The sequence below is a fragment of the Selaginella moellendorffii genome, unplaced genomic scaffold (genome assembly GCF_000143415.4).
Source record: "Selaginella moellendorffii unplaced genomic scaffold, v1.0 SELMOscaffold_42, whole genome shotgun sequence".
Taxonomy (NCBI): Eukaryota; Viridiplantae; Streptophyta; class Lycopodiopsida; order Selaginellales; family Selaginellaceae; genus Selaginella; species Selaginella moellendorffii.
The window spans coordinates 96,176-161,578 of record NW_003314303.1 but is presented as its reverse complement, the minus strand read 5'-3'; the positions used below and the strand labels follow the sequence as shown (position 1 = coordinate 161,578).

Below are 65,403 nucleotides of genomic sequence, written 5' to 3'. Positions count from 1 at the left end.
AGTAGTGGTATTTGAGGTGGTGGCAACGGCACTAGTGGCTGTAATAGGGGTGATGATAATGGTTGCAATGGCATTGGTGGTGGTGATGACAATAGTGATAGTGGTGGTCATGGCGATGATGGTGGCAATGGTGGTAATTGTGGTGATGGTGGTGGAAATGGTGGTGAAGGTGGTGGTGGCGATAATGGTAGTGGTAGTGGCGATGGCAAAAATTGGGGTGAATGTGGAACGGAGCTATCTAGTTGCAAAGTTAGCAATATAAACAGTAAAGTTGTCACTATGGAAATCTCAATTTGAAAGTTAAATTGGTTGTCATCTTGGGCCTTATATTCCTCATTCTTGTTCTCTTTGATCTAACATCTTTATTCTTTTGTAATTGTTTTTGTTTCTGAAAATGAGAAAAACTCATTCTAAAGAAACAAAAAGAAAAATGCATAAGAAGTGGTTGTGTAGTGGTCATCCATTGGTAGGCTAGCATACCGGCTATAGGAGGTGGTGCTCAAGCCCACCACTCCATGCAAGCTAGTTCACTAGTGTGTATTGGGCCTAGCCGAGTGCTCAAGCCATCTAGCCTGCTTGATCTGGTTCGCTAGCATACCGGGCTTGGCCGAACACACAGGCCATATGGCCTATATGGGCCTGTTCACCGGCATACTGCACCCTACCAAGTGCCTAAGCCACATGGCCTGTGGGGGCAAGTTTGCCGCCATACCAGCTTGAGTGCTTGGGCTGCCTGGCCCTCTTGGGCCAGTTCACCAGCATACCATGCCTAGCCAAGCACCTGCACTGCGTTATTTTGCATGGGGCTGCGGCACCGTGCCACGGTGTGCTGGCATATTGGGCCCAGCTGAGCACCCGGGCCACATGTGCCATATGGGGCCACAGTGCTATGCCATGGTGTGCTGACATACTGGGCCTGACTGAGTGCCCAGATCACTTGGCTCATGCACGCTGGTTTGCCAGTGTATCAGGCCTAGCCGAGTTCTTGGGCCACCCGGGCCGCCCAGGCCAGTTCACCAGCGTACCAAGGCCAGCCATATGCCTGGCCAGTACCATGCCATTCAGCATACCAGCCTGGCCAGTGTCATGTAGGGTGGACAGGGCGGATAGGTCAAGATGGCATGCCTTGCATCACACGGTAAGGGGCCAAGCGCTCACACACGGTTTGCTGGTGTACTGTGGGCCATGGTGTCTTGCTAGTTTGCTAGCGTACTAGGCCTGGCTGAGCGCTTGGCCTGCCCCACCTGCCCGAGCCAGTTCACCGGCATACTGTGCCCAGCTGAGCACCCAAGCCATGTCATACTGCATAGAGCTGCGGTGTTGTGCCATAGTTTACTGGCATATTGGACCTGGCTGAGTGCTTGGGCCACATGGCCTATGTGGGCTGGTTCACCAGTGTATTGAGCATCTAGGCTCCACAGCCCCTGCTGGCTGGTTCACTACCGTACTGGGCCCAGCCAAGTGCCCAAGCCATTTGGACCACTCGGGCCAGTTTGCTAGCATGTTGTGCTTGGCCAAGCACCCGGGCCACATCGTGCTATGTGGGACCACAGTGCCATGCCACAGTGTGCTAGTGTATTGGGCCCGGTTGAGCATTTATGCTGCCCTAGCCACCCAAGCCAGTTCACTAGTGTACTGGGCCGAATGAGTGCCAGCCTACATGAGGCCGTGGCACTGTGCCATACAGCATACTGGCCTAGCCAACATCATGTGGGGTGGATGGTTTAAGATGGCATGCCATGCGGCACGACGTTGCAGCTACTGTGCTCTGCCCCACACCATATGGGCCGGACACTAACGCATGGTTCATTGGTGTACTGTATGCCATGGCATTATAGTGGGTAGGGTGTGGTGGCCACGGTTTTCATGCCAATGTGGCATGCCATGCTGGCAGTTTGCCCCATGCGGTGTGGTGCAGAGACCCATATGCACACCGTCTTGGCTAGTATTGTGCGGCACTAGGCATGGCGGTCGTGGACAAGGTGTGCAGGCCTGGCCCATGCAGTGTAGCACAAGGCACAGCTTGGCTTGCCTAGTGTAGCACGGTGCTCAGCCAGGCCCGGCCATTCTTGCCTGTGTGTGGTCTTGTCTAGCACGGCCCACATTGCACAATGGCAGTGCACAGCCCAGTTCGCACAACAAGCATGGAGGTGATGGCATGGTGGCATGTTGAGCAATGTCCATTGGCTCAGAGCCTAAATCAGCACTACCACCTTATCAAGCTAGATTTCTAATTAGCATTTAATGAGTTGTGGAAACAATGGCAAATTGCACCTTCTAAAGAAGAGCATGAGGCAAAGGCAAATGAAATTCAAATGTAATGGTGCAAAGATGGCCATATAAACACAAGTTGCTTACCTTAATTTGAGTTGTGGTTGGGGTGGTGAAAATGTAGGATGTTCCATTAGAGATATCAATCTCTTTATGTTGGTTTTATGAGTTTATGGAATATGGAAAGGGAGTGTAAAAAATGTGCATATCAATTAGCCCAAAAACCTTACCTTATATATAGGAGCGAGTGGTCCCAATTGAAATCAATCCGTTAGCTACCAAAATCCCACTATACTAATATTAGTATACAACATTGTAATCATACACTTGGACCTCACATCATCCCCTCCTCTTGGAATGATGGAAGACTGTCAGGGTTCTCTTGTAAATGGGCCGGGATCTGGAGGAACATTAGGAGGAAGCATTAGTGGATCTATAAGTGGTGCTAATTGTTCTTGATCCCACTATTCAAAGCATTTCAACTGCTACACATGCACAATTTCTGGAGGATTGGCTTGCTGTATATCATGTCAAACCTCATAAACTTGAGGTCCAACTTACCGTAACACCTGATACAGTCCTTTCCACTGAGCAAGGAGCCCCTTAGATAAACCATGTACTATAAAATGGGGAAAACAGACTAACACTAAGTCATTCACTTTGTACTCCACATATGAATGATGATGGGAGTTGTAGCACTATTGTTGTCTCACTTATACATGGCCTAGATATTTGGCAGACTTTACTCAGACAAGTGGAAGAATGCTTGTCAAATACTAATCCCAAGACCTAGCATTGGCGACTCATTGGCAATTGCTTTGTTAGTAATATTGGATCATAACCATATAAAAGTTTATATGGTGAAGCACCAAAAAAACTCTAAACATGTATATCGAATAGACGGCAAATAACTATCTCAATCCAAATGCTGAAAGTCCACGTACTTCCCGATCATCCCTTTGAATGTCCAAACAAGCCTTTCCACCAAACTGTTTGACTGTGGATAATAAGCACTTGTGAAAGTGTGGTGTATCTCCAACCGAGATGTCAAAACATGAAATGCCTCAGCCATAAATATAAGACCATTATCCGAAAGAATCCGCTCTGGACAAGAATGCTGGAACACTACTCGATTGAGGAGGAAATATCCAATAGCAGTTGCAAAGGCACTAGCACCAACTTCCACTTAGAGAGTGAAGTAGTTAGAAGTAATAATAACATACTCATTGCCAGTAGTTGATAGTGGAAAAGGTCCCATAAGATCAAACACCACTAACTCAAACAGATGGGAAACTATAATTGACTTTAATTGTCCTTCCGTAGCATGAGAGGGAGTATTACAAGCTTGGCACCAAATGTAACTATACATATAACGGATAACATCATATAGTATTTCTGGCTAATAGAAAGATTTATGCAGCTTCTCAATCACACAATAATGTCCCATATACCCGCCTAAAATAGGAGAATCATGGTAAGTATGGAGAAACCATGGAATAAAAATTGAAGCCACCACTAGCCATAAATGATCATCATGATCTATCCTTACAAAATAAAAAAGGCTGCCTTTAAAGCAATATTGAGAACATAAATGCCGGAATGGCAAGTCATCAGCAACTAATGCAAAATTCTCAAACTCATCTCAAAGCCTTTGAATCTATGGCTCAATCTTTTGAGCCTTGTGAACCTCATGAAGAAAAGGTAGATCTTGCTTTGCACCTTGTGGACACTGAATGTCAAGTACAGCAATTAGAATTCTTATCTAAAAAATTCATAGATGCTGGAATAATAGGTTTGTTAGAAACATGAGAAGAGAGTGAAAAAGAAAGAGGAGCTTGAGAAAGGGCATCAGCATCAGCCATAGAACTCCCCGGGAGATGAGCAACATCAAAATTATATATCTGAAGCTTCAAATCCCACTAAATAGTACGACCAACAAGGTTCTTCCGCTTTAACAATAAAGTAACAGTAGCATGATCACCTTTTAGTAACGTTTGAGAACCATGTACATATGTATGAAGTTTCTTGAAACCCCAAACTACTGCTAAACACTCTTTCTTTATCGTGGAGTAGTTTGTCTTCATTGGTTGTAATATACAACTTATATATGCAATGGGATGGTGCTGACCAGGCACACGCGGGCTCTTTTGCATCAACACACTTTCAAGACCAATATCAGAAGTATCCATGCGCAAAATAAAAACTCAAGTATAGTCAAGGTATGCCAAAATAAGAGGAGTCATTAATAGCTCTTTGAGATTCATAAACGCCCGCTTACAATCCACAAACCAATGAAAAATGATGTTGATGACTTTAACGATACTCGCAGTGTGATTAGAAAGATGATCCACAAAACAACCGAGATACCGCACCTTGTGTTGCATATCAATCACACTTTTCGGAGTAGGAAACTTTAAAACAGCCACAAGTTTTTCAGAATCAATTTGCAAACCTTCACGAGATATACTGTACCTAAGATAAGTCATGTCTTTCAACCCAAATATGCATACCGAACGCTTCGAATTAAGCTAACGTTCCGTAGCCGATTCAACACTTTACAAACATCACGGACATATTCTTGCTATATCCCCTCCAAGTGGATCAAGACATCATCAATGAAGTTAGCAATCACTTCTAGCATATCGCAAAGACTCCACGACTTTTGAATAACACCCTTTTCCAACATCTCGTTGACATTTGCACGTAAAATCTTGATTTCTTTTAGTGACTGATGATGAATAGGAACCTTGATTGGATGAGCATCCCTAGTTGGAATTAGATGACATGTGGCAATCTTAGCTGTAGATAATAGGTCAAATTTAAAGAGATCGGCATACTCCTTTATGCGCCAGTCAACCCTTACAACACAAAGACAGTTAGAGGGATCGGAAAAGGGAAGAGTGGAATAAAACAGAAATATAGAAGGAAGTAATGGAAATAGAGGTAGAAGTAGAGGGACAAAAAGGTATAGAAGTGAGAGGAATGGATGAAATATAAGGAAGTATGAAACAAGGCATACCAAGGTTGAAGTCAAAAGCTTGACTCGGCACCACCTGCAATGACTGCAACCCAAGCTCGAGATCACCCACATGCACAACCAGATCCACCTCATCCCGTGCACATACATGTGTATGACTATTGCCATAAAGAATGAAAACTAGCTTCGCTACACGATACAAGTGTAGACGGCAATGTGTGGCAATAGATTGAGCAATAGAAGATAAACTCGAATCTGTATCAACTAACACGGAGAGAATAATAGGAGACCTTTTATTATAAAAACGAGCTTGGAAAGTAAACACTGGATGAATTGGTGCTGAGTGAACCCCCTAATAATACTCTCAAAAACAAGATGGAGGGGACACTGACTTATTCGTGCAAAATCCCTTTGTTACTCGAGTGACTCCTTGTTTCCTAGATACATCTTGGTGTCCAGACCTTCCACTACAATAGCACCGACAAGACATTGCTAACATCGAGGTCTCCACCCAGAAAATAGAGGCAGCCCATCCAGAAAACACCAATAACACTGATAAGTGTGACCAACTTTATCATATGCCCAGCAGTGAACATTACGGCTATGACCACCTCCTCGCCCTTATCCTTGAACTCAAGTAACAGCAATATCAACCTCCATTGGAATAGGACCATCTCCCACAGGAAGTGGAGTTGAAAGATGTGCAACGAAAAGTAGAAGAGGCAATATCTCATATTATTATGCCAAGTGAAGGGCATCATCAACGGTGGCTAGAGTAAGTGCATGCGCAAGTCCTACAAGATCTTGATGAAGTGTTAACCACAATATTCCCAACCTGATCTGCTCTAATATATTTGGCTCTACATGAAGCAAAAGGCTTAAGAAATAAATGTAAAATTGCATCACAGACTCAAATAGCCCTTGACGAAGATGATGCAATTATTGGAAGGCATCATTACAATCGTCAGTATGTTTGAATGTCCATTTAAAGACGTCTGGGAGAATACTCCAATCCTCATGAGTGGCTACACTCAAACCATTACCACTGCAGCACTGTCCTTTGAAGATACGTAGGAAACTCACTCAAATATCAAGCATCATCCCAAGAATGATATGTGGTAATCACCATGAAGTGATCAAACCAATGGTACACATCATCCCGAATATTCCTACTAAAGAACTCTTAGCTAAACACGAGGATTGGCACCAAGAGCAGAAGGAGTTGTCCCATATTATGAATGTTGCCATCAACTAAGTTTGGTTGTTCAATTGCAATCACATAGCATCAAACAATTGCACAAACTGCTACTCTAGAGTCAAAGGAGGAAATTGCTAATCTACCATAAAAATGAATGAAAAGGAAAGAGCAAAAGAATAGAAATAAAAAAAGTAAGAAGGAAAGGGAGATCTAGATAATACAAAAGCTAGATCTAAATTAAAATCCTGAAAGGAAAGAACAAAAAAAAGGAAATGAAAAACCTAGATCTAGACGATGCAAAAGCTACATTTGAACAAAAATCCCAAATCCAAGCACTCCTCAAGGATAATCAAAGGTGCCTCTCACCTCCACCAATGTAAGTGCATGGAATAAAAGGGAATATAGAAAATATGTATATCAATTAGCTCAACAACCCTAGTTTATATACAAGAGTGACCAGTCCAAATTGAAATCAATCTGATGGCTACCAAAATCCCACTACACTAATATTAGCATATGGTATCATAACTGTACACTTAGACCTTTACACTTAGCTTGATGTTAAGTACCATTCTGCTCCAAGACACTACCTATCATGCCATCTCAAGTGGCTGATGAAGAGAGTGCATCATAATATGTTGAAATTGCTTACTATAGCATGGAGCTGAAGCAATAGGCAATTTGTTAAGTGCCAGCAAAACTTAATATAAAGTGTGTAGGGATGCTTCTAAGGGGTAAGTGTTAGATCTGAATCTATAATGATAAATCTACTTTTGTTCCAACCCCATACTTGTATGGGGAATGAAAACAATTAGGATTTTCAAGATGGTGCTAGCTGTATTGTTGCAACATTGATACCAACCATATAAAGCAGCTTGAAGACATTGTAGTGACTAAACCTAATGCAGTATGTAAAAAATGGCCAATTGTTAATAAGGTCATGCTCACCTTAGATGAGATTGAAAACCTTAAGAAATTTGGTTTCAACCTTGAAAGGAGAGTTAAAGAAATGAATGAGAAAACTAAGACTGTTCGCAAAGAAATGCATAAGAGGTTAGTAAGAAAAGGTAAAGCAATTAAATTTATTGATACTATTTTCAAGTAGAAGCAGGGTAAAATAAGCTTGGCTCAAACACTTGATTGTGAGATTCGCTCCATGAAGTATATCATTACACTTGCAAAGGAGTACAAAGTCAAAATAGAAGGTGGAGTATACAATTATCATTCAAGACCTTCTTTTTTGCATATATCCAAATTTTATAAAGCACAAGGAATATAGGAAAGCATATACTCCTTATAAGCATATGTATTACATCTTCATCAACATTTTGCACCAAGATTTTAAAGTGGATATTCATATACACTAAGCAAGCTTTACTATTGCTGAGTTGCAGAAGACTTTTGGAGTTAACTAGATTTTCCAAAACTATCAATATTTATTCTCTATCAATAATATAAATTTATTATACTTTATACAAATAATTAAAAAATAGTTTTTTATTTCACTTTTCATTTCATATACTTGCGAGTGTTCTTTTTGCAATACTACCCATAATACTTGTATATCTCAATTTCTGTCTTTACCATCTCAAAAATTATTTTATGGTAGTCTTTCAAGTATGTGATATTGTAGTATGTTACGAGAGCATCTATACCATCATATTGATCATCACCATTGTTTCCACAAAAACTAGAAAACATATAAAGCATTTTTTGAAAGTCACAGAATTGCAATTTTCTAAAATAAGTAGGAGGGCATTCTTTTCCACCCAATTTGTTACACCTTCTATCATTACATTTATCTCCAACTCATGATCACTATCTTCACTATCCTCTTTTTTTTTCTCTTGTATAGTTTGGTTGTGTTGTGCAATGGGATCACTATTGCAGGTTCTAACCCTTGAATCTGAGAAGAAAGATTCAATTGTAAGTTCCTGAATTTGGACTTCCTAGAAGGTCACCCAACTGAATACTATTCAAAGCTAAGGATGCTTAACTCCAATATCCCAAAACCCTTAATCGATTGAAAAAAAGGGTGCATTTTTGTTTATAGCCCTTTTCTCTCTATATTTGAACCCCATAGATCGTCTCTTAAGTTGTTCTCTTTAGTTGCTTACAATCTACTACGCTTCCCTGCAAATTCACACCCTTTTGAACTGAAACTAAGAGTCGTAATTCTCCTAAGAGCCCCACTCTCTTGATAAACTACCCCTTAGGTTGAGCCTAGTTGAAGCAAATTGAACCTACCATATGTCAATTAACATGTGGTGCAATTCCTTTAGCCAACTAACAGAGTCGAACCCAAGATCCCTTTGATACCAAATGTAAGCTCTTGAATAGCAAATTGGACCTACCAAATGTTAATTAACATGTGGTACAATTCCTTTAGCCAACCAAAGTCAAACCCGAAATCCTTTTAATACCAAATGTAAACTCTTGAATAGCAAACTGGACCTACCAAATGTTAATCAACATGTGGTGCAATTCTTTTAGCCAACCAACAAAGTCGAACCTAAAACCGCTCTGATACCAAATGTAAACTCTTGAATTTAGGCTTCCTAGGAAGTCACTCAACTCAGTACTATTCAAACCCAAGGATGTTTAACCCCAACTGTCTTAAAACCCTTAACCTATTAGAAAAGGGGGTGCATTTTTGTTTATAGGCCCTTTCCTTCTATATTTGAACTTTATGGATCATTTTTTAAATCATTCTCTTTGATTACTTACAATCCAATTGTGAAACACAAATCCTAGAGCCCCAAAAGTGGAGCCAAAAGGGTGCCATGTAATAGTGGCCAAAATGAAAGCCAAATGAGTGTAATACATTTGGACTAAAAGCTTTGACTTGAAAAGTCGAGAGTAGGAGTGGAACTCTCAATGAAGTGCTTAAGGGATGAGCACGAAATGAGCAATAAGTGAGTCTCTAAAAAAGGGACACAAAAGGACTAACATATGACACGTGGAAGTGTCGAGATGGGTCCAAAATGGAGTCTAAAATGGACCTGAAATAGAGTCCGAGATGGAGTTCAAGATGGAACCAAGATTGAGACCGAGACCGAGACCAAGACCAAGTCCGAGTCCGAGTTTGAGTCCAAATCTGAGTCCAAGTCTATTCCAAAAGGCATTCCAAAAGTATAGTAGGGAGAGTGTGGGGGTTGGACCCAAGTGGAGCTAGTTTGGATAGGAAAGGCTAGTGTGACCCAGGAAGGCTATACCCACATGTTGGGTGATGATATATCCACTGAGGAGTCCAAGGCTAGAGTGAATATAAATTGATAAGCGGGGTTACTTGGTAAAGTGTTCAAGAGCTAACTTTAGTTCCCCTAGGAGATCGAATGATCAATGCTTCCAATCCAAACGTGGGTGGCACTACCTACTTAGATATTTAGCATGGCTCAATGGAACCTTGCTCTAGCCCTATGGCTAGAGCACCCGAAGGTGGAAGGTGGGGAAAGTACCCATAAAGCTCGTGTAGGGCTACGATATTCTGAAATGCTATCCCAAAGTCTTGGATTGTGGAAAGGAAGAGAAACAATCCTCTGATATAGTGACTAAAGATACAGCCATATGGTGAGGAAGTCCTAGAGGATAGTGAGACTTAGTAATCAAGCCTATGGGCCTTGACCCAATGGCAATGTTGGTAAACACAGCCATAGACAAAAAGGGACTTAGTGGGGACTAAAAAAAGGATATTAGGGAAGGCTATTCTCTATGTCTGTGGGCATCCTAAGGATGCTAAGGAGTGGATTTAGGATGATCATTCATGAATGGATAACCAAGTCTTTGAGAGATGGGACTGTGATGTAAGTGGTGCTAGATCACTGGTGTGACAAAGATGAATGGGCATAACCTTAGCGTAACGAACTGCTATATCAGTGGTACTTTTGAGTGTCGGTCATAGGATCGAACATGTGAAGCATTTGGACCAAGTGCAAACGTTGAGTGGTATAGATGCCATTCTTGGGGGATGGTCCAAAGTTGAGTGAGCTCACAAGTTGAGCTCAATTCAACACAAGTCAACTCAAGTCAATATATTCAACTACAAATGAAATCTAAATTGAACAAATGAAGGTTCTAGCAAACTTGAAGTTGAGAGAACTAGAGTAGTAGCTAACTAATTTTAATAGTTGAATTTTTGTTATACCATATTTATGAAGTTGTTTGGTCAAATTATAATCAACCCCAAAGTAGTTGATAGTGAAGCTAGTCTACTTACACTTAATAGCATTGTAGTAACTTTGACTAAATTCTTTAAAACTAATTTATTATGCTAAGCATAAGTTGGTATTCTTTCTCTTAAAGTCTTATTTTAGAAAGTTTTCTTTGCCAACATTTTGATCTTTCTCTTGGTTCTATTTTATTGGAGGCTGTGATTCACTACATTGGTGTAGGTGAACAATCGAAGTTTCTTCTTTCGGGTGTAGGTGAAGGTGGACAATATTGGGATTTACAACATTCCAAGTCGAAGGAAATTTAAGTTTTTGGATCTCCAATCCAAGTGCAAGGTTGTGATCCTGCCAAAGTGAATATGAAGCAAAAGTCGGTGGTCATCATTTCTTCCTCTTCTAATTTTAGTGGAGATGTTAATCCAATGCGAGCCAAGAATTTCCAAACTCCAACTTCACCAATATTCAAAGCTGTTTGCAACACTTTCCAGTTTTTCCGCCTCTCTATCGACATGCGTTCCTTTCTACATAGGCTCTTTAGCGAGCTCCCATCTACATACAATGGCAATATCTTCTTTGAACTACCACTTCTTGTCAGCTCAAAACGAAAGAGGATGGAGACCAAGAAGGACGTCCACAATTGGTGCAAGATCAAGACTACATATTTCCGACATTTCAAAGGCATAGTGTCCATGGTTCATTGTGGTGGGTATTTGGATTGTGTGAATAAAACATGCAATCAAGAGTGTGGTAAAAACTCCACAATTTTTTAAGGATCTGCAACCAATCCTCCCATCTATAACACCATTGGTGTTGGATTCAATTGTTAGTTTTGCAAGAATACTCCATTGTGTCGTGCCATCTATGGGGCCAAGATGTACTATTTTCTTCCACAGGATGGAGAGGCTGGTAGAGCTGTAATACATATTAGCACACACACACATCCAATGCAGGAAGGGATACAAAGGAGTTCAGTCAACTGTTTCAAAGATGTAGTGCAGATAGAGACTGTGAGAAACTCATTTGTAATTCTGAAGTATGCTTAAAAGATAGTGCTCAAGGATTTTATCACAAGCACTTTACTTGATCCGGACTGCAAGAGATCTCAACTAGATGAGGTTAGCTTGCGAGAGTTACTATGACACATGCAACCTGCAACTAGCCTCAGGAGGTACGAAAATATTATTACATACTTTTCAATATTATCTCTCTTACATTTTGTTTTATTTAGGATAAAGTCTTAGATGTGTGAATCTCGAGAAGGGAAACTCTAATCGAAAATCGACTCAATCCTTGAACTAAAACGGACTTGTCCCTATGAGTTTATCCATGGGAGTTTATTTCCAGATCAAATCATTAGTGAGCAAGAACGCCCCTTCGTCTTCAAAATGTCTACCATAGGCCCCGCCTCTAGTGTGGATCTTGTTTCCCGAATGGATATGTCTGGGTCAAGTGACCTTGCTAATGCATGGGTACATTTTGACCATATGGAGTGGGTGGTGGGTTGGACAACCATAGAAGCTCATGTGTATGATTTGAAGTAGTTTTTTTTCTCATTATCTTAAAATGGTTTTAAGTATTGCCCTTTTCATAAGCTATGTTATAACTTGACAATTGCAACAACAGAGTTTAAAGTACAAAACCAAATAGCTCAGGAAATATTTTGGAAGTCCCTTTCCAACATTGTATTGAAGTGGACTGGTAAGCCTGCCAACTTTTGCAGTTTCATGGCAAATGGGGCTAAGGCTAATTGGAATGGTGTCCGGGCAGTCTTTGGGAATGGTCAACCCCTAGAAGGTTATAAGAGGACTTGTAAGTCCTATTGGGCTTAGAGCCAAAACCAACACTGCCACCTTATCAAGCCAAATTTCCAATTAGCATTTAAGGAGTTGTGCAAACAATGGCAAGGCACACCTTCTAAAGAAGAGTATAAGGCAAAAGCAAACAAGATCCAAATGTGGTGGTGTGAAGATGGCCATACTGATATAAGTTGTCTACCACAACTTGAGTCGTGGTTAGGGTGGTGGGAAGTTAAGATGTTCCAATGGGGACATCACTCTTTTCAAGTTGGTTTTTCTTTTTTTTCTCTCTTTTTATTGCTTTTTAATATCATTTTTTTATTAGGATCAACCACTTGAGGATCTTGCATACACCCCAACTGTGAATCTCTTAGAGAGTAAGCAGGGATCTAGCGTTCCTCTAAAGCAAGGAAAGGGAAGATGAGTTTATGTGAAGCATGTCTATTAGATTTAATATGCACTGTAGAGCAGTCTTCAAAAGCTTTGGCATTTGAGGAAGGAAAATACATGGGAACAGGACCTTCAGTTGAAATGTTACACGATCGGATGAAAAAGAAAGTGACTCCACTAGCACGAACAGTGGCAACTGCAGTGGAGGAAGTGGTCCATGGCACATCTATAGAGTACACTCCTCAAGCTTCTATTGGTGACATGAAGACCGTCCGCTCAAAGTGTCACTTTTCCTTTGCTGGTGAAGATGTTGGCACGGATCTTAGAGCAAAAAGCTCTTACAGGCCTAATGTTGAGTATCATTCTACTCCAAGACATCACCCCCAAACCGAGCCACCTCAAGTGGCTGATGAAGAAAGTGCATCACAACAGGTTGAAATTGCTTATCATAGCGTGGAGCCGAAGCAATGGGCAATCCGTCAAGTGCCAGCAAAATCAAATGTAAGGTGTGTGGGGATGTTTCCGAAGGGCAAATGTTAGGTTTGGATCTATGATGACAAGTCTGCTTCTATTCCAACCCCATGTTTCCATGGGGAATGAAAGCAAGCAGGATTTTCAAGATAGTGTTGGCTATATTGCTGCAACACTGATGTCAACCATACAAAGTGGCTTGAAGATACTATAGTGACTAAATCTAATGCAGTACCTAAAGAATGGCCAGTTGCTAATGGGGTTGTGCTCACCTCATATAAGATTGAAAACCTTGAGAAATCTGGTTTCAATCTTGAAAGGAGAGTTGGAGACATGAGTGATAAAACCAGGACTATTCGTACAGAGATGCACAGGAGGCCAGTAAGAAAAGGTAAAGCAGTTAAATTTATTGGTACCGTCTCCAAGCAGAAGCAAGGTAAAATAAACTTGGCTTAAACATTTGAATGTAAGATTCTCTCCAAGTACATCACTACACTTGCAAAGGAGTACATAGTCAAAACAGAAGATAGAGAGTACACAATTGCCATTCAAGACTTTCCTTCTTGCACATGTCTAGACTTTACAAAGCGCGAGGAATATGAGAAGCCATATACTCTTTGCAAGTATATATATTACATCTTCATCAACATCTTGTACCAAAATCCTATAGTAGATATTCATATACACCATGCAAACCTTGTTATTGTTGAGTTGCAGAAAACTTTTGGAGCTAATTAGATTTTCCAACACTATCAATGTTTATTCTCTATCAATAATATAAACTTATTATAACTTATATAATTAATAAAAATATTTTATTATTTCACTTTTCATTTCATATACTTGCAAGTGTTCTTTTTGCAATACTGTCCATAGTATTCGTGAGTCTCCATTTTTGTCTTTACCATCTCATTTCATGGTAATCTTTCAGGTGCGTGATGTTGCAATGTGTTGCGAGAGCATATGTACCATCATAGTTGGTTTTTTTTTCCTTTCAAATGGTTATATGGCCTTATATAGAATCTTCATTCAAATTTAATAATTTTTAAATTCTGACAAACCTTTCATTTACTAGCCAGAAAGCACAAAGTGCAAATTTAAAGAATTGACAAGAATACTCTTTTTGCAAACATTTTATTTTATGTTCTAACAAATATCCCTATCATTGCATGTAGTAAATATTTAAATTATTATAATAAGAAGTGTCTTTTAGAACATTTTTATCTATATAATATATAGAGAGTTCTGAAATTATTAGGTTCGCTATAACCTTAAAATTTTAAAGTTTATAATATTTGTACTAAATTACAATTGAAAATTGAGCTCAACTCTTCCGCTTCTAAGCTCAAGTATGGTCTATGCTCGTCTTGGAGGTGTGTTGATGCAAAAAAGCCCAAGTGTGCTTGGTCATCGCCATTTTATTGCATACATCAGCTATACATTACTACCAACAAAGGTGAACTACTCCATGACAAATGAGTGTTTAATAGCAGTTTGGGGTTTCGAGAAACTTCATGTATATCTACATGGTTCTCGAATGTTACTAAAAGGTGATCATGTTGCCGTACTTCATTATTGAAGCGGAAGAACTTGGTTGGTCGTACTGCTTAGTGGGCTTTGAAGCTTTAGATATATAATTTTGATGTTGTTCATCTCCCGAGGAGTTTTATAGTTGATGTTAATGCCCTTTTTCGAGTTTCTCTTCTTTCTTCACTCTCTTCTCATGTTTCTAATGTGCCTGTTGTTCTAGCATCTGTGGATTTTCTAGACGAGGATTCTATGCTATCAGCAGTTGCTATACTTCACGTTTAGTATTCACAAGGTGCAAAGCAAGACCTACCTTCTCTTGATGAGGTTCATGAGGCTAAAAAAATTGAGCCGTGGACTTGAAGACTTTGAAAAGGGTTTGAAAATCCTACATCACTTGCTGATAACTTACCATTCCGGCATTGACATTCTCAATATCACCTTGAAGATGGCCTTCTTTATTTTGTGGGGACAGATCCTAATGATCATTTATAGCTGGTGGTGCTTTCAATTTTTATTCCATAGTTTCTTCATGCCTACCATGATTCTCCTATTCTAGGTAGGCATATAGGACATCATCATGTGACCAAGAAGCTGCACAAGTCTTTTTATTGGCCAGAGATCTGATGCAATGTTATCCGATATATATGTAACTGTGTTTGTGTAGCACACTTTATCTCTTTCCCCTTAAGCCAACTAGAAAAGGGGCAATTGCTTGATGAGAGAGCCCTTAGTGGCTATTTTATCCCCATTTATCCCCCAAAGTTCCAAGGATCCACGGTGATAATATATCCAAATCTCATCCCATGATCACATGCGCTACACTCACCCCCCCTTCAGAGATGTCAATGTCCTCATTGACTATTGACTAACAACCCCTATTGAGCCAAGGGGAACCAGCACCTCCATTTCCGCACTCAATCTACCAATCCTTCCAATGTGTAGATCAGCTATTCCATGTGAGGCAACTAGTCATCCACCCGTACCGCAGTCCCACGGTGGATACCTTCGTCCGTGGATACTCCACACAAGAGGAAGGATGTACGCATAGATGCCCAATACGTACGATTTCAAATTTAAGGGTAGAAATACACCTTGCTCAAGGGTATATTATACTTTTAAGTAGCCACTAATCAATAGGAATCGAACCCATGCCATTTTCTCTGATACCAACTGTAACGCACTTTATCTCTCTCCCCTTAAGCCAATTGGAAAAGGGGCAATTGCTTGATGAGAGAGCCCTTAGTGGCTATTTTATCCCCATTTATTCCCCAAGGTTCCAAGGATCCATGGTGACAGTATATCCAAATCTCATCCCATGATCACATGCGTTACAGTTTGGTGTCAAGCTTGTAATACTCCCCCTCGTGCGGTGGAAGGATGGTTGGAGTCAATTGCAATTTCCCATCTGTTTGAGTTGGTGGTATTTGATCTTATAGAACCTTTTTAACAATCAACTGCTGACAATGAGTATGTTATTATTGCTTTTGACTACTTGACTCGTTAGGTGGAAGTTGGTACTCTTGCTAGCACCTCTACAACTACTGTTGGATACTTCCTCCTCAATCAAGTGGTATTCTAGCATTCTTGTTGCATAGAGTGAATTCTTTTGGATAATGGTCTCGCATTTATGGTTGAGGCATTTTATGTTTTGATGTCTTAGTTGGGGATACGCCACACTTTCACAAGTGTTTATTATTCACAATCAAACAGTTTGGTGAAACGGCTCGTTCGGATGTTCAAAGGGATGTTTGTGAAATGTATGAATTTTTAGCATTTGGATTGGAATGGTTATTTACCATCTCTTTGGTATGCATATGTTATAGGGGTGCAGAGTTCTATTGGTGTTTCACCATATAAACTTTTATATGGTCATGATTCAATATTACCAATGGAGCTGGGTTTATATTCGTGATCACCGATGCTAGGTCGTGGAATTAGTATTTGACTAATATTCTTCCACTTATTCGAGTAGAGTTTGCTGAACACTTAAGCCACATACAAGTGAGACAACAATGGTACTATAACTCCCATCATCATCCACTTGCGAAGTACAAAGTGGATGACTTGGCGTTAATTCATTTTCCCCATCTTACAGTACATGGTTTATCTAAGGGGCTCCTTGCTCAGTAGAAAAAACTGTATCAAGTGTTGTGGCAAGTTGGACCACAAGTTTATGAGGTTTGGCATGACGTCTAGCAGGCTGATCCTCTAAAAATTATGCATATGTAATGGTTGAAACACTTTGTACAAAGGGATTATGAATAGTTAATACCACTTACAGATTTGCCAATACCTCCTTTTGACATTCCTCCAGACTTCAGCCCATTCCGAGAAGAGGGGATGATATGAGGTCCAAATGTATGGCTACAATACCATATACTAAGATTAATGGGATTTTAGTAGCCGTTGGATTAATTTCAATTTGAACCACTCGTTCTTATATATAAATTAGGGTTTTTGGGATAAACATTTTTTGTATTCTCTTTCCGTATTCCATGCACTCAATGAGCATTATAATGTTACTTTATATTTGCTTTAAACTTTTCAAATGCTGAAAGTGCTAACCAACAGGAACTTTCAACTTTTTCTAGCAGCCATATGTGTGCATCTGATCATTATCTCCTCATCCTTCATATCCCCATGTTGAGCACTGATAGCACAATAACATAATAACATCAGACTCATTTCCACACTCCAGAGCTGCTTGGTGCCACTAGAAGAGCTTGTCGAGGCAGAAAGTACATGCCTTATCCCCAGACCAGCAGCAACTTGCCCCAGCCACGATAATGTGGCAGGATTGCATCTTCAGCCCTTGGCCAAGGATCTGCCCGTTTTTCTCAAGTCCCTCTCAGCAGCGAAGGTTTATCATGGATGTGGGCAAAGAGTGCGTGGAGATGGATTACACTGGTTATGGCAGCGTGCTCGAGCTCATGGGGCAGCGTGCTCGAGCTCATGGGGAAGCGCCTCAAGGGATTTGCCGCTTCGTGGGATCCACTTGAAGAGGACGTCTGTTAGCTTGTATCTCCTCTGGCTTAAAGAACATTAAATCTGAAATGCGTTCTTACATGATGCCTGCGAGGACTTGACGATCCAGAAGTTTCTATGATGAAACTAAGTCAGGCTCAGGACTAGCATCTTTTCTAGTGATCTTGTTCCAAGCATCACACACGAAGCATAAGATATGGCAGTTGCTCACGTTTTCTCCAAACATATGGTGCGAACAAGACATTGCAAAGCTGCTCTCTAGTTTTCTTATCATGTCATCGAGCTTTTCTCAGGTGCCTTGGAATTTTGCTTTCCATCTCCCGGCTTGCGAGGACGAGAGCCCTCTCTTTCCATTCGCCTTTATACACTTTTTTCTGATTTCCATGGTCAGGGTGGCTGCTAGTCTCTTCTTCGAGATTTTCCTCATCGCTTTTTTTCTTTCGTAATTCTTCTGGGCTTCCCGAAAGTGAGGCATGAAAGGTGTATATTTTTAATTCCTTGTTCTCTACTGTAGTAAAACGTTATGCTGAGAAGCTCGCATCTGTGAAAGCAGCCCAACCTCTGGAACTTCTAAAGTTAAAAACGTGCGTGTCTCTACAGCTCCGCGAAAATTATTAGCGATGTATATCAGTGTGTAGACTCTCCTCAGTGCTGCTTGTGATCCGTGGTTTGATCTGCATGGGACAACCACGAATCCACAATGTGAACCATCCTACTGTTGGATCCCTCCTGGTCGCCGGTATCATCAGTTCCATGCTCCAGACCACCATCCTCGGTCTTGCAATTCGTCGCCTGCAACTCTCGACTCGAGCTATCGCCACCTCCTTCCCACAACGAAGGCATGGACGAGAGCTCCGAGCTCTCCAATTTCCTGGGAAGATTTACACGCTGCTGCTCGTGTTGCTGCTGCTGATCCAGCGAGCTCAGCAGTGGCGAGCTCGCATTCTGGTCCAGGCCGAGCTCGTCCAGCGGTGTTCTCAGAAAGTCCCCCATACTGGGAGGAGCTTGCTGCTGCCTCGAGTGCTCGTGAGGAGCAGCGCTGGCGGCCACCGCGGCGGACATGTACTTGAAGTATGGCGACGACGATCCAAACCCGGCGGCCGTGGCCTCGGAGTGAGCTCTCGAGCCGAAAGCTGGGAGCAAAGCCGAGGGGTCGAGCGGTGGAAGTCCCTGCAACGCCTGGTGGTGTGGACCTGCGAAGCCCAGGATCGAGCGTGTGGCCGTCGGGGGCCTGCCGAGATCCAGGAACTCGAGGCCGTTTCGCTGGTGCATCGACGAGGAGAGGAACGGAACCGACGGGATCCCAGTGAGCTGCTGCACCATCGCCCGGAAGTTGGAGCTGTCCGCCTCGAGGACGGTGGTGGGAGGCTTCCGCGACGCGCGAGCTCGCTTCTTTGTTACCTTCCCGGATCCTGTTCCTAGAGCTCCCGCCCCACCGAGGAGCTTGTTGGCGATGGTGGCGCTGCCCCGGTTTGGCGCCGTGGAGGAATTCGTGGTGGCACTGCCATAGCCGTGAGCTCCAGCGTCTCCGTCGTGCTGAAAATCTGTGGGCTGATCGAGCTTGTCACCGCTGGTGGCGAATTGACGCGATGGAGGCGAAGCTTTGTTGAGAGCGCTAAGAAGCGATTTGTCGGCCATCGTGGCGGTGGTAGGCGAATCGCTGGAACCTAGAGGAGACCAAGAGAAGTGGTGGTGGTTGTGATCAGCGGCGGTGGTAGCGCTAGCGGCACTGGATTTGAGCGACCAGAGAGACGTCTCGTGGAAGGAAGAAGGTAACTTTGGCTCCCAGGTTGCCATTGACAGCGATTGGAGATGGAGAGACGAAGCAGCACAGGAGGAATCCGAGCTCCTGGAATCATTCACAGGCGTGAATTCTCTCGTCCCCTCTCAAGGATCTTCCTCTCCGCTCGCATCGAGCTCTCTCGGCCTCGAATCGAATTATATATCTTTATCCTCGGGGATTCGCTCGTGAGATCATCGCGCGCTATCGCATTTGGATAGACAGACCTGGAATTTGCGATTCTCTGACCGCTCGAGAACCTGTAGCGCTCACCTGGGGATCGGTGGGCGATGGTCTAGAAGAGATTGTGTAATAGGAAGAGGCAAGTATTTTTCTGCCCAAGGAAGATTTTTTAGCTGGATTTGAGACCGTGTGAATAGAACCGGAGATCCACACCGTTGACGGCGGCTACCGTACGCTAGCTCCCCTCGTGTCCGTACACCGCAACCGGCGGAATCTGGTAGGTGGAAAACGATCCGGTCGCGCTGCTGCTGTCGGAAAAAAGTAAAAAAATAAAAGCGACCGGGCACAGTGGAATATGCGGAATATATGACTGGCATCTGGCAGTAACTACGTCTCAGTCCATATTGCGCCACGTGTCTTGGGTGCATTTGCCCTAATAGCCGGCATTTTTTTTTTTGGTTGCACCAACTTGGGTTACCTTGATTGATTTTGATCTTTCGATGGGGCTGGTTTTCACTTGTTCAAGGCGGTGGTAATTTTTTCCTCACTCGTGCAATCAATGCGATAGCGATTCACTTGGAAAAGCCGCGGCTGGTCAAAATCTACACACAGAAGCTTCGCTCTTCTCAGTCTAAACAGGAAAAAAGTAAAAAATGGTAATTGTTAGTGTCTTAAGACCTTGATTGATCACAACCTACGTGATCTTCCATTCGTATCTTCTCTCTTTTTTTTCTTGGAGGAAACGAATCCAAAGACTCAAAACAGAACCTTCCTTGTGGTAAAACTTGAAAAAAAAAAGAGGGAGGGTCTCGTCTTTTAGAAGAACGCGCTTTGCTGACGTTGGCGACGTGTCACGCTGACGTGGCGGGTATGGCTTGGGAATATATCGGATTTGAACCGGGAACCACCACCCAACTGTACTTCCGGTATAGATAGATGTGAGGCTTCATTGAATGCGCACCGGGGCCACATTCCGATGTGGAAAGTCGAGAGCGTGGTGGTTGGCTGGGCGGTGACGTTTTCCGCGGCGGAATGGGCGAGCGAGCGAGTGCTACGTGGCAGGTCTCTGGTCGGCGATTCCGCGTCACTGCAATCAATTCGCAAAGGCTTTGGCGGCCTCCGTACGCATGCATGGAGTTACGTACGCGTGACCTTCTTGATCTTAGAAACACACCATGTGGAGGCGAGGCCAACCAAACTTGACCGAAACTCCTGCGAGACAGTGGCTTTGAAAGGTTAGATTTTTCCTCCCCTGTTTGACTTGTCCAAGGCTACGTACCTGAGAATCAATCGCGAGTGTTCGCGAACAAGGCCAGAGTTAGTGTAAGCAAAGTCCCGATTAGCGCAATCATCCTTCGCTGCTTGACACTCCATGGATCTGCGAGTCTTTGATGCATACCTCGTATGAAATACATTGTCGTGATCGAGCTGGATCGCTTCACATCCTTTGGTTTTTGTTTGGACTCGGGTGGAGGAGTCCATGTCGAGAATGGGCTCCAGGGGCCGGAGCAAACTTCCAGACCACCCCCGTTGGCTCGCACTCGAAACTTGCAGCTCTTATTACTGTTGTTGATATCAAGCATGAACCTACAGTAGAAAAAATTAAAAAAAAAACAATTAAGTGTGCAGTCTACTTCCTTGTCCCGAGAACATTAATGGACGTACCTTGGAGTGGAGCCCTCGTAAACTTGGAGTAACTTGCCAGGCGCTGACTCCATCTGGAGTGTGTAAGAGACGACCTCTCGCTGATCCAGATGCGTCCACGATACGGAAAGGAAATCATTGGAACGAGCCAGCTGTGGCGCGTCCAGTGCGGGAAGAACGATCTGAGCTGGGAGAGTAACCGAAGACAAGTCGCTCAGATGGCTCGCACCGGCAGAGTTGATAGCCTAGACAAAGCTGTTGAGCAAAAACCGAGAATATGGGTCTTTTTACCTGGACAGCCACCTGATAAGATCTCCCAGGTACGAGCTTTACAACTTTGTAAGACGTCGAATCCCCCTCGTACACCTTGAAAAGATAGATTTGCAATCAATACATGTAGACAGTTAAGAGAAAGAAAAAAAGACGATCAAACCTTATGCATATGACCAGACTTAGAATGATCCATGAGAAGCCTGTATCTACAGAAAGGTCGAATAAAAAGTAAGGTCTTTGAAAGATCAACAACACCAACCTCAAGATCGGTGCTCCATTGTCGCAAGTAGGGGCAGACCACCTGACACGGACACTTGTTGGTGATATTCCAGAAAATGTTGGCGGGGATGGAGGAAGAGGACACGCTGCAAGTGTGGAGGCAGTCACAAAGCTTGGTCGAGAAGGGCCATACACATTGTAGGCTACGAGCCGGAACATGTATGAATGCCCAGGCAGTAGCGACGGTAACGCGTAACTGCAGCAAGCTTTTTAGATGAAGTAAAACATAAAATAATTGCTTACTTGAGCAATGCCCCTTTGTATACTTCAGTCCACTCGTCCGTAGTGTCCTCTATATGCGTTTTGTTATGTCTTGGATTGTTCTTGAAGGCTTCGGGTTTTTTTTTCATGTGAAGGCCAAAAGAAATCACGCTAGCACCATTATCTCGCTGTGGAAGCTGCAAAAATCGTTAAACTAATGAGCCCGATAAATCTTCATTAGCAACAATTTGATACCTCCCATTGTAGCGACACAGTATCGGTTGATGTTTCAGTAATGACAAGCGACGGTGGCGAAGGACAAGACGGAGATGTCTTAGAGAGGATGATCTTGCTGCAAAAGCTTTCTCCAACCGAATTCAAGGCCTGGCAAGCCACGAGATATGAATGTAAAGAATCGAGACGGCACACAACCTGCAAGCAGAAAGCATATGAAGTCCATGGTTCAAGGTTCTTCACTGTATACGCAAGAGCAGGACCATCGTACACAGATTGAACAGCGTGACGTTCCTTGTCATTATCTTCAGTCTGTGTTTCCTGCGTCTAAACTTGTATAAGCGAAAACAATCTTACGAGATTATCTGTACCTCACATTTTCCTCCCCAGCAATGTAACGATCAGTTCCAGATGAATAAAAACGAAACATCTCATTCTGCCGGTTTGTTGCATCATATCCTAGATTGGCCATTTGAAGACGGTAAGATAGTATGCAACTACCGTTTGGCTTTGGCGAGATCCACCTGCAACGTCACTTGTGTGTCATAGAACTCGTTTAAAGCGAGAATCTCAGTTACCGTAGAGAAACGGTGGTAGATGATACATTGACAATAGTTGGAGTTTCAGGGGCATCCGGAACAGCTGCTTTTGTCCAAACTTCACTCGGGCCTACACAACAAAAAATCAGTCAAAGCCAGCTGCAGACAACTACCATACCGCTCCAAGCGCTAGAACCAGCTTTGTTCAAAGCCTGTACTTTAAAAATGTATTTCTGCCCGGGAATAAGCTTGTCTACGCCAACAGAAAGCTCATCCCCTCGATATACACACAAAGAGTCGCTTGTTTCTGCAATTAGCATCTAAGACGAAAAATTAAAATCTGTTGATAGAAGTGTAACATTACCTCTAAACGATATCCGAGAATAGCTGAGCCACCGTCGTGGTTGGGACGGTCCCAGGAAACTTTCAGCGATGTACTTCGTATTTCTGAAAACACCAGAGACAAGGGAGCTTCTGACAGGCCAGGAGAAGTCATAAACGAAGCTGCATACACAAACGAGCTAAGAACGGCGTTATTACTTCATAAGAGAACCTGAATACCTTCTTGAGAAAAATCTCCACATCCCTCGTTATTCTTTGCTCTTACGTGCACATGATATTGACATCCTGCACGAACGACTCAGCTTGTCGATTACAAATGCCATCTTATGCGTACCAGGACGAAGACCAATGAGATTGCACGTGCTCGATTGACCGCTATATGCTTGAGTCCAGCAGCTGCCAGGCGCCTTCAGCTTGAACTCCAGTTCATACCTGAATGAAACCGCATGAGATTTGTTTTATTAGCAAGGTACTGTGTATGACAAACCCGGTTATAGAGCTTCCACCGTTGTAATCAGGTGGACTCCAGCCGACGACTCCAGAGGTTGATGTCTTGCCAAGAATGCTAAGTGACCGAGGCGCAGATGGAGGTGAGTGCGATGTTGAAAACCTCGCAGACGCGCTAAATGCACCTTTCCCAATGCCATTGTGAGCAAGAACTCTGAACTTATAGCTGGTTCCACTCCTCAGGTTACCAACTTCACACCTGAGAGATAAAAGTATTAATAAATGGCAAATCATCCTGAAAAAATGTCAAACCTTCGTTCCTCGCCACTGTAAACAACGGAAAACGGCCCGTCGAGTCCTGCATCATAAAATATCATATACATATGTATGAAAGTTGCCGTTTACCATCGTCAGCCTCAAGAGTATAAGAGGATACTGGTGAGCCATGATTGTCTGGTTCCTGTATTTCGAAGTGACAGAACGAAGCTCAGAAAAGTCTAATACTGGCAATACCTCCCAGCAAAGGGATATGGAGTTTCGAGACGAGCTCAAGAGACTAGGAGGCGTGGGTGCAGCAGGAACAGACGAAGCTGTGACATATGTCACTTCTTTACTGAGGCCACTCCAGCCTAGGCAGCTCAAAGCCTGGAGTGAGGAAAACGAGAAAATGAGAACGTAGACAAATAGAAAATGTCTACCTGCACACGAAAGATATAGCTGGTTCCCGGGACAAGCCGAGTCACTTTAACCGTGAGATTTGTGCCACCACTGTAGACGTTCTCAAAATCGCCGCCTGGACGCTTCATCTCAGCGATGTATTCACGTATCGCCATTCCCCCGGTAATCGAGGGTGGCGACCACTTCAACTATAGAGAGAGAAAAAAAGTAAAATCATGCAGCTTACAAAACGAAAAAACGAGAAGAAACAAACCTTAAGCGAAGTTCTTCCACGATCCACGAGTAGCGGGCACTCCGGAGGACATGGCGCGCATGGGATTGTAAAAAACATGATTTGGTCCGAGGAAAGAGGTGGTGGTGCTTCGTTCGAACATGAATCCGGAAGCATGACGCAAAGCCGGAAAACGTATCCCATCCCGGGTATCAAATCCTCAACCTGTTCTTCGTGGAATCCAACCAAGAAAAACAAAATGCACATATATCACACCAGCAACCGCGTGAAGAAGAAGAAAAAAACAAGCTCGAATACCTTGCTTGAGTTCTCCGAGCCACGATAGATCGTCTTCCACTCAAGACAGTCGAAATTCACCGCATACCCAGCCGCGGATGAGGTGAAAATCCCCTGCGGGAAATGCTCCGACCAGGCCACGGCAAACTCGATCAGCTCGGGCGCCCCGAGATCTCTTCCCGTGCCCGCATTCTTCTTCCCGGGCCTCCGCCCGTGCAGATCGCTCCTCAGCGCCCTCTTCAACCCCAGCTCCAAGCAGTACTCGAATCCATCAGCGAAATCGACGTATTTCCGCCACTCCAGCAGCAAGCTGCTGCGATCCGCCCCTGCGCAGATCGGAATAGGCGGCGGAGCCCAGCGCCGCGGCTCCGGCTGCGTCTCCTCCGCCTCGCCCATTCCTGTCCAAGAGCCCTAAACCTAGAACAGAGTGTGCCCTAATAGTTTGAAAGCTTAAAGAAATCAAATTCAAATAGCTATGGTTTTCCAGGGTTTGTTCCTCCAATGGACAAGCCCTGAAAAGAATGTCCCTGCACTTCTGACATGGGGTATGGGCTGTGGGCAGTTTGCCTCCTCCTCCCCCATCTCTTTTTCCACCCTTCATTTCTACTTCTACAGGTGTGTTCCAGGCTTTTGCTTTTTTTATACAATCTCTTGCCTTGCAACACTCCTCTTTCTCATTCTTTTTTACCATTTGCTTGCTGGAGCCAAGAATTTCCTATTATTATTTCCAGTAATGTAATTTCCAATCTTCTAACCCCATGCCCCAAAAGGGCACTTTAGTAACCATAAACAGCATCTATCTATCAACCTCTTCTGATCCTCGCTCTCTTACAATCTGAGTCACTTGCAACACTTCTGAACATCCCCCCCGCTCTCACTATCAGCTACCTTGCTTGAAATATATATATATATATGGCTGCTGGAATGTTGAGAAATGATAAACAAGCTTTGCTTGGCTTTGCTTTGCTTGGCTTTGCTTTGCTTGTACTAATTGATTATGGAGGAAACGACAATCTCTGCTAGAAAACTGTTTAAATCGAGGATCACAGGAAAGAAAAGGAGCTCCTCTCTGTGAAGTCAAATGTATAAGCTGTTGAGCGGGCGGTTAAATCCTCCCCAACAAAACAACAAAAGCAAGCAGGAGGGGAAATCTGGTGGGAGAGATCCTGCATTGTTGTAAGCTCTGAGGAATTCCAAAATCGATCTCATTTAAGTACCTGTGCCCGAATAGTTCGCCCCTCAAATTGAATGACTCCCCTCCAGCACAGATTCTTCCTTCATTGTCTAGGCCACAAAATAGGAAGAATGAGAAACAAGCAATGGAAAATAAAACTTATTTTTCCTTCTTTTTCAACTTGGATCTGTGTCCCAAAGCTGCACAACTGACATGGCTGGAATTCAAACGAGCTTGAAACGAACCAAATACTGTTTATTTTCTCAAGAAAAAGAAAAAAACGAAAATAAAGAAGAACGAAACAAATAGCAAAGAAAGTGTTGCAAAACGATGCTGTGAATCTGAAAGGGAGCTCCCTTCAATCCAAGGGAAGTTCAGAGCCGAAGCCGCACCTGCTCCTGCATCATGCACACGGCTGCCATGCCTCAAACTCGGGGGATTCTGTGATCAACCTCGCCGAGATCAGAGAGTTGCGGAGGTGATCACGGGCATGTTTTCGGCGTGTCCTGATCACGATCTGATGATGGTTGCGGGCATGTCAGGCGAATGCATGAGTCAGCAGCGAGTAACAGCGACGCACCGACCTCAGTTGAATTGAAGGGAGCTCCCCCTGCAAGCCAAAGCCCGACACACCATAGCTCAAAACCTCGAGGCCTCTCAAAACTATCGTATGTGTGTGTCATTCGCGCAGGGAAGATCATCGCAGGAAAGAAACACAGACCTCTCCCAGCGCCGATTGCTGACGTTGCTTCTCAAGTCCTCCGCGGCTCGGATCGAATTCTCGACGCACGCGTGCTTTCAAACCCCAAGAATTGCAGTAAATGAGCGAAATGAAGAGGACATGACTGTGGGCGGAAAGAATCGAGCTTTGGGATTCTGTCACGGACGGGAATTTGCAGGGAGGGTGCACAAGGACGATTTGGAAACGACCACACTGGCTTTTCTCTCAACAACGCCATGGAAAGCGAAGGAGGACGAGAACTATGCGACGATTGAAAAGAGAGAATGAAAGCTGGAGTGGGGATCAGTGAAACGAGCAGCCCTGCAGTTGGAGAGGCAAACATCAAAGGAAGCAAAATGCCAAAGCGAGGGATGGACCAAGTGGTGGATGCAGACAGATAGATTCAGAAAAGCAAAAGGAGCAAGCAAACAAAGGCGAGCCCATTGAAAGAGAGAGTGAATGAAAGCAGCGCAGGCAGCAAAACAGCCAGCCAGCGCAAGCGAGCGTCTTCCCTCGAGACAACATCACCAGAACCATCAACAGCAGCGAAAGTGAAAGAAAAAAAAAGAAAGAAAAAAAAAACCACAATCTTGAGAAGCCCACAAACCGCAATGATCAGGCAAGCAATCCCATCCTTTCTCTCTCAGCAAGCACGAGCCGGTAATCCACGCCTGTACCTCAGTGATTTGCATTCCACCATGAAAGGATATCAAGCGTGGATCACTCGAAGCAAAGCCAAGCAATCCAAGTCCAAAACCAATCGATCTCGCTCGAGCAGCAACACCAGCCCCGCAAGAACGATCCAAAGAAGAAAAAAAAAAAGTGCCTCGCGAAAGCCTGGAGCGCTCAGGCCCAAACCAAGAAAAACAGAAAAACGGGGAAGGAACAAATGGGGAGAGACTTGTGTGAGTTTGTGGTGGATCGAAAAAGAGCGAGAGGAGAGAGAAGAAGAGAGAAAGAGGAGCTCGGAGCTCTGGGCGGGCGAAAGCGAGCGAACCAACGAACAAACGAATGAGTGAGTGACTGGAAATGAGGTTGATGGCTGTGCTTCTTATAGACTGCCCTTGTGCCTCTGTACAGCGGCGCCGCCGGCGGCGCCACCTGTGAGCGGCGCCGCTGGCGGGGCGGGACCCCCAAGAGAGCCCTAAAACCTAAAAGAACCTCGCCACCTCTGATAAGCGCGATTGAATGGAGCCTATGGGATCGCTCGATCGACCAAAGGCGAGATCCCTCCACGGGATTGATCCGTAGATCATGGCATGTAGGGGAGGATCGAGCGCGGCCCAGCGTCAATGGTGGTGGACCTCGCTCTATGAGGCTGAAAGGTTTTGAATGATTCGCCTGTTTGGGAGTGGCAATCATGCATGGAATTTGGGGGCTTTCTGCTTTGGCTTCCAAATTAAAATCCAAATTGGACTGTGGAATCGTGGCATGCTCCTCAAAACAAAGATGGATTCCAAGTCTTGGAAGGTTTGGGTGGCGATTGCCAAAGTTGACTGGAAGTTTTGATGGGTTTGAGGAATGCAATGATGCAAGCAAGCGCAAGGATCAAATGGGTGACGCCACCACCACCTTTTATTCTATAGTGTTTAAGAACAACATTGCCTAGAGTAAGAAAACAAAAACACACACACACACACAAACTTTGGCCGCTCTTAAACGGTTTTGTTTGTCTGATCGTTGGAACAATCCTGTCGGTGATCCAAGTGAATAAAATGCTCGCGGAGAAAATGCGCGGTGTTTTAACATGGATGGGTCCCAAAACTCCTTCCTGGCATAGAACCTTTGGCTTTGGTGTGTGTACTCCTGCAGCATCATGTTAGCGCGCACTGTAGGGAGGAAAGGAATTGCGACACGGATCCCCAAACCTTCGCGATCCATCGCCTCGTTTCCGAGGGAGACGAGGAAGAGTGTTTCGCATTTAAGGCGCCAAATGATGAGCAGCGAGGTCCTCCTCCTCCTGTGTGGAAGTGTAAGTAACACCAAGATACAATCAAGCATCAGGAGAACCTGGACGGACAAACAGATTAAAAGTACTGAGAGAGAAAAACAAACCCGGGACACTGCTCGAAAAAGAAGAGAAGCATACAAAAGGAAGAGAGACGCGTAGCCACCTTTTACACACTCACTCATTGACACGGCTGGAAGAACACTCACTAGAACGCTGAGATGACCGTAAAGGGACTCTTAAGGAAACTCAAAAGTTCCCAGGGTCATTCCAAAAGAAGCAGGACACACAGACAAGGAGGGAACAGGGAACAGCCACAAGCAGCAACTAGCTAGCTACACCACCACCAGAGAAGGAAGGATACGCTATCAAAACCAAAAAAAACCAGGCAGAGATAAGTCATTCGCTCCTACCTGAATCGTTCCTGTGCCATAAACTATTTGCCAGTTTTTTTTTCCAGCTCCTCCAGTCAACTTCCAAAATCTGCACTAAAAAAGCAAGAGTCAACCGCCGAGTAGTGGGGATTGTGGGAGCCTACCTCATGTGCTCGCCTGATTTCTCCTTGCATTATTCATGCGACATAAGTGATGCACCTGCAACTGAATTAGATTCTCCAAAACCAGGAAATTCGCCTCTTTTCCTTCTTTTCTCCAGTAAAACTGCTGTAAGTATTCATTTCAGACTCCTGCTTTTCAATGAAATAGTACAAGTTAAGGATAATTGTGAGAAATAAAAATCAAATGGAAAAAAAGAAGAGAGAACCACGTACCTGGTGGTCGGACGTGAGCCCCATGTCTCGTAAGTCGAGCATGTCGGCCACACGACACAGAGCCCATGAAATACCAGCCCAACAAGCCCACGCACGCTAAAGAGAAGTGAAAATCACGACGAAACAGCATAATATCATACCACTCGATAGACGATTCCACATCTCGATCTATTGCCATCCAAAGCTTCGACACGCAGCATGCTACTGCCAGGAGAGAGAAAGAGTGACGAGGATAAGTAGTAGCAGTAGTAGCATCAGCCCGCAGCAAGCCAAGGCGAAAAGAAAAAGTCGAGACTCGAGACGATGACAATGAGCCAAGCCTCTATCCTGCCCGTGACGTAATGCCAATCAGCCATCCCCCACAATCACAAAGATATCATAAAAAAACTGCGGCCAATACCGTAAAAGACCGAGACCAAGACCACAAGAACGTAAGAATAGCCGAATCTATCAAATCAGTCAAAAACAATTGCATGAAGAGCCACCATCAAAATGCTTCTTTTCGAACACAAACAACACAGTAGCGAGACAGTCAACCACACTCACTCATTATTGGCGTCCTAAAATGCATTAGCCAAGCCAGCTCAAAAAGCAAGTCAAACAGAGCGAGAGCTTACCTTCCTGCTGGTTGATTTCAAAGTTCTGGAGCCGTGGCAAGTGTGGCTCCCCGCCTGGGCCAGAAAGGAAGCCCAAACTGGAGCATAAACGGGCACGACTTGACAAGCCATATGGTCGACATGATGATGGTACCAGCCATGGCGTGCACAAGGGACCTTACCGAGGCACAGCTGAGATGACAAGAAAAACACACAAGATTAGGAGAGCTGCTTATACAAACATATTTCTAGAAAGAGAGTTCGCAGAATCGCAGCTACTACTGTAACGATGATGCAAATGCAACACGGGTCTTACTTTAGTTAACTCTACCTTGGGAGTAGCTCAGCGTGCTGCAGTCGAAGAAACCGCCACCACTTGCACAGACCCGCTGCTTTTGAGGGGCTCTCATCAAGCCCATAGCAGGAAACCTTTGCTGGCTGTAAGCATTTAAATTGAAAAGTATCAGGGCCCCTCTCTCCCTCCCTGTTTTTTAAGTAGGAAATCTGCTTACTTGCCTGGTGTCTGCTCCCCAGCCAGATGTTCCCTGCAGTTTGTGTGTAAGTCCGCGTTACCTCGGTGTCGATAAACTAGTAATATCTCACGGAATGTGTCTTGTTTTTTGTTGCCTTTGTCCCTATATTCGTTGCTGCTTCCGCATTGTTCACCTTCCATGCTTCCGCTCCCTCCGGGGTTGTTTTGGAAACCGGAAAAGGCATCTTCCTTTCTCAAACACCAGAGTTGGTTCCATGTATTTTTGTGCATGTACTTCAGCCGAAACTTGGCATTCTTTCCAACGGTGGCTGGCTAGTGGTAGGCAGGCTGGCCGGTTGGCTACTCAAACCAATGTTGCTAACAGAATCACTGCATACACAAGAATGAAAAAACAAAACAAAACATTAATAAAGCGTAATGAAACAATATTATATACCTCACCTCCGCTTTTCTTGTAGCATTCATATCATATTCTCTGCCGATTTCGATTTCCTTTAGAAAATTTGTTCGTATCTAGTCTGAGTCAAATAGATTCTCCCCAGATCGTCTTTGTCAAAGAGAGTAAAATGTGATCGTTGTACATACCACGGGCAGGCTCTCTATGAAGGGGTCTTCTTTCCTTCCCAGCTCTACCAAGGACTAAGTGAAGAGTCACATCTCAGCTCTTGTGAGATGAGAGAGTCTCCGCCTTCTCTGGCACACCCGAGCAGAGACTGCTTTACCAGTCCCATCCCATCCATCCACTCCCGACTCCAATCCCATCTTCCTTGCACCAATACACACCTGCTGTTCCAAACTTGTCATTAAGTTTGCGGTGCAGAGTATAGCTGCTTCAGCGCTGTGAGAGTTGAGGCCCCTACCTACTTGTATCTCTTCGCTTCTGTTCACCAGTTCCCATCATCAGCAGCCACCAGTACAAGCAGAACCAGCTACTGCGGTGAGATTTTCCCTGCAAAAAACATCCAAATTTTATTATTAGAAGCTATGAACTTCTGAGTTCTGAGCTAGAATATAGTAATCACTCAAATTGCTTTAAAGAACCAAGAAGGACAACCAAGAACAAGCCAAAGCTGGCTCTATAGCCAGTACGGGGTTGTAAGCCGATAGCTATCTACATCAAAGATTGCAGAACAGTCAGGATGCAATGCCGACAATCAGCATGAGATTAAAGGAGGCTTTCCCCCTTGTAGCTGTAGTCGCTATTTAGTAATTCTACGAACGGAAAGAGGAGATCACACTCTTCCAAGAGCCATATCTGATCGCATATCTTACATGTCACGCACACAACGTGTGGTCGTGACGGATCCTAAACATTCCCATCCATTCGACACATCAAGTGTCGAGCTCAGTTTTTAAATTTTTCTCGGTTCGTCTGGCTGACCAGCTGATACGCATTCATTGATTCAACTGGTAATGCATGTAGAGACAATTGGCCGGGTGTAAGCTAAGACCGAGTAAGTAGGCCACACATGATGATCAAATGCATGTGAGGTACTAGGAGGGAAGCCAGTGCAGTGATTTGTATCCTTTCACAGTTAGAAAGAAGGCAAACAAAACCCCAACAGTGCACACAGCACAGCAGCACACCCCCGTAGACCTGCATGCTGGAAGCCCCCAACACCACAGTACAAACATCCTATGATGTCCATAGGTATGATGTGAAAGTAAACTAGACCCTGGCAATGCAACAGTTCTAGAACTCAGACTAGGTAGGGAGGCCCAAGCCAGACAACGAAACAGGCAAGCCAGAAGAAACCACAGGCACAGGCAAATAGTCAATACTAAAAATCATTTAGTGTGGAGAGAGAGGCTTAAAAACTTGGGGGGAAGGGGAGGGAAGGGAGGGACGACTCCTTTTCCATCTCACGAGAATGTCGCGCGGGACCCAAAGCATTCTTCTTTTTTCTAAGGGAAGGGGATAGCGTGCGCACGGGCCCCTATAGCACATACATATCAGCAGCAGCATATCTCACACGGAGCCACAACCAGCGGCTCCAGCTTGTCGTGAGCCCACCACAAAAGGTTGTTAAAACTGGTCCCAGTTTAACTGCCACTAGGAGGACTCGACAGCAGTCATCTTTATGCGCATACGATATAATGTAGACGCTTTGTGTTCAAGAGCGGGCAAAAACTCTATCTTTCTCTCTCTCTCTCTCTCGCCTCGGCTCAAACCGAGGCAAACAATGCGAGGAAAAAGAAGAATACAGGTAAGGCAAAAGCACGCATCGATCGACAATCATCATAGTTAGTTGCCTCTCAAGCCGACTTATCTGAAAAGGCTGGCTTTTGTCCAAAGCCAAGCTAGGGGAATCGTTCCTCAAACATTCGCAGACCAGAAAAGACACTGGACATATGCCCACCAAGGATGGACAGTCGCAAGAAATATAAAAATCAAAAACATTTGGGGGTGATTAATCAAACACATTCCCAATCAATCACACACAAGAACAATCTAAACTCCATGCAATCCTAGAGAGATTGAGGGAGCGAGAACTTATCTGGCGATCGCTCGCTCGCGGCATTCGCTACATCCTTTGCTTGATCGCATCCAGATAATCCGATCCGGGACCTAGTACCCAAAATCGGTCAGCGACAGTGTCGGAAAGAATCCAATACCGACGAGAGCACGCCCGCGATGAATGCGCATTACAGCCAACGATCGGCAAGATCGTCAGCGCCGCAGCACAGCGCCATCGCACCATCGATCGCGCCAGAGCGCCACGCTAAAACCCTAGCGCCTGGTAAAAATAATGGTTGGCAAGGTCGATGCAAAATACGGTTCAGAGCCGTTGGATACGACACGCGTCACACATCCAACGGCGTACGTTGCAGTAGTATTACAACACGTAATCTCTCGTCAAAAACCACCAAAAGGTAGAACAGGACGAGAGATCCAAAGCTTGTCTCGCTATAGTAACAGTGTTGTCTAGTTCTTGTGTGATACTCACAGTTCTCACTCCAACTTCACAGTGTTATCTAAACTCCTGGAAATTGGTGTGCCCGGTGAGCTTCGCGTGCTCCACAGCTTCCTACACCAAAAGAACCATAGACTTCACGTAAGTTCCTGGTGAAAAGTTGTGCGAGAAGATCGAACAAGCCGCAGAGAAAAATGGAGCTCGTACCTTTTGTCCCACCACGCCTTCTTGGCAAATCCCACAACGCAGCGTGAAGCTCGCAGTATCTGTGAACTTCCGGTTCCTATATAAGTCATAAGATTCAAGGTTGAGAAACAATCGAAACTACACTGTGAAACTTAAGAAACCTGTGAGATTCCTCGACTAGTTTCACTGCCAAACGCTCGGCTGGACCAATGTGGCCATACTTGTCCACCTTGAAAACTGTTTGATCGACGTCTTCAGGAGCACCCGCAAAAGGAGCCAACTGCGAGAGTAGTTCTCAGTGTCTTGAAAACGAGCTTCTCTCATCTCACTCCTTTTTTCTCGAGAAAAATACGTACCGCAAGAGCATCATAGTGCAATCCATCATAGATAACCATGACACGCTCTTGGTAGCTTTTATCCTGCCCAGAAACAAGAAAAATCATCACTTTGAGCATTGCAACGAGCTCCATTCTTTTCGATTTCTCAGTACCTGGCCATAGAGATCACAGCGTGTGGTTTGAATATCATATGCAGCTATCTCGCGTCTATAATAGGCCGACAAAATCGCGAGCTCAATCGCTCCTATCCAGGAAAAAAGATTCTTAGCCACAAAGAAAAACAATAAAGAGCAAGAACAATCGCGAGCTCAATCGCTCCTATCCAAGAACAAAGTTTTAGCAGCTACAAAGCAAGAAAATAAACAGCAAGAACAATCGCGAGCTCAATCGCTCCTGTCCAAGAACAAAGTTTTAGCAACTACAAAGGAAAAAAAAGAACGAGCAAGAACAATCGCGAGCTCAATCGCTCCTATCCAAGAACAAATTTTTTAGCAACTTCAAAGAAAAAAAATAACGAGCAAGAACAATCACGAGCTCAATCGCTCCTATCCAAGAACAAAGCAACTACAAAGGAGAAAAAAAAATAGCAAGAACAAAGAAGGAAAGTCGCGAGTTTTTCTCTACAAACCTCCCCATTTCTCGGGATTAAGTATCCACTGGCAATAGTCGCCGTTTGGCTTGCCAAGGAATGCCTCATTGTAAGATTCGGGATCGCTAATCACAGTGGCGGCGATAACCTGGAAGAATCGCAATGCGTCAGCGAAATGCGGCGGAGCAGCGGCTAGATCTGTGCAAACCTCTCTCAATTCCGAGGATTTGCTCTTGTTATGCTCCATCACGTACCTGGACCAAAGCGCAAGAGCCCTAGAAATCGCGAATCGTCACTCATCTACGAGCGCCATACCCGACCGCATTGAAGAGACAACTGTTGTCCGCGGGGATGATCCGGCGCATCACAACGCTCTCGTCCATCGCTCGCCAGAGGAGGAAGAAAGAAGAGAGAAAGCCCCTGTTTTTTAAAATAATTTCCAAAGCCCTAAGATTCCCTCGGCCAACGGAATGTTCTTCGTCACTAGTTCTAGCGGAATGTTCCGTTTTGCTGGATGGAATATCCCATCGGATGAACACGCAAATCCCTAACAATGCTCTTGTCAACCCTGAAATTAGGAATGTGGTAAAGCGAAGAGCACAGGGAGGGAAATCGCGGAGCGCTTGTTCTTCCAATCGCGGGCGCGGCGCTTGATCGGCGGATTGCGGAGCTATGTTGCCGGGGATTGTGCGCTCCTCGTCTCGTCATTTGCCCTGCCGGAGATCCCTGGTAAGAAATCCTCTTCCAATGCGAGGACTAGGGCACAGCAGCTCGCATTCCTTTGCGATTCCTCGGGTGTTCTTATCGTTTGGTCGGTGCGGCAGACAAAATGGATGAGCGTCAGGAATCTAGCAGCTGCCAGTGGAGATCAGGTCGGGCAGCTTAATTTTCTTCTTTTTCAAGCTTTGATACTGAAGCTTTCTTCTTTGATTAAACTAGATGACTGTTCGTGATGCGCTCAACTCCGCCATTGACGAGGAGATGGCTGCCGATCCTAAAGTGTTTGTGATGGGAGAAGAGGTATGCTTTCTCCTTTATCGATGCTTTTTTCTTTCCATTCCTTGATGGGAATGAATGTGTCCAGGTTGGAGAGTATCAAGGCGCTTACAAGGTGAGCACTTTCTTTGTCTTCTGTGTGTAGACTTACGTGGTAACAAATGTCTGGACTAAAGGTCACAAAAGGATTGTTGCAAAAATACGGACCTGACCGGGTGCTGGACACGCCTATCACAGAAGTGAGTGCTTTGATTTTATCAAGTTGCGAAGATCGTAATGAATGGACTGGACTTCTCAGGCTGGTTTTACTGGCATCGGTGTTGGAGCGGCGTTTCAAGGCCTCAAGCCTATCGTGGAGTTCATGACGTTCAACTTTGCTATGCAGGTAGATGCTTATCATGTTTACGTTTTTTTCTAAGTCTTGTTCGTGGTGATTTTAGGCTATTGATCACATCATCAACTCTGCAGCAAAGACATACTATATGTCCGGAGGGCAAATATCTGTTCCCATTGTATTTCGGGGTCCCAATGGTGCAGCTGCCGGTGTTGGTGCTCAACACTCACAGGTGAGCGCTCTGTTCTGCGAGAGTTGGCTCCATTTTTATTTTCATCCTTTCAGTGCTTTGCAGCATGGTACGGGTCCTGTCCGGGGCTAAAAGTCGTGACTCCATACTCGGCGGAAGATGCACGAGGCCTTTTGAAAGCAGCAATCAGGGATCCCGATCCTGTCGTGTTTTTGGAAAACGAGTTGCTGTAAGTGGAACAATGCAACTCGGACTTGTCTCATATAGTTTTATTTTTTGTAGGTACGGGGAGAACTTCCCAGTGTCCTCACAAGTTCGGGATCCAAACTTCACTCTACCGATAGGAAAGGCCAAGGTAGAGTTTTTTCCTGTTTCTCTAGTGAGTAATGTTTTTGAGTCTGCTGTAGGTGGAACGAGAAGGAACTGATGTAACGATCACTGCTTTCTCGAAGATGGTTGGTTTTGCGCTAAAAGTAAGTCATTTCCTTGATTTCGTCTTTCCGTGTCTAAAATCATACGATCTTCTACTAGGCTGCTGACGAGTTGGCCAAGGACGGCATCAAGGCGGAAGTGATCAATCTTCGCTCCATACGTCCGCTTGACAGAGAGACCATCAACGCATCAGTGAGAAAGACATACCGTCTCGTTGCTGTGGAGGAGGGGTGGCCACAGCACGGCGTTTGTGCCGAAGTCTGGTAAGTCTGCGATGCTCGTTTCTTTTCCTCGAGCGACATGGTGAAACTCTTGTGCAGTGCTAGCGTCCAGGAGGAAAGCTTTGACTACTTGGATGCTCCAATCGAGAGGATTTCCGGTGCTGACATTCCAATGCCTTACGCTGCGAACTTGGAACGCTTGGCGCTTCCTCAGGTAAAAAAATTTCGCTTCTTCTATCTTTTTTCGTTTCGTCAATCGTGTGTATGGTTGATTTAGATCGAAGACATTGTTCGGGCCGCTAAGAGAGCTTGCTATCGTTCAAAGTAGCCCTCCCGCTCGTCCACCTTCGTTTTTCTTCCTTTTCTTGAACTTCAGACCCAATTTTTCCTCACGGGACAATTTCGCGTTTATAATAAATGGTTTAAAATGGTTGTAATGAGAAGAATAAAAACCTTTTTGTTATCAAAACGTTCTTACAGATGAAAATCTCGAAAATAAAAATAAAATAATTCTTGAAGAGAACACTACACGAGCGAATAAATGATGAAAAAATTATCATTTGTGCCATCGTGGACTCTTTCAGGCCCGGTTGTCGAATCCCACCCATTGCTTCTTTTCTGCGTCGAAGAGATTGCATTGCGTCAGGATGGTGGTCATGAGCGGAACCCCAAACACGGCCTTGTTGAGGTGGCGGTCCCAGTTCTGGAGAAGCGATGCGTGCCCGGCTCGCAAGTTGTAACTTGGGATCTTGGTGGAAAGGTGGTGAGGAATGTGGACGCTAATGTCGTGGCACAGGAAATCGATCCTGTGGTAAAAACCCAAACTTTGTAGGAGATTCTCGAGAAATGAGGATGTGTTTACGTACCATGCGGGGTATTCGCAGTGAACAGTTCCAGCAAGTTGAGCTCCCACGGCGTTCCACTCGCGGTTCTGCTTGAAGGGGATGTGTGGAGCCGTGTGGTGGACGAGGGTGAAAGTGCTCATCCAGAAGTGGAAGCCCAGCCATGGGAGCAGCCACCACTTGACGAAACCAACGGGCCCTTGGGTCACCAACAGGGGCAGCAAAACCAAAAGCCCAAAAGCGTAGCAAGCCGCAATGCTCGTCTGAAGAAGGCAAGCATTGTCCGTCAACTTTCTTAAAAAGATGATAGATAGATAATATTACCTTGACTTTGGCATGCTCCTGGGGGCGGAACTTGTTGAGATCGAAATGCCAGAAGAGCCAGTGTCCGATGGAGGCCATCCACCAGAGAGGACCCATTGTTGCACGCATCATCGCCTGGCCAATCCTGTCCGCATTGTCAAACTGGTGTGGCCGGAATGGCTGCCATGCCGTGTCCATAATCAGCCTGCACAATCGCAGGGAGAAGAATCACGTTAGCATTGAATGCGGGAGAAAAAGCACAGAAAACGATCCAAAGCCTTGAAAGATCCCCAGAGGATCCTGGAAGAAACGCGAGAAGCTTACTTGTTGGTGTGTGCATGGTGAGTGTTGTGCTTTATTCTCCACGGCTCGAACGGGAAGACGAGTGGAGTCATGACCGCATTGCCGACGATGTCATTCACGAGCTGGGATTTGGAGAAGGAGTTATGGCCGCAGTCGTGACCGATGACAAAGAGCCCAGTGGCGGCGGTGCCCAGGAACGCGTAGATAAAAGGGTAGAGATACCATGGAGCTACGGCCAGGGCTGCATATCCAGTAACCAGGGCCGACACCGTGATGGCCACAGTTTTCCATGCCTTGAAATCATCCACGTCAAACACCTGATCACACAAGTTAGCACGAAACCTTTAGCTCCAAGGTTTTTGATGATCTTTGTTTACCTCCTTTGGGAGCGTCTTGACAACGTCGTTCAACACCATGCTGGCAGGAACCTTCGGAAGATAAGCAAGAAGTATCATTAGAAACTTTTCTAGAACTGATAATTTGGATGATGAATTGAAATCACTTACTGGCTCGCCCATCTGTGTGAATCCCGGAGTCATGACGACCTCCCTCTCGGCTGCTTGATCGCTGGCGATTGCTCCAGCCGTGATCACATCGAGGCAAAGCCGGAGTCTCGCCTGAAGAAGTTGGGAAACTTTGGATTGGAAAAGCTATACTAAGGTCAATCTACCTGGCGACGAGGAAATGGAACCAAGCCTCTCGCCGGAACAGCACCGATGCGGATGGAAGCCAGAGCGATGCAGCTGCTACTTGCAGCCGCCATAGTGGAAGGAAACCCAATGAGCTCGAGCTGCTGATTTTCAATGTATAGACAGCACTCTCTATATAGGGAGCCCCTCGCGCTTCCGAATCTTGCATGCTCGATAGTTTATCTTGATCAGGGAAGGAAAAGAAAGTGTTGTAATCTAAGGAATGAATCCACAGTGTTAATTCTCCCGTGACACTAGCACATTTCTCTGAAGAACTCAACTGTTTGTGAGTGCTCGAACCTTGCAACACTTGTTTTTTTCTTCTTCCCTGATCAAGATAAACTATCGAACCATAATCCATGCATGCAAGATTGTTGGGTCAGAAGCATGAGGGGGCTCTTTATATAAGAGCGGTGTCTAGGCATTTGAACTCAGCAGCTCGAGCTCATTGGGTTTCTTTCCGCTATGGCGGCTGCAAGTAGCAGCAGCATCGCTCTGGCTTCCATCCGCATCGACAGGCCACGCAGTGCGATTCCGGCGAGAGTCTTGGTTCCATTTCCTCGTCGCCAGGTAGATTGACCTTAGTATTTCCAATCCATTGTGCGTGTTCTTCAGGCAAGACTCCGGCTTTGCCTCAATGTGATCACGGCTGGCGTAATCGCCAGCGATCAAGCAGCCGAGAGGGAGGTCGTCTTGACTCCGGGATTCACACAGATGGGCGAGCCAGTAAGTGATTGCTAGAAAAGTTTCTAATGACACTTCTTGTTTGATCTTCCGAGGTTCCTGCCGGCATGGTGTTGAACGATGTTGTCAAGACGCTCCCAAAGGAGGTAAACAAAGATCATCAATGATAAACTTTCGTGCTTATTTGCAATTGTGATCAGGTGTTCGAAGTGGATGATTTCAAGGCATGGAAGACTGTGGCGATCACGATCTCGGCCCTGGCCACGGGATACGCAGCCCTGACCGTAGCTCCGTGGTATCTCTACCCTTTCATCTACGCGTTCTTGGGGACCGCCGCCACTGGGCTCTTTGTCATCGGTCACGACTGCGGCCATAACTCCTTCTCCAAATCTCAGCTCGTGAATGACATCGTCGGCAATGCGGTCATGACTCCACTCGTCTTCCCGTTCGAGCCGTGGAGAATCAAGCACAACACTCACCACGCACACACCAACAAGTAAGCTTCTCGCGTTTCTTCCAAGATCCTCTGGGGATCTTTCAAGGCTTTGGATCGTTTTCTGTGCTTTTTCTCCCGCATTCAATGCTAACGTGATTCTTCTCCCTGCGATTGTGCAGGCTGATTATGGACACGGCATGGCAGCCATTCCGGCCACACCAGTTTGACAATGCGGACAGGATTGGCCAGGCGATGATGCGTGCAACAATGGGTCCTCTCTGGTGGATGGCCTCCATCGGACACTGGCTCTTCTGGCATTTCGATCTCAACAAGTTCCGCCCCCAGGAGCATGCCAAAGTCAAGGTAATATTATCTATCTATCATCTTTTTAAGAAAGTTGACGGACAATGCTTGCCTTCTTCAGACGAGCATTGCGGCTTGCTACGCTTTTGGGCTTTTGATTTTGCTGCCCCTGTTGATGACCCAAGGGCCCGTTGGTTTCGTCAAGTGGTGGCTGCTCCCATGGCTGGGCTTCCACTTCTGGATGAGCACTTTCACCCTTGTCCACCACACGGCTCCACACATCCCATTCAAGCAGAACCGCGAGTGGAACGCCGTGGGAGCCCAACTTGCTGGAACTGTTCACTGCGAATACCCTGGATGGTATGTAAACTCGGGATCTCCTCCGAACTTTGGGCTCACTCTGGGTTTTCACAGGATTGATTTCCTGTGTCACGACATCAGTGTCCACATTCCTCACCACCTTTCGACCAAGATTCCAAGTTATAACCTGCGAGCCGGGCACGCATCGTTGCTCCAAAACTGGGACCGCCACCTCAATAAGGCCGTGTTTGGGTTTCCGCTCATGACCACCATCCTAACGCAGTGCAATCTCTTCGATGCCGAGAAGAAGCAATGGGTGGGATTCGACAACCGGGCGGTCTGAAGTGACGACCACGATCGCACAACTGAGAATTCTTTCATCATTCATTTGCCTTGTTTGTGGAAGTCAAAAAAACCAAACCCGGGGATAAAATAACGCTTGTCTTTGGCCACATCCCAACGTGTGCTTGCCACCTTTTCTTTTGTAAACAAAATCTGGCTTTCATGTCCCACAAGAGATTGGATCGATTTATTTCCTTCTTTATGAGTGGCGAGCCGGCGAAGAGAGCAGCATCGCTACTACTACTACTTCTATTTGTTTCGTGACATCATCCTGGGGATCCTACCTTGACGTAAGGGAATCAGCTCAAGAGAGTTTTGTATATTTTTATCCTCCTTTTTCTCCACAGGGGATTTGATAGTTTCTGGAAAAGCTGAGAAACCGTTGAGCACATCGCTATGACATGAAGTAGTATGGAAGTACTGTATAGCTACACAGGCTGCGTTTGTTGAAGCAAAAATGTACAAAAGGAGCACAAAAATCTGCCTAGCTTGTTGTATGTCAGGATGGATAGAACCACATTGAGCAAGAAAAGGTAGCAGTGCTTTTCAAGAGGTTTAGGATTGACCCCCGATTTTTGGATTGCTCTGTAAACTTGTATATTGCTACTGTCTTCGTTTTGTTGGTTTGTTTCATTGATTGCTCGCTTGTTTGCTTGTTGGTTTTGTTTGGATTGCAATGCTTGTCGTGCTTGATCAGTTTCCATCTCATGCGTTATCGATTTTTTTGAATCGATGCTTTTAGGGCATGTATCGACCCGGAAGCTTCTCAATCTATTCATTCACTGTCGGTCACACTTCACTCCGGAGATGGATCATCAAAAGACTTTTATCTTTTTAAAGTTGTTGATCAACCCAAAAACCGGTCATGATAGTTGGTAAAACTTTTAATAAAGAAAAGCTTTCCTCCCTGTTGAATTTTTCTTTTCTTTCTTTTCAAAGTCCACCGCCCGTACACACAAGGTTGTTGCTGGTTTTTCTGTAGGGTACAGTGTAGCTATGCATTCAAGGTCTACTAACTTCTAGAATAATTGTTTTCTTTATCAAAGAAAACATCACCCTTTATGTAGCATTTTCGCTCCAAAGTTTGAAAAGCAAAAGGAAGAACGCCACAACTCGCGAGAAGTTCCAAATACCACAACGACCGCGACTCCAAAGACCAAAGAAAGTTGAGACAGGCACAAGAACCCTAGAAACAGAGCGCGCATGCCATGATCAAAGCCCTAGAAAAGATCGAAACAATAAAAAGGCAGGGAGCTGTCAATCCACCAATCTCCCAACCCCTCATCTTCTCTTCTTTTTTCTTCTGCCCCTTTTTTTTTCGTGAGTGCGCTCCCCTTTGTTACGTGGTGTGGAGCCTTGTACTGCAAAAGAGATACTATACCAATGTCGTGGAGAGCCAGCCCAGCCCGGCCAGCCATCCACATGGAGTCCGGAATTGGAAGTGGAATTCGAAGGATTCTAAGGAGGAACCCTAAAATCAGCAGAGCACCAGTAGTACTCAGGCAGGACAGACTCGTGAGTGGCCGGCACACACCACGCCCACGCAGAGAACTTGTCTCTAATAAAGCACTGGTGTAAAAGCTCGCAGGGCCTTCTTTTTAGAATTGTGCTTCTTCCTATCCGCATTTTCGCTCTAAAGTCGCGGCTTTCTTTTTTATTATAAAAAAGAAGTGGAAATTATTATTTTGTTGCACTGACCACTGGCAGCCACGCACGAGGGCTGCCCTGCCACCATTTTGATTTTTAATGTTTCTCTTCGCTTTTCTTTTTTCTACGTCCAGGGAGCACGGGCCACCAACGCTGACCGGTATATGCCCGCGAATAATCACAGCTTTTCGAAAATTTGAAAGGAAGAAGAAAGTTCCCTCCATTTTCATGTGGTGGCGAAGATGGCGTCGATTCGTACGGCCAGTGGATCCATCACCTGTGCGCTTCCGTGCGCCTCCAAACCATTGGGGGCATGTGTAATTCGTTGAATAGATAGAGAGCGTCTTTGTTTGATCACCGCCTCTTAGAGCTCGTAAGCTAGCGTGGTTTGCTCCATGATAGACAAGAAAACCAGCTAACCCTACACGATTTGGTCGCAAAAGGGCAGTAGTTCTCATGATTCCGGATAGAAATCTCAAATCTTTCCTCCCCCATCTCCGGCATTTGTGAGAAAGCGACACACTGATATGGGCTTGCTGCTTGTGTGGGGCACAGCGGCAGCAGCAGTGCTCTCAGCAGCAGCAAAAAAGTGTGCTTCATTTCATGTTCATGTCATGCTTGTGGGGGAGAACAGCGAGTTGCATCAGCGATTGTGACACTATGTTAGCTATGTGAGATGACAGGCCGGAAAACACAGACTCTCACACACACACATTTCTTGAGTGGGAGATCAACAGTTAACCGATCAAATCCACCACCTTTTCCATGAGCTCGCCATCCATGTGTGTACACCGGTATACAGGGAAAAATCGGACGGGATGGACAAAGGAAATGGACCCGGGATGGCGATTTCTAAGGCGTCAGTCAGATCTTTCAGGTTGGGTGACAACGAAAGAAAGTCCAAAGCGCCCAAAGGATGACGGCTGCTAAAGTTTTGTTTGCCATGGCTTGCTGTGGAGCTACAAATCTGAAATACTTTCTGGGTTTATAGATGATGAGGTCATGGGTGTCCAAACTGGAGCTTTTTCTACCGTGTACAGTTGAAATCTACGACAAGAAAGAACAACAAGACGATGAATTGGGGAAAGGGTGCCCAGGACTTCCCGTTTAGCAAGAACCAAGGAGCGAATCTCTAGTTTTCTCATTTCGTGTGTGCGTGAAGTTGCGGCCATGGAATGGAAGTATACAATTATAATATATATCCAGACGCCAATGCAGGGCTTGTTTGCGGGAGCTTTGGAGTTTATAATATGGTGATCTTTCACTTCATATAACATATGTACGAAGACTCGACCATCTTGACAGGACACCACTAGGACACTAGTTGCATTGTTTGGGCATTACACACAATCAACAAGGGGAGAGGCATCCAATCCAATCCAATTGCTGTGTAAGGTAAGATCCAGTCCAGGGCATTTTGAGGGTTTTCCTTTTCTCCTTTATGAATTATTGGAGCTTGCTGAAGGGTACTATTACTGCTTGCAAGGGAGCAGGGGGCCCCAACAAACAACAAAGAAAAAAACACCCCAGCAAAGAAACTCAAAGCAAAACAAGTGAGGAAAACTTTGAAAAAATAAATTAAAATAATTCTTTAAACACCATGGAGCAATATCAAGACGCCAAAGGTAGGTCACCTGCCCTCTATACAACTTTTGTAACCTAATAATTCTAAAGCCAAGACATGAGCACATACATATCTTTTATTTGCATTAGGTATGGCCCAGCCCACTTTTAGTATGTAGCAGGAAGAGTGTTTGCAGCAGTTCACTTTTCCCTCTAATTTACCACAAAAGGTAATAAAATTCAAAAAGTTTAAATTGAACTCCAGAGTTAACCAGTGCCAATTAGTTTCTCCTGCCGCCACCCTCTGCTCAGAAGGAGCTATAGTAAGTGAAAGCACGAGCCTTCAGTTTTGGAAGGGAGAGCTTTCACTGACCTCGTTGTCAAAGACGTCAAAAGTACAATGCCCACCGAGATGATTGTAGGGTTCCTCCTCCCTCCCCTGTTTACTAGGTCTCTCTCTCTCTCATTTTTTCTTCCTCCTCGAGCTCGCTTGTGCGCTTTGCTGGTTAAGTGGGCGATCGCCCCGCGCGCGCGCGCGCGCCTCTTGTATATAAGATAAAGCAGGCATTCTTCTCATCTTCTCTTCTCCTTCTCGAGGCTTTTGTTCGTCTTGCTCAAGGCCGTGAGCATTCATTGTGGCGCACAAACAAACAAAGAGGCGAGGCCGAGTGGTGCTTGTCCGATTGCGAGGCGGCCTCGTAGAGTGTTGTCGGTCGGACAGGGCGGGGATCTGCAGATGATTTGCTAGAACAAACACCACATCAGTAGCAGCGCTAGCAGCAGCAGAGCAGCAGTATAGCAGGCCACCCACAACAAAAACAAGCGCACGAAGAACAAAAAAGGAGGTGAGCAAACAAGCAAGCGAGAAAAGCGAGCTAGAAAAGCTTTCCCTCCTCTCTCTCTCTCTCTCCCCCCCCCCCCCCCCCAATCCAATCCAATCCAATCCCCCTTCCATCTAGCAGCTAGGCAATCTCTCACAGTGATTGAACTTCGCTTCTCCACTTTTGTGTTTGTTTCTTCTCGTGATCTATCTGGATTGATCCTTCGGTGCTCCTGCAGAGATCAAAATTAATGGTCGCGCGAGGGAGACAGTCCAAAAGGAGGAGAGGGAGGAGGCGAGAGTCCGACCTTGGAAGAGGAGCTGGAACTGGAGGAGCCGCCGCTGCTGCCGCTTGAGATGTATGGAATGCTCTCTGGCCAACACCATGGAACGTCGTTTCCCGTCTTTCACCAGCAGCAGCAGCAGCAGCAGGAGCTCTACGAGACGTGCCAGCGGGAGGAGCAAATCTGCCTCAATGGGCTCCTGAGCTCCACCGCCACCACCACCACCAGTAGCAGCAGCAGCGGTAGCAGCCATAGCCACAGCCACGCTGCGGTGTTCTTGAGCAGCAGCAAGTCCTTGAAAGCTGCGCTGAGCAGCAACAATATCACCGGCAGCAACAGCAACAGCAGCTGGGAAGTCGCCACTGCCACTGCCACTGCTACTGGTGCTGCTGCGAGGACTGGACAGCAGCTGCCAGAGCGGGAACACTTCCACCACCAGCAGCAGCACTACAACCACAACCAACAGTTGTTAGCGATAGATTCAACAGGAGTGATTAGCAGCACTACCGCCGGTGGTGGATTCGCCGGAGAGCCAACTTCCGTTCTGGATCTTCGCAGCCCAAGCCCCAACAATTCTCGCGCGCTCGGCTCGGCCTCCTCCTCCTCGGCCATCCAGAACAATACCAAGAAGGCAGGAGCCTCCTCCTCTTCCTCGTCGGATTGCAACAATAGCACCACCGATGCTGCCAAGGTGAAGTCCAGAGGGAATCATCACCAGGAGCAGCAGCAGCAGCGGCAGCAGCAGCAGATATCTTCCTCGTTTGCGCAGTCGTCGTCCTCGGCGGATCTACAGGATGAATTGGAGCAGGCCGTGGCAGCAGCGTCGACTGGTTATGGACTGTCGCTCTTCTACTCTGGCCAAGGAATTCGCCAGATGGAGAATTACGGTGGATACGAGCAACAGCAGCAGCAGCAGCAACAACAACAACAACAGCAGCCTCCGCAGGAACTTCTCCATCAGCAGCACCAAGGCAGGAGCGATCAGTGGCTGCTCCAAGACGTGGTCGGAGCCCAGCAGGACGAGTTGCTTGTCCACCATCTCCACCAGCAGCAACACTTGCTCCCCGAGAAGCAAAAACTGGAAGAGCTTGAGAGCGAGTTGCTTGGGAGTTGCCCTTCACCTGGAGTACCACCAGCAGCTCCAGCACCTGATCCGTCCATCATACGGTGGCTGTTTGAAGAGCCTTTCAGCGGTTCCGCGGCAGCCGCAGCAGGGGCAGCAGATGTGAACGTAATTCCGCCTCCTCCACCATGGCAGCAGCAGGTGATGATGATGGTAAAGCAGGAGCAGCCACAGCAGCTCTCCTCGTCCTCGTCAACCAGCTCGCTTCCCCCGCATCTTGCTCATCTCGAGAGCTTTACACGGAGGACACTACCGTTGGTATCATCGGGAGCTCCCCTGTTCCACCACCCCCATCCCATGCAGTTTCAAGACCCCCTGGCTCTTAGCGGCAGCATGAATCCCTTGTGGCAGCAGCAGCAGCAACAGCATAATCTTCAGATTGGTTTGGAGCACCAGCAGCAGCACAGGGAACCGTTCTTACTTGGAATGCTTCAAGATGAGCAGCACCAGCAGCACATGCCCAACTTGTTCGGACAAGCTCCCATGAGCTTCATGCGAGCTTCTTCACCAAGGGCTCTCCACCCCGGGCTGTTTGTCGAGAATCCAGGTCCCAGCCCTTTGCAACTCCTCCAGCAGCAGCAGGAGCGAGAGTTGCAACAAGCTGGTAAACGGCAGGCTTCACGGATACCATACGTGGACGAGCACGTCCTGTTGAGGCCGCAGCCGCTGCCGCCGAGCCTCAAGAGAGAGCAGCAGGAGCTTCAACACCCGTCGAGCAAGGTGGCGAGGCAGTCTCCACCGAATGCCCAACCGGGGCATCCGTTACAACAGCACGTCTTAAGCTCGAATTCCGGAGCGTTTCCGAGCAGGTTGTTGCTGCATGCGGCAGAGGCCTGCGAGAGCGGTCAGGACGAACTCGCCCAGTCGATATTGGCGCGGCTCAATGATCACCACCACCACCAAGTTTTCCTGCAACAACAGGAGCACCATCAGAATCAACAGTTCCATAAGCTCCAACCTCCAGCTTATCGAATCGGCCTCCTCTTCAGGGATATCCTCGCGGAGAGGCTGTCCAAGAGGAAAGCACGGAGTTCCACTCCAGCTCCCGCTTCGACGGATGCGACGGAGGTCGTCGAGCGGATTGCTGCTTGCAAGAGCCTGTATGACACCTCCACTCTGCTCAAGTGTGCACACTTCATCGCCAACCAGGCCATCGCCGAGGCCATCGAGTCCGAGGAATGCGTGCACATCCTCGATCTGTCCGAAGCAGCCAACTCGCCCTCAATGAACTCTTCCTTCGGGGGTCAGTGGTCATCCTTCGTAGCCTCCACCCTCGAGCAGAAGCTCCCCAGGCCGATCAAAATTCGAATAACTCTGACCAGCACCCGCCAGCATGCACTCTACTTCGCCTTGGAGAGCTTGAGAGAGCTGGCTCGGGACCATCCCAAGAATGCCGGATGCGCGGAGTTTGAGTTCTGTGGCGTGCTAACACGGTCAGGAAGTCCGTTGAGCTTGTCCGACATGGGCCTTAAGGTGCACGAGGTGCTCGTCGTCAACTTTGTGTTCGGACTTCACAAGTTGGTACCTGTTGCCGAGGCACTGGATTCCATCCGAGCTTCCCACCCGAAGATAGTGTTGCTTGTCGAGCAGGAGATGGAGCCACAGCCTTCGTTCATCGAACGTTTCCGAGAAGGCTTGGACTACTACACGGCACTGGCAGAGTGTGTTGCTGCTTCAGAGGAATGCTCCCTGAAGGAAGCAGACAAAGTTGAACAGCTGGTATGGAAGCCCGAGGTCGAAGAGCTGCTCGCTGGAAATTTGGAGCACCAGCGGCTGGAGAAATGGAACCTGTGGATGAGTCACGCCGGCCTGTGCTGCTCCAGACTCAGTGACATGTGCGAGAAGCTTGCGCTCGGCCTGTTCAACTTCGAGAAGGCCGGTAATAACAAGACCAGGGGATTTGACCTCGTCAAGGACGACGGAAGCCTGCTGCTCGGTTTCCAAGGAAAGGTCTTAGCTTCTGCGTCTGCCTGGAAATGCTGCTGAACCTGGTTGGTCGTAGGGTTGATTATTGACAAAGCTTCCCGGCTTGTAGCAAAGTGCTGGCTGGCTATTTTCTTGCTAGGCACCTGAGAGGCTTGTTTGTAGATGAAAACTCGATAAAGTCACCAAAGAAACCTTCAATTACCAGATTTCGTTGCCTACAATGTACAAGATCACGTAAACTCACAGCAGCCGTTGTTTCTGAAAGAGCAAAGAGCCAACTTTTCACGGGGTCAGGAAACAATGAAAGACGTACAGTATTTAGTCGTCAAGATAGTTGGGAATGTTCGGTTCTCGTCTTGTTTTCAAGGCAGCCAGCTTCCCTTGTCCTTTAAAAACATCCATGTCCAGTATGTGGGAGATTGAGAGCTTATGATCGTGTATCAACTGATATGCATCCTCCCAAATAATACCGCCCGAGTTTTTCACCCACAGATTCATGGCGTCATCTATTGTCAAATCTTCGAGATCAACGTCTTCAAGGTTCATCTCCCTTAGAACGTACTTAAGGTGCCCTGCACAAGGAAATTTCAGTACGTATATTTTCAGAAGACGGGACTTACCCGGAGCAGGGTCTCCCCGGCGCCTGCATTTGAATTCGGCATGCTTCTGCTTGCACTCGTCCACAAAAGCCTCCAGAATGCCACGACTAGGAAATCCTACTTCATACTCTTCCGGATATCTTCCAGAGGCATCAACCAATTTCACCTCGTCGGGATGTAAATAACGAAGATTGCGTTCCTTGTCAGGGAGTTTACCCTGACCACGCTGCACCTGCAGAACGAGTAAAAATGTTGAGATGTTTCGGCCTATATAGACCAACCTCTTTGGGAACTCTTGGCACCTGCAACATGGAAGTATTAGGCCTCGACAAGGATTAGAACATTCTTACCAGTTCAGCCACCTTTACGTCGGTCTCCTCTCTCGTAACTAGATCTTTCACGCGAACATTTCCCTCTTCCCACTCTCTTATGCCCAAGAGAATCATGCGTTTTGCATCTATTCTTGATGCATAATTGAATACCCTGCATACCAACCATGAGAACTCCGGAAAGGACACAGGAAAACATACCATTTCAGTTTTTTGTTTTCTAAAATCATATCAACAGTACGTCCAGCCGAGCGCAGCCGCGACACAATGTTGCACGCATGACAGCGGAGCTCCTCATCCAAGACGAACACAACGTCGTCAACCTCGTGTCCGAGAACTGGCGATAGATTGCATTCGTTTAAAAGCTGGAAAGCAACAAAAACTTACTTTGTCAAGTTAGCAAGAACAAATCTTACATCTACAATAACTGCATCCCCAAAACCAAATCCGCAGGCGGGTATCGAAGGGCCTCCAAAATTTGAAATAAGCTTATCGTATCGACCACCACCACAGATTGCACGAAATTTCCCTTGCGTATCAAATGCCTAGAAAGTTGGTGTAAGCGGTAGAGAAAACAATATAACCGGAACAGACCTCAAATACGATACCCGTGTAGTATGACAGTCCCCGCACTATTCCCAAATCTACAACTAGCCACTCGTCGTAGCCATAAGCTTTTGACAAAGCAAACAACTTCTTCATTTCCAAAAATGCCTCGCTTGAAGATCCGATTAATTCTGTTACGGAAAAAAAACAAGAGTGAAAACGAAGTGTAAAAAACTTTACAAAACACAAACTTCTTACCTTGAATATCATCAAGGTTTTTAAGTAGTATAGCATGTCTAATTCCATTGATAGCCGTGGAAGAGAGTCCCAGGTCCATGAGTTGTTGGTCGACTTCCTCTTTGGAGATCTTGTTGATCTAGAAGACACAAAAGTGCTGCATGAAGTCTATCAGAGATCTCGGAAAGAGGGGGATAAAAAGAAAGAAAAAGTTCCCTACCTTATCTACAACTACACATACACTGTTGAATTTGTCCTGTGGAACAGAATATCGATCTAAAACAGCTTGGAGCACCTGTCAGTTTATCGTCAGATAAAAAACAAAAACAAATCTCGGGTCTGACCTTACGATTAGAGACACGTATCCGCACATCATTTGCGGTGAACCCCATGTTAGTGAATAATGTGACAATAGCTGCAAGGAGTTCAGCTTCTGCCTGCGGGCACAACGATCTGTAACTCCAACATTCAAAACAAGTTTCTACCTCAACGCCAGGCACCCCAAATATGTCCATGTTCCATTGATAATGTTCTCTTCTTCTTCCCTTCGTCATTCTCTCATAACGCCAGCACTGACCAATCGTAAACCATCGCAGAGGGAAAACGAGCGATTTCCTGTAGAAGACGTCAAATGCATCAATCTCACAGGAACTGAATCCTAGCTAAACACAAAAGCAGAACAAACACTTGCCTCCATACATTCATATCAGTACAGCGTGCGGCTTTATATTCATGCAAAACAACCTCACAACTGCAACACGAGATGAGAAATAAGAGAGTTGGATACACACCCCTTTTGGATGATAAGCCTTGCTATCGACGGCGTAATTTCTGGTCGCAAGCATAGTCTGCGGCCAGATTTGTCTTCAAAATTATAGAGCTGAAACCAACAGAAAGAGCGCAAGGAAAAGCTAAAAGATAAGAATGTAGCGCTTCATACCTGCTGTGTAATCTCTTCTCCAGCTTTTCTGACGTATAGCGCTTCCGACTCCACCACCGGAAAGTCCACCTCCTCAAATCCAAATAATCTTGAGACCTGGAAGCGCGAGAGAAGAAAAAAGAAAAAATACTAAACATTCTATCATGTAGCTTGACATACCTCTTTAAAATGCGAGAACAGCCAGTTCCTCAGCAGCATCAGCGGCGGGGCGAAATCCCTTGTCCCGCGCGGCGGATTCAAATCGATAGACACCTCCTCCTTGACGCGAGCCTCGAAAGACTTCTTCGGCTCCTCATAGGTGTCGTGCGCTATTGCCGCCCGGATGCTCAAGCTCCTGGACGCTGCGCAAGCCGCATTCTCAAAACAATCGAGCAATCCTCACAAATACCTCGGCCAGGAGCACGCAAGGAGCCATAATCCGCCAGGAGATGCGCGCCAGGCAGCGCCAGTGGCATTCGCGCGTTGCCGGTAGCGCTCCACAGCGGCAGCGCCATTCGCTGCATTAAACCCTAGAGCTCGCAACTTGGAACACCAAAAAGTAGCGATATCCGTTAAGAGAATATGCTATATTCTCTCTCGACAACCTAATGTCCATGGGAAAACTAGTCGCGGAGCTTCCATAGTTTTTAGTATGGCTAGGATCTATCACGTCAAAAATATTTGCCCGCCGAGAGAACGTCTTGCATCCTTGGTAAGCTCGTGAGCCACTCGGCGGCCATGGCGGCGGCGTTCTTCTCGGCTTGCTTCTTCGACTCGGCGGGCTCGCCGATAAATTTCTTGCCTCGGACAACCACGCACGATATGAACTGAGACCCCGACGATCTCGTCTGGTACGTTGGAACCGCAAAGCCTGCTCGCTGGACCAAAGTTTGGAGAATTCCTTTGGTGTCTGGAGTGCCTTTGTCTTTGAGCTCTGCCGAGCCTTTGGAGGAGCCGCTGCCTTTGGTGGCCCGGCCAAAGACGAAGCTGCCCGAGCAGTCGTCCCCTCGCATGAGCTCGAAGGCAGCGTCCACGAGCTCCTTGTTCTCCGTGTAGATGTCCATGGAGGGATTAGCCAGCTGCGAGTGAGAGAAAAGTGAGAGGAGTGTCGAGTTTGAGACAGAGCTCACCTTTCGGAGGATTAGTTTGTCCATCTCCTGGCGAAGTCTCATGACAGTGTTCGCTACGTCTACTTTCATGAAGAACTCCAAGTAGCTCCCTTGCATAAGAATGTGTCCAGGCTAGCAGCAGTATCGAAGTGAGAAGAAGGTAAAAGAAAATCCAAGAGAGCATACCGCGTGGCCATCGATCAATTTGCCTCCAAACAGCAAAAGCGTTGAATCTGAAATGCAGGTTGAATCACGGACCATCACGCTTGACATTTTGATCTTCTCGCTGTACATTAGCCAGGGATTTTTAGGATTGAAGTCCCTGGAGTTTACCGAACTCTACGAACAAAATGACAAGTTAGAGGTAGAAAAACAGGACAGAATCCCACTTACAGCACTAAGCAAAACTTGGCCATCCTCGATGGTTTTATACAACACAGACTTTTGTTTTTTCTGCTCAAACATTCAAATAGACAAGCTTAGAGAACTTTGAAAATAGAAAATACACACTTACCATCACGGAGGCAACTCCAGGGAACAAACCCGAGCAGATGACAGCCCTTAAGACAACCGGGTCTTGACTATACCTGTTGAAAAATCCCAGGTCATCCGTGATAAGCCCTGCCGTTGTCAAGAGCCCGATAAATTGCTTCCGGAGAGAACTCATTCCTAGCAATGTTTGCATTGATAGGAAGTTCTTCCAACAATATGAAGACGCCACCTGGTTGCTCATTGCGGCTTCCCACCCTTCAAAGGCTCGAACGAGGCCTATATGATCGCTGGCTTCCCGACCAGCAAAATCGTATTTGGCTTGATCTGCTAGCTGTTGAAGTTGGATGGTATGTTAGAGGCCGGAGTTTTAGAGCACAAGTTTACTCACATTTCTCTTGTCCATTGGCATAATGAAAGGATCACGAGCAGCTAAACCGGCAGCAATTGTTAGAACAGGGTCTAGGCAGCGGAAGATGGATCCCATTATGAGCATCTTGCCAAGTCGAGGCTCGACTGGCAATAATGCCAGTATTCTTCCTGGAAGGGTGACACAAAATATATTGAAATTGACACAGCTTAACAACGTACCTAAGTCTGTCAATTCCTGCTGTTCATCCAAAGCTCCAATAGTAGTCAAATATTCAAGCGCATTTTTTACCTGAAATACATCGCCAAAAATGTTTGTCAAAAAACGACAAGAGACACACTATATATTTACCGCCAGACTTTCAGGTGGTTGCATAGCCTTTGATAGGAACATTGCAACATCTCCAAGCTGCAAACTCTTGATTTGTAAGCATAAAGAATGCAAAGGTGTTCGAAGAAGCTCCGGCAGCTGATATTCAGCAAATGCTTCGTGAACGGCCTTGGGATAGAGATGATAACATTCCCCTGGCTTTACACGTCCTGCTCTTCCTCGACGCTGCAAGACAGAAGTTAGAATAACGAATTTCCATAGAGAAGCAAGAGTATACCTGCCGCGAAGATGCTTTTGATATCCACGTAGGAAGAAGACATGGTGTGTTATTCAAAGCGTCGTAAGAGGTCTCCTTGGCTTTCCCCACGTCCACCACAAACACTACGTCATTGATAGTGATACTCGTTTCAGCCATATTAGTTGCCAGCACAATCTTTCGTACACCAGGAGGAGGATGTTCGAAAATAAGTTTCTGCAGAAAAGAAAAAGAAACATTTAGACACGAACATCGAAATACCACCAAGCAATTAAGCAAGACCAGCCTGTTCTGCTGTGGCCATTGAACCGTGGCATCCCAGAAGGAGAATTTTTCTCGAGTCACCAAGCAAAGGGTCCTGCTTGAGCTTGTCCAGTAAAGCACTAATATCTTCCCATCCAGTCATGAAAACCAGGACTGCCCCTTCCCTCGCTTGTTTGCAAATGTGTAATAATGTTGCCTGGATCAAATTGAAGTTCAGAATGTCCGAGTTCCAGCAAGATAAAGACTCCCTTGTGCCGGCGCTCCTGTCGTTATAAGCCTGACTAGCCATCGCCTCCTGAACTTCCGAAATGTTAGAGAAAAAATATGATACAAATACACGCAGATAACCTCGGCAAGTGTGGCCACAGGCGACTTTCTTTTGCGTGCAGCTAGTTGCTTTTGCATTTTCCACAGCTTGTCTTGGCCATAATCGTCAACTTGATTAAATTGATTTAATCTATAGCCCGTCAAATCGAGTACGTCTTCCAGAAAGTGGCTCTTCACAGGGTACGTGAACCCCTGCATGAAAATTACGTTAGTAGAGTTTAACAGTATTAACGGGAATTTTGTTCAATACCGGAATGTGCGCAGTTGGTGCTTTAGAAAAGTACTTAGAAAACAACTCCGCGTTCAAGGTTGCGCTCATGAGCACCAGCCTCAGGTCAGGACGTTGAGGAAGAAGCTCCTTCAGAATAACAAGAAGAAAATCTGAGAAAGAAAAAAGACCACGCTCAGCACGGTTTTGAGACATAAAGAACCTTACCTTCATTCATGCCCCGTTCATGTATCTCATCAACAATCACATGCGTCACACCCTTGAGACTTGGGTCAGTCAACAAGCGTCTCAACAGAATTCCCGTTGTACAAAAAAGCAGTCGGGTATTTCGACTTCTTATACCTTCTAAACGCACTTGATATCCAATCTGAACTCAAAAGCGTCAAGAAAGACAGTAAAAGACAGACTTCGATTACCGTTTCGCCTATAACCTCGCCCCTCTCAGAAGCAACTCTTTCAGCCACTGAAACAGCTGAAATACGTCGAGGTTGCGTGCAAATAATGTTACAGCTACCGCCTCTGCCTGCCTCAATCTCTGCCTCCAGAATATATTGTGGAAGCTGAGTTGTTTTACCACATCCTGTTTCTCCTGAAATCACCACAACCTGTAGAAGAATTACTTGAAACTTTAACAACAACAAAAAGAACTTCCAACCTGATTTTTCGCAATCACTTCTAGTAGCCCGGCTTTCTCTTTGAAAGAAGGCAAGTTTCTCCGTATAGTCATCATTTTTTGACCCTCTTCGGATTCCTACACAAGATCAATGTCAATAAAAGATGTTTAACACCATCACATAGCACAAACCTCCCATTCTTTCATTTTTGCTTCAAGCCGGCGGCTCCTCTGCATCGTAGTTGTGGGGCTTTCTTCATAACTGCTGGCCGACCTTTCAGGCCCCCTAAGAGCTCTTCTGGACGTGTCAGCTGACATTCTCTTGAGACGCAAGTGTTGCTCAAGCAATGCATTCGTTCGTCTGTGCGTCAGTATGGAGAACGAGACCTGTATCGTGCCAGATTAAATCACAAGAACAAAATAAAAGGAAACTACAAATCACCTCTCTTTGAGGACGCTTATCGTCAAGGTCGGGCCTGTAATGCGGCAAAGGCTTCTTGCTTATCGCAACAGCTTTGCCAAACATTTGGCTGCGCAAACAAAGAAGCTAAGCGTCTCAAGTCAATAGGAGAAACCGCTATACATTACCAATGAAGTCCCATTTCTTTGGCGAGAAGTGTCAAAGGCTCGATATATCTTCGATCCCGAGCTTCCCTCGATATAATCTCGGTTTGTTCTTTGTTTCTCAAAAATTTTGTTAGCCGCAAACGCCACTCGTCCAAGTTAACATAGTGGAGATTCTAAAAGAGAGACGCTTTTGGCAAAAGAGAAATCATACACAAACTTACCTCTGCTGGAGGCCCTCCATTTCTATCGTCCAAATCGTCATCCTCGGAATACTCGTAATAGCCGCGAGGTTGAGCTCGGTTGAATGCCATAGAATGCAATGCCCGGCGTTGCTGCCCGGAGGGAAAATTCGGACTTGGCAAGCTTTGTGGATTGGAGAAAGTCTCCACATCGTTCTGGAAGTAGCTGCTGCTGCTGCTGCTGCTGCTGCCAAAACTACTCCCCACCTGACCGTCATTCTCTAGCATAAGCCTCCGTAGCCTCTCCCAGTTGGGAATTTGCTCCTGTCCTTTACTACTACTCCTCGCGGCAACATCTAGCCTCCGCCCGCTCCTCAGCGGCGGATGGAATCTCAAAACCCGCAACATGTCACAGGCAACGCGATTGCTGCGAAATCCCGCGCATGCCGGCCAGGCCGTGGATGAATGCCACCTAGAATCCACTATCGCGACCAGCGCGCCCCAGCCCTGAGCAGCATTTTCCACAATGCGTCGAGCTGCGAGACGAACGCTTCTCGCCAAGAACCCTAAGAATTGCTTAAACCCTAGCAAATTATCGAAGAAAGCCCTGCGCCATCCCAGCCGTCCATCCCGGAGAAATATCCATCGCGCGTCTGTGGCGGATGTGAGGAGGGCATTCAAACCGATTGAGGGGCGAGAGAGCCCGCTAAAAGAGAGTTTTCAAATGAAGATTTAGGGCTGTTGCGAGCGATGGGGCTGACCCCGGCGCTCCTCCGGGAGCTTAGCATGAAGAAATTCATGAAGAAGACGAAGTACTTGCAGTGGGAGGAGGACAAGCAAATGGAAGGGCATCGCCACCGGATTCGCTCCATGAAGCCAGCGGTGGACAATCAACTCCCTGATCAAGGCCCCAGAAAGGCGCTCGAGCAGAAGAAGGAGCGACTCTGGCAGAGTGAGTGTCTAATTCCTGGCTAGCTCTCGGATTCTCCTCTCCATCTTTCGATCTTAACAGCATTTCTTGGAATCGATTCCAAAACATTTTTCATCCCAGATCGATTCCACCAGATTGACATGGACAATCTCTGGTTTTTGACGCGATTGCGCGACATCAAGAACAGGAAGCCAGGATCAATGTGGCGACGCAAGTCCACAGGTCTCATGAGAGGGGAGGCATTCAAGTAAAACTCGACTGATCTTTCCAGTTCTATGGTGGTTTCTTCCTCTCCCTGGGTTCCTCATCCACGCGTTCCATTCACAGATTGAAAGAGCCGAGCGTGAAGCTTCACAGGATCCAGGGAAAGCTAGACCCGCCATTCCAGAGCACGAAGAAAGTCCAGGATCGAGTAGTTCGCAACGCGGTGGAATTTCAGGGAATGGATGAAGAAGGCGAGCGATGGCTGAGGCGATGGATGTCCAAGGACAAAGACGTCCCGATCGACATCCTCGACTACGCAAAATCCAGCCCACTGCCGAGCGTGAGAACGACTCCCAGATCCAAGGCCGTGACGCCACCGCCCAGGGGAACGAAGAAACCCGAGCCATTCATTGAGCCGGAGGCAGAGGATCTAGCGCCACGGGCGGCCAAGCTCTCGCTCAAGGATCAGCAAACCGCGACGTCTCCAAGAACGCCGCTGTGGCAGTGGGATGTCACAGACCGGACGCCGCCATCGTCGAGCCGCTGGAGCTCACCGCCAACATCAAGCCGATTCACAACACCGCCATCGTCACATCGCTGGAGTATGAGAAGCTGAAAGGGAGCTTTCACCTAGAAAAGAGCGATTATGGAAAACACCACCTCGTGAAGAAGATGAAAAGGAGCTTTTCAGCTTAGAGTTTACTATAAACTATATGATCTTGTTTATTAAGGGTAAAAGATTGCTTTTTGTCCAACTTAGCTAATTAAAAATTGTATACTAAATGAAAGTTTGAGCTCTCACTATTTGTTAATTTAATATTAATCACTACGTACGGGACATGAATAATTAGGGCATAAATTTGCATGGTCCTTTTCTTTAATTTTCTTTTTATAGAAAAAGCAGGTATTAAGAAATTGTTTCATATGATATAATATTCATGTAAAAGAAAAACTTACTTACATTTAACTCTTGTCTATCTTTTATTATCATCTATAAGTTTAATGCTAAGTCTTAGTTGACCAAGTCTCACTCCTTTGCATTTAGGAACATAATCATCTAAGGTCTCTAGATGTAAACTTGAATGAATTTTAGTCTTGAGCAGATCACCCAACCTTCACTCATCCCATTTTTGATCAAAATGCATAGAAAGATCTAAATAATTTCCTCAAACTCATTATGCCAAAGTTAATTTGTTTGTTTTGAATGTTCCAATAATTTCTCCAACCAATTCTTTCTATTAGCAAGGTTCCTAGTAGGATAAAGTCAAGCATTAAAGAGTTTCATGTTGTTAAGGAAACCCATCTTTAGAGTGCATTAATAGTCTTTTAAATGTAACCATTATGTTTGTTGTGGTGGTTCTTCATTCAAGTCACTGCTACTTGTATTCTTCTTCTTAGTCACATTCACAACAAAATCATAGTAGAGCTTTTGGACTATCTTTTGGCTAACTTTATCTTTATATGTTAATTTTCCACATCAAGACCTTTAAAGAGAAATAGCTAATACTAGAGAATGAACATCAAATTGTAAATTAAGGTACTTTCACTTTACCTTCTCTATGGTAGTATTAAGATGAGCTATTACCTCAATGCACTCTTTGAAGTCATATTGAAATACCTTATTAAGATTGTTCAGCTTAGTCATAACATCTACTAGCAAGTCCAAGAAAAAATGAATTTGGAATAAAAATGATTAAATGAATCAAACAAATCAAAATATTTAAATTGTTTTATCAGTTAACTTCTATTGATTAAGAATGATAAACATCACTTTATAAACTCTTGAATTTAAACTTCCCAAGAAGTCACCCAACCCAATACTACTTAAGCTTAAGTATTACTCAAACCAAAGGACATTTAACCCCAAGTATTCTAAAACTTTTAACTGATTATAAAAAAAAGTGCACTCTTGTTTATAAGTTATAGTTTTTTTTATATTTGAACCCCATGGATTATATCTCAAGTTATTCTTTTTAATTGCTTATAATCCACCATGTTTCATTACAAGTTCATGCCCTCGTGAACGAAAGTTGAGAGCCACAACTTTTTTGAGAGCCCCACTCTCTTGACATTCTACCCCTTAATTAGCACTTCTATGTAAATTTACATTTTCATAAATGAAAGCTGAGAGTTGTAACTCTTTTAACATTTTACATTTTGGGTCAAGCCCAACTAGAGGCAAACTCAACTCTTGCCAAATGTCAATCTTAGCATATGGTTAGGGAAGATAAGAGCTATAACTCTTTTAAGAACCCCATTCTTTTAACAAGTTTAGCTAGAGACAAATTGAACCGTTGCTAAATGTTAATTTTAGCATATAGTGTAAATCCTTTAGCTAATCAATAGAGTCGGACCTAAGACCTTATTTAATACCAAATGTAAATTCTTAAATTTAAACTTTTTGAGAGGTCGCTCAATATAGTACTATTCAAACCTAATGACACTTAACCTAAATGAAAAACAGGGTGCACTTTTATTCATAAACTTTTTCTTTCTATATTTGAACTTCATGGATCATTTTTAAAATTGTTCTCTTTAATTATTTATACACTTCCACTAATCTAACTATTACTTAACCCCTTGATAGCTAAGAAATATTTAACCATGAAGTAAAGAACTCAAAGTTTTTACACTTACCTTGCTAATAACAACTATGAAAAAGTGAACATTAGGTCCTTGGATTTAGTGGAAACTATAAAAATATTAGATAACTCTAAAAGAATAAAGTTGAAAGAATTATATGATTAAGGAAAAAATGGTAAATCATTTATTGGCAAATTTAAAGAGGTTCCTGATTGCCAGGTTGCATTATGCTCGTTTAAAGCTGGGATCAAGACAAATCTTAAAGTTACATGACCACTAAAATTGAAAGATTACCTTTAATAATTTTGTAATTATTCAAGGAGATATTAATCTTATATATAGGATTCAAAAGGAACCTAACACCTCATTTCAATGTTCAATTATCAAAGTCCATTACCCTTCCAACTCTATAATCATCAATAAAGCACTATTTGAACTCTAGAATTGCATGTAATTTCTTACATGCAATTCCTAGAAGATAATAACTTTATTAAACTTTATTAGGATGGTAGTAGTGAAAAGTGAAAAATTAATGATATTTTTACTAACATTTTTACTCTTTTTCAAAAAATAAAAATCAACTTGGATAAATAGTGGCTATAATTATAGATGGTGCAGCTGCTAGTCATAGATATGGAGTTGTAGTTAAATTTTGACAGTGTTGTTCAAAATTCACATAGCCTATCAAGTTGCAAAGTACATTTATGTTTGCTTATTTGATTGTTAATTGATTATATTGAACAATACCATATATTTTGCAACCTAAAATTGAAATTGAAGACAGTTCATGCAAATAAGAAAAACTCATATAGTTAAATGAATAATTACTTTTGCTGACTAATCCATAAAAATCCTATCTAAAGCAATTTAATCAGGAAAAATCTTCAAAATGCAAAATATTAAAACATTGGAAGTTTTTTAATGATAATCACAAGTACTACTATAATATAAATATAAAAATAATAAATTTATCATTAAAAAATAGTAAAATTTAATCATTTTAGCCCTTTTTTATATCACTATATTAGGCATTTCTCCAAAAATATTGTACCATAATATACACACACTTAACAAACTTAACTTTAGATAAGGATCGCAAGAGAGATTGATTAAAAATAAGAAAAACAAAAAAAAGTTTTTTTAAAATATTATGATAAAAATATTTTCAAATTGAATAACATTTGAGATATGAATATTTTTAGAAAAATTCACTTTTTATGAATAATATTTCTACTGAAAATAGCTAAGTGGAAAAGTGAGTTTTAGTAGTGTTCATAATAGGAGAATCACTCAAATATCAATTTAAAAATTTAGTATAATATTATTTAAGCTGTGAATATAGAAATATGCCTAATAATAGATTATTAATATATAAAAGGTTATATTTTCAAATTTATATCAAAACTTAATTTTTTTAATTCAATAAAATTTTCTACTAATTAATATAGCTGTTTGTTCTTTGGTATATTATAACAATAAAAATCATTCATTAGAACTTGATTGAGTAGACTAAATATATGTTAGTGTTAAAGTCTGAAAAAGAAACACCAGTAAAACAAAATATGAATGACTTTTCTTTATTTAAAATTATATATCTAAATTTAAATTAATTATAATAAGTTTATAAATTATCAAAATTTCAAACTACAATGATATAAATATATAATTTTTCTAAGATTTCTTGTATTGAGGAACTAGAATTTTAAATTCCATAATGTAAAGGTAATTTATAATAATATCATTTTAGACTAGAATTAACTTTATTGTTTTATGTCAGGAATCTCCCAATTCTTGCCACATTCCTGACTAGATTCTTGACCCACAGACCATATTCCTGACTCTCGAGACGCTTCCTTATTCTTGACTCTCTGATTTCCCGTACGATTCCTGAGTCTCGAACCACATTCTTGATGATGACGTGGCGCTTCTTCGACATTAGCTATATTTAGGACATTCTCGATCCAAGAAAGGTGTAGTTTCATCAACCTATAGTATATATAGGTTAGTCTTGTTCTATTTCTCCACAATCTAAATCAATGCCAGGCTAAAGCTTCTTCTTCGTTTCCACTAGCTTTTCTCTTTATCTTCTGCATTTTCCAATCTTGATCTTGTTAGGGGTCTTAACAGTTTGATTCAGATTGTGTTTTTTGCTTTTGTTTTAGCTCATTTTGATTGTTTGACTGCTTTTGCCTTTTTCCCCCCTTTTCTTTCTTCTTTGCCGATGGAGTCTCTAAGCCATCCTAATGTCTTTGGCGAGGTCCTTGCAAAAATTAAGTTTGAGAATACCGAACTGAAGGCGACCCTTCTTCACATGCAACAAGAGCTTGCTTCACTTTCAGCTTAAGGATCAAGTAGAGTTCCTGAACCAAAGGTGGGTTTCCCGGCGAAGTTCTCAGGAAAGCGTTTGGAGCTTCGTGGATTCCTGAACCAGATGGAGCTGATCTTCACACTTCAACATTGGCAGTACCCCACTCCCGAGTCTCAAATCGGCGTGATTGGGACACTACTCAAAGGTGCAGCTTTGTCATGGTTTTCTCCTCTCCTAGAGAAGAGCATGAAAGGGGTCGTGGTTCTGGAGTTGATGGATCTTCAGCTGTTCAAAGAAAAGCTCGAAGCATGTTTTGGCGAGACAGATCGAGTTTGGGCTGCCACCACAAAGATAAGATGTCTCTCTCAAGGGTCTCGTCCTGCCTCGATCTATGCTGTGGAGTTCCAACTCCTTGCCTTGGACACTCAGTGGGATGAGTGGGCCTTGATTGATCAATTTCGTTTCAGCCTCAACAACGGTGTCAAGTATTTGTTGCTCACCATGGAGGATCCCACGAACCTGTCGGACGCCATCAACAAAGCTATTCGATGTGACAATTGTCTCTTTGAATGTCATTAGGAAAGTCACCGCACTGCCATTTTCCCGTCCCAGACTCAGGAATTCCAGCTTGAGTCTTTGGGGCATACTCCTAAACTTACTGCTCCAGTCCTGATGGATATCTCTAGTACTCCCCAACTCATCAAAGGGAAGTTAAGTCCTGCTGAGAAGCAACATCGAGTATCTTATAATCTTTGCCTCTACTGTGCCGATCTTAATCACAAAGCAGCTGTGTGTCCCAAGAAGCCTCCCTGACTGCTCAAGTTCACTCTGCCTCAAGGTCCACCTCTATTGTAGTTGGGAAACGACCCTGTCCAAATAGAGTAGGAGTTGTCTATTTGGACTTCCTGAAAAAAATCACTTTTCTTCTTTATCAAGCTCCTCACCACCTTTCATTAAAGTCACCACCAATTCCTACAACTTCTGCATCCCATGTCTCTTTTCTTTCACCGGACAATCAGGACTCAAAGCTCTAGTGCTATTGGACTCAAGTGCAACTTCCTGCTTCATGGACATGGACTTTGTTGCTTGACATCATGTTCCTCTTTCTCCTACCATATGGGATCTAAGGGCTGAAGGCATTGGTGGGCATTTTGTGTCTCCATCTTTTGGACTTAGGGAAATGTTGCCCATTTGAGTACACATTTGTCCACCGTCACTGATATTGCCTTCAACATCATCAACAACAAGTCCTCCCCTGTGGTGCTTAGCCTTCTTTTGTTCCAACTGCACCAGCCTCAGATCTGTTGGAAGGAATTACAGCTTGTCTCTCCCATGTCACCATCTCCCACGTCTTCCCCTACTGTTCATCGAGTCCGAATCAGGAAAAGTTCCCTAAACTCAAATTGGGGTTCTATTCTTGACTTTACGAAGTTTTCACCTGCTTCTTTCCCCTCTCTTCCATCTTACACTGGACAATATCCTCGTTTCATCATTCCATTCAGTCGTATGCCTCCTCCTATCTCCACAATCACTATGAATGAATTCCTTCACGAAGAACCTGTTTTCCTTTTTGCTTTGCATGTTTCTCCTGTCAGTCTTCCTAAGAAGTATCATGATTTTGGGGATGTGTTTGACAAGAAAAAAGTTGGTGTACTGCCTATTCATCGGCCTTACGACTGTCCCATTGATTTACAGGAAGGAGCATCACCTTTGTGGGAGTCTATCTATGGGTTATCCCCATTCGAGCTTAAGGCCCTCAAAGAGTACGTGGACGAGAACCTTGCCTCAGGATACATTCAGCATTCAGTCCCCGGTTGGAGCACCTGTCTTCTTTTTCAAGAAGAAGGATGGAAGTTTGCAGTTAGTCATCGACTACCAAGGTTTGAACACGGTGACTATTTAGAACTGTTATCTGTTGCCTCTGATTTCGAACCTATTAGAATGCCTTGGCGGTGCCCACTTCTTCACCAAGATCGACCTCCGTGGAGCATCCAGATCTGGCCTGGTGATGAATGGAAGACTGCGTTCCGAACCCGCTATGGCCACTTCGAGTACACTGTTATGCCGTTTGGCTTGCAAATGCTCCAGCAGTTTTCCAACACATGGCAAACAACGTCTTTCTGGAGTTTCTTGATCAGATGGTGATTGTCTACCTTGACGACATCCTCATCTACTCAAAAACTCAAGAGGAACATGACAAGCATGTGCGCAAGGTGTTGGTGAAGCTGCGGGAACACGGCCTATCCGTGAAGTTTAAAAAATGTTCTTTTGATCAGGAGTCTGTGGAGTTCCTTGGGTACATTGTCACTCCTGAGGGTATTACAATGGATCTTGCCAAAGTCAAGACTATTCTTGAATGGGAGCCTCCACAATCAATGTCGGATGTTCAGGTTTTCCTTGGCTTCACCAATTTCTACTACAAATTCATTGCTCACTACTCCGACATTGTCCTTCCTCTCATGCATCTCACTCGCAAGGATGTTCCCTTTTCTTGGTCTGTTGTTACCAAGTAGGCCTTCGACACACTCAAGACGGCCTTCAGTTCTACTCCCGTCTTGATCCACACTGATCCTTCACAACCTTTCTTCATCGAGGTAGATGCCTTTGACTTTGCTATCGGTGCTATGCTGTCTCAACTCGGAGCGGATCAGGAATTTCATTCAGTCACTTTCCATTCTCAGAAATTCCAGCCTACGGAGATCAATTACAAAATCCATGACAAAGAGCTCCTTGCCATTGTGGATTCCTTTGGAAAGTGGCATCATTTCTTGGAGGGGGCAAGCCACCAAATAACAGTTTGGACGGATCACAAAAATCTTGAGTACTTTGCCACTTCCAGAGTTTTGAGCCGTCGTCAGGCAAGGTGGGCACAATTGCTAAATCAATTTGACTTTGTTATCAAGTACAGACTTGGAAACCTTTAGGGCCTTCCTAATGCTCTTTCAAGGCGCTCCTATCTCAGTCTCAGGCCTAGTAATCCTACCTTTGATCAACAGGATCAGGTTATCCTCAGTCCTGATCGGCTTTATGTTATGGTAATTTCCCTGGCCCCTTAGGACTCTCTTTGATGGATGCGATCAGAAACAATCTTCAATCCGACAACCTCACCAGCGACATTTTCCCCCATCTTCAGGCTGGACACACAGTGACTCCCGACTGCCGGTGATTTGATGAATTCGAGTTTTTAGATGGCTTGTTGTATCGTGGGGATCAGCTTTACGTTCCTGAAGGTGATGCTTGAAGGTTGGTTCTAATGGCGTGCCACGATAGCCCGACTATTGGTCACTTCAGCATTGTGAAAACCTATGAGATGGTTGCATGGGACTTTTGGTGGCCCCACATGGATGACTATATCAAAGCTTTTGTTACCTCCTGTGACACTTGCACCATGAATAAGGTACCTCACCACCTTCCTTCAGATTTGCTTCGTTCTCTCCTGGTCTCTTCAAGTCCTTGGGAATCCATCTCCATGGATTTCTTGAGTGATCTTCTAAGTTCTGGAGGCTTCAATAGCATTTTAGTTGTGGTGGATTGCTTCACAAAGATGGCGCACTTCCTGCCATGTACCAGGAGTTTTTAGGCGAGGACATGGCAAAATTAGTACTTAGGGAAATTTTCTGACTTCATGGGAGTTCTGCAGATGTGGTTTCGG

The 65,403-nt window shown here is 44.8% G+C and overlaps 9 protein-coding genes and 1 long non-coding RNA gene across 23 annotated transcripts; 3 read left to right on the top strand and 7 right to left on the bottom strand.

Annotated features, from left to right (window-relative positions):
- Window positions 1–18,254: 18,254 nt before the first annotated feature.
- Window positions 18,255–19,908, bottom strand: LOC9635173. Its single transcript, XM_002979600.2, has one exon. The coding sequence runs from the start codon at window positions 19,582–19,584 to the stop codon at window positions 18,433–18,435; it is 1,152 nt and encodes a 383-aa protein (XP_002979646.2). The 5' UTR covers window positions 19,585–19,908; the 3' UTR covers window positions 18,255–18,432.
- Window positions 19,909–20,459: 551 nt separating this feature from the next.
- On the bottom strand, window positions 20,460–25,317 carry LOC9635172 (fibronectin type-III domain-containing protein 3a). Of its 5 annotated transcripts, none has more exons than XM_024684780.1 (22): window positions 24,917–25,317; window positions 24,641–24,823; window positions 24,408–24,575; window positions 24,223–24,354; window positions 24,115–24,169; window positions 24,022–24,067; window positions 23,750–23,968; window positions 23,597–23,694; window positions 23,482–23,547; window positions 23,285–23,424; window positions 23,099–23,240; window positions 22,960–23,050; window positions 22,758–22,905; window positions 22,580–22,708; window positions 22,403–22,531; window positions 22,190–22,344; window positions 21,927–22,142; window positions 21,828–21,873; window positions 21,686–21,760; window positions 21,416–21,639; window positions 21,030–21,337; window positions 20,460–20,962 (listed from the first exon to the last, which is right to left on the bottom strand). In XM_024684780.1, the coding sequence occupies exons 1-21, from the start codon at window positions 25,289–25,291 to the stop codon at window positions 21,037–21,039; spliced, it is 3,138 nt and encodes a 1,045-aa protein (XP_024540548.1). In that variant the 5' UTR covers window positions 25,292–25,317; the 3' UTR covers window positions 20,460–20,962; window positions 21,030–21,036. The 5 variants fall into 5 exon arrangements, with proteins under 5 accessions (XP_024540548.1, XP_024540550.1, XP_024540549.1 ...); XM_024684782.1 differs by having other exon boundaries at window positions 21,698–21,760; XM_024684781.1 differs by having other exon boundaries at window positions 22,580–22,702.
- A 277-nt stretch (window positions 25,318–25,594) lies between these two features.
- On the bottom strand, window positions 25,595–27,602 carry LOC112349783. Its single transcript, XR_002993512.1, has 2 exons — window positions 26,791–27,602; window positions 25,595–26,179 (listed from the first exon to the last, which is right to left on the bottom strand). It is a non-coding gene; the product is annotated as an uncharacterized LOC112349783 (long non-coding RNA).
- An 832-nt stretch (window positions 27,603–28,434) lies between these two features.
- Window positions 28,435–35,072, bottom strand: LOC9635844 (ubiquitin thioesterase OTU1). 9 transcript variants are annotated; one of them, XM_024684725.1, is made up of 20 exons: window positions 34,940–35,072; window positions 34,833–34,878; window positions 34,664–34,772; window positions 34,188–34,279; window positions 34,054–34,116; window positions 33,859–33,977; window positions 33,719–33,794; window positions 33,217–33,625; window positions 31,182–33,165; window positions 31,038–31,114; window positions 30,707–30,965; window positions 30,616–30,648; window positions 30,435–30,541; window positions 30,125–30,295; window positions 29,648–29,711; window positions 29,508–29,603; window positions 29,277–29,423; window positions 29,152–29,221; window positions 28,659–28,750; window positions 28,487–28,596 (listed from the first exon to the last, which is right to left on the bottom strand). In XM_024684725.1, exons 1-8 carry the CDS (start codon window positions 35,005–35,007, stop codon window positions 33,569–33,571), a joined length of 630 nt encoding a protein of 209 aa, XP_024540493.1. In that variant the 5' UTR covers window positions 35,008–35,072; the 3' UTR covers window positions 28,487–28,596; window positions 28,659–28,750; window positions 29,152–29,221; window positions 29,277–29,423; window positions 29,508–29,603; window positions 29,648–29,711; window positions 30,125–30,295; window positions 30,435–30,541; window positions 30,616–30,648; window positions 30,707–30,965; window positions 31,038–31,114; window positions 31,182–33,165; window positions 33,217–33,568. The 9 variants fall into 9 exon arrangements, with proteins under 9 accessions (XP_024540500.1, XP_024540493.1, XP_024540497.1 ...); XM_024684729.1 differs by having other exon boundaries at window positions 31,038–31,382; window positions 31,457–33,165; XM_024684726.1 differs by having other exon boundaries at window positions 31,038–31,379; window positions 31,457–33,165.
- Window positions 35,073–35,172: 100 nt separating this feature from the next.
- Window positions 35,173–37,266, top strand: LOC9635170 (pyruvate dehydrogenase E1 component subunit beta-1, mitochondrial). The gene is made up of 13 exons (XM_002979710.2): window positions 35,173–35,353; window positions 35,449–35,496; window positions 35,564–35,644; window positions 35,709–35,735; window positions 35,797–35,859; window positions 35,919–36,005; window positions 36,061–36,186; window positions 36,240–36,373; window positions 36,427–36,499; window positions 36,552–36,617; window positions 36,676–36,839; window positions 36,897–37,011; window positions 37,075–37,266. The coding sequence occupies exons 1-13, from the start codon at window positions 35,297–35,299 to the stop codon at window positions 37,123–37,125; spliced, it is 1,092 nt and encodes a 363-aa protein (XP_002979756.2). The 5' UTR covers window positions 35,173–35,296; the 3' UTR covers window positions 37,126–37,266.
- A 111-nt stretch (window positions 37,267–37,377) lies between these two features.
- Window positions 37,378–39,008, bottom strand: LOC9635843 (omega-6 fatty acid desaturase, chloroplastic). Its single transcript, XM_002979596.2, has 7 exons — window positions 38,949–39,008; window positions 38,752–38,862; window positions 38,623–38,673; window positions 38,267–38,562; window positions 37,964–38,147; window positions 37,664–37,902; window positions 37,378–37,603 (listed from the first exon to the last, which is right to left on the bottom strand). The coding sequence occupies exons 1-7, from the start codon at window positions 39,006–39,008 to the stop codon at window positions 37,378–37,380; spliced, it is 1,167 nt and encodes a 388-aa protein (XP_002979642.2).
- Window positions 39,009–39,399: 391 nt separating this feature from the next.
- Window positions 39,400–41,000, top strand: LOC9635842 (omega-6 fatty acid desaturase, chloroplastic). The gene is made up of 7 exons (XM_002979709.2): window positions 39,400–39,504; window positions 39,550–39,660; window positions 39,714–39,764; window positions 39,819–40,114; window positions 40,234–40,417; window positions 40,479–40,717; window positions 40,772–41,000. The coding sequence occupies exons 1-7, from the start codon at window positions 39,400–39,402 to the stop codon at window positions 40,998–41,000; spliced, it is 1,215 nt and encodes a 404-aa protein (XP_002979755.2).
- A 3,442-nt stretch (window positions 41,001–44,442) lies between these two features.
- LOC9635169 (probable nuclear hormone receptor HR38) lies at window positions 44,443–48,563 on the top strand. The gene is made up of 2 exons (XM_002979708.2): window positions 44,443–45,054; window positions 45,269–48,563. Exon 2 carries the CDS (start codon window positions 45,387–45,389, stop codon window positions 48,420–48,422), a length of 3,036 nt encoding a protein of 1,011 aa, XP_002979754.1. The 5' UTR covers window positions 44,443–45,054; window positions 45,269–45,386; the 3' UTR covers window positions 48,423–48,563.
- LOC112349720 (histidine--tRNA ligase, chloroplastic/mitochondrial-like) lies at window positions 48,542–51,540 on the bottom strand. Of its 2 annotated transcripts, XM_024684663.1 has the most exons (17): window positions 51,402–51,540; window positions 51,173–51,354; window positions 51,014–51,109; window positions 50,865–50,953; window positions 50,765–50,824; window positions 50,559–50,688; window positions 50,418–50,510; window positions 50,294–50,368; window positions 50,095–50,212; window positions 49,885–50,027; window positions 49,707–49,835; window positions 49,492–49,655; window positions 49,312–49,444; window positions 49,243–49,263; window positions 48,983–49,193; window positions 48,676–48,934; window positions 48,542–48,620 (listed from the first exon to the last, which is right to left on the bottom strand). In XM_024684663.1, exons 1-16 carry the CDS (start codon window positions 51,514–51,516, stop codon window positions 48,681–48,683), a joined length of 2,013 nt encoding a protein of 670 aa, XP_024540431.1. In that variant the 5' UTR covers window positions 51,517–51,540; the 3' UTR covers window positions 48,542–48,620; window positions 48,676–48,680. The 2 variants fall into 2 exon arrangements, with proteins under 2 accessions (XP_024540431.1, XP_024540432.1); XM_024684664.1 differs by lacking the exon at window positions 50,765–50,824.
- A 20-nt stretch (window positions 51,541–51,560) lies between these two features.
- On the bottom strand, window positions 51,561–56,297 carry LOC9635841 (DExH-box ATP-dependent RNA helicase DExH3). The gene is made up of 19 exons (XM_024684661.1): window positions 55,768–56,297; window positions 55,568–55,719; window positions 55,422–55,509; window positions 55,172–55,366; window positions 55,022–55,117; window positions 54,783–54,971; window positions 54,574–54,733; window positions 54,388–54,518; window positions 54,159–54,329; window positions 53,833–54,105; window positions 53,568–53,762; window positions 53,312–53,515; window positions 53,182–53,251; window positions 52,982–53,130; window positions 52,616–52,924; window positions 52,495–52,554; window positions 52,288–52,440; window positions 52,123–52,233; window positions 51,561–52,071 (listed from the first exon to the last, which is right to left on the bottom strand). The coding sequence occupies exons 1-19, from the start codon at window positions 56,131–56,133 to the stop codon at window positions 51,664–51,666; spliced, it is 3,480 nt and encodes a 1,159-aa protein (XP_024540429.1). The 5' UTR covers window positions 56,134–56,297; the 3' UTR covers window positions 51,561–51,663.
- Between the last annotated feature and the right edge of the window lie 9,106 nt (window positions 56,298–65,403).

Bases quoted from the DNA above. Each gene is read 5' to 3' on its own strand.
- LOC9635844 (XM_024684732.1), bottom strand. From the start codon at position 35,007: ATGGACGAGAGCGTTGTGATGCGCCGGATCATCCCCGCGGACAACAGT. The intron at 33,795-33,858 runs GTTTCTTAAGTT...TGACTTATATAG, and splicing joins CTAGTCGAGGAATCTCACAG to GAACCGGAAGTTCACAGATA. The intron at 33,626-33,718 runs GTACGAGCTCCA...CTTTTGGTGTAG, and splicing joins AAGGCGTGGTGGGACAAAAG to GAAGCTGTGGAGCACGCGAA.
- LOC9635170 (XM_002979710.2), top strand. From the start codon at position 35,297: ATGTTGCCGGGGATTGTGCGCTCCTCGTCTCGTCATTTGCCCTGCCGG. The intron at 35,645-35,708 runs GTATGCTTTCTC...GAATGTGTCCAG, and splicing joins TGTTTGTGATGGGAGAAGAG to GTTGGAGAGTATCAAGGCGC. The intron at 36,006-36,060 runs GTAGATGCTTAT...TGGTGATTTTAG, and splicing joins CGTTCAACTTTGCTATGCAG to GCTATTGATCACATCATCAA.
- LOC112349720 (XM_024684663.1), bottom strand. From the start codon at position 51,516: ATGCAGCGAATGGCGCTGCCGCTGTGGAGCGCTACCGGCAACGCGCGA. The intron at 50,213-50,293 runs GTAGGGAACTTT...TGTGTCTTCTAG, and splicing joins TATGTGTAGTTGTAGATAAG to ATCAACAAGATCTCCAAAGA. The intron at 48,935-48,982 runs GTAAGTCCCGTC...TTCCTTGTGCAG, and splicing joins CCGGGGAGACCCTGCTCCGG to GGCACCTTAAGTACGTTCTA.
- LOC9635843 (XM_002979596.2), bottom strand. From the start codon at position 39,008: ATGGCGGCTGCAAGTAGCAGCTGCATCGCTCTGGCTTCCATCCGCATC. The intron at 38,563-38,622 runs GTAAACAAAGAT...TTGTGTGATCAG, and splicing joins TCAAGACGCTCCCAAAGGAG to GTGTTTGACGTGGATGATTT. The intron at 37,903-37,963 runs GTAATATTATCT...TGCCTTCTTCAG, and splicing joins AGGAGCATGCCAAAGTCAAG to ACGAGCATTGCGGCTTGCTA.
- LOC9635172 (XM_024684780.1), bottom strand. From the start codon at position 25,291: ATGGGCGAGGCGGAGGAGACGCAGCCGGAGCCGCGGCGCTGGGCTCCG. The intron at 23,969-24,021 runs GTTTGACATTTT...TTTATCTCTCAG, and splicing joins TACAGTGGCGAGGAACGAAG to GTGTGAAGTTGGTAACCTGA. The intron at 23,548-23,596 runs GTACGCATAAGA...TCGTTCGTGCAG, and splicing joins TCTCATTGGTCTTCGTCCTG to GATGTCAATATCATGTGCAC.
- LOC9635169 (XM_002979708.2), top strand. From the start codon at position 45,387: ATGTATGGAATGCTCTCTGGCCAACACCATGGAACGTCGTTTCCCGTC.
- LOC9635842 (XM_002979709.2), top strand. From the start codon at position 39,400: ATGGCGGCTGCAAGTAGCAGCAGCATCGCTCTGGCTTCCATCCGCATC. The intron at 39,661-39,713 runs GTAAGTGATTGC...TGATCTTCCGAG, and splicing joins TCACACAGATGGGCGAGCCA to GTTCCTGCCGGCATGGTGTT. The intron at 40,718-40,771 runs GTATGTAAACTC...GGGTTTTCACAG, and splicing joins CACTGCGAATACCCTGGATG to GATTGATTTCCTGTGTCACG.
- LOC9635841 (XM_024684661.1), bottom strand. From the start codon at position 56,133: ATGTTGCGGGTTTTGAGATTCCATCCGCCGCTGAGGAGCGGGCGGAGG. The intron at 55,367-55,421 runs GTGATTTGTAGT...GGCACGATACAG, and splicing joins ATAAGCGTCCTCAAAGAGAG to GTCTCGTTCTCCATACTGAC. The intron at 54,106-54,158 runs GTTATCTGCGTG...TCGGAAGTTCAG, and splicing joins CTGTGGCCACACTTGCCGAG to GAGGCGATGGCTAGTCAGGC.
- LOC9635173 (XM_002979600.2), bottom strand. From the start codon at position 19,584: ATGGCAACCTGGGAGCCAAAGTTACCTTCTTCCTTCCACGAGACGTCT.